Source organism: Lepisosteus platostomus, chromosome 3 (assembly GCF_059453375.1).
Source record: "Lepisosteus platostomus isolate fLepPlt1 chromosome 3, fLepPlt1.hap1, whole genome shotgun sequence".
In the NCBI taxonomy this organism is placed as follows: Eukaryota; Metazoa; Chordata; class Actinopteri; order Semionotiformes; family Lepisosteidae; genus Lepisosteus; species Lepisosteus platostomus.
The window spans coordinates 65,078,116-65,137,025 of record NC_142613.1 but is presented as its reverse complement, the minus strand read 5'-3'; the positions used below and the strand labels follow the sequence as shown (position 1 = coordinate 65,137,025).

Here is a 58,910-nt window from a genome sequence, read left to right as displayed (position 1 = left end):
AAATGCCTTGTGTAATGAGTGTAAGTCCTGCAATGGACACGAGTCCTGTCCAGGGAGTAGCTGCAACCCTGACCAGGAATAACTAACTACCTTTCTGATAAAGGATGGATGGCTGGAATCCGTTTCATACCCAAGTGTATGAGAAGTTTAACCAGGCAAAATTTTCTATATATTTCAAAGTTCCTTTTTTAAAGAACATCACAGTGCTCTTAGATAACTCCCAGGGACATTGCGGTAAAAATAAGCTAGTTGACCACAAAGTTAAAACATTTTTAAATGCATTTTTATTATATTTAGTCACTTTCATTAGCAAATCTTTAATTGTACCAACAGCATGATCGGTTTTTCACCACTACACTTATCTGGTCGCTGGAATGATAGAGGAAGATTACAAAATATTTAAAGAAAAGGATACAAAATTATTTTCCATAAATAATGCCATTATAGTTTGATTCTGCTTTATAGCAGATTTAACAAAAGGATATAATAAAAAAAAGTTTTAATTGTAAATTTACATTTTAGTGTTGACGCTTTAAACATGTACACAGCATGACAAAACAGTGAACAGTAATGAACTACTCATCATTCTATGTGCGCTCGTTAACAAGGAGAAATAAAACCAACACATTAACCTCCACCCGCTACACAGCCACCAAAAAGCACATTTCGTCATTCCTCTCTATATATGTTCAGTGAAAATAACTGCATTTTAAAATTTACTCAAGACATCTTTCACAAATGTCCAAGTGCAATCCATACACCATCCTCCGATCTTTCTGCAACATACGAGAGCATTTATTACATAACATGCGGAACAAAAGATCTCCATTGAGCCCTTTGACTTGTAGGAAAAATTAAACATATATTGCACATTAAACAAATCAAGCAGCAATTGGTTTTGCCCTGCTCTATGAAATAAACGGTGCACACAACGCTCTAAAACTTGAAAAGGTCAATGAAGTGCTGTGGGGACACTGGCATAAAACAGTTGCCGGGATCATTAGCTGTACAGGGATGTCCAGAATCCTAGGAAAGTCAAAAGAAAAAGTCATGTTATTAAATGCATACAAATAGTATATAGTAGATCATTACTAAAAAAACTTTAAGGAATTAAATGAAAATATCAAAAGTGTAAATATATTTAACACTATAGAACAAAAAAAAGTGTTTCATTACATTTTTCATGCAACCATGCAATGAGATGTCAAGTGTCTCAGAGCTACTCTGATAAAGGTAATTAAAACAGCAGCACTTCCCGAACTTAAGCAAATTGTGAAAAAGGAACAAGTAAAAGTAGCTGAACAGCCCATATATTTCAGGAAAGTTCTCAATATGAAACAGCGGAGATGCTATTTGTATTCAATAATACCCAGGATGTGATGTGGCTAACGCAGCAAAAATGAAAATCTTTTAGGCAGCACTGTCCTGAACTCAGTAAATACCTGGATTTTCAATACATTTGTTACACAAGTTCTGGAATTACAAGGTATCTGTTGTACCACAAGGATTTCATGTTAAATAAGCTGAAGTAGCAGTCGCACATCATTATATAATGTACTGAAAGGCTTTAAAATTGCAACAAATATTATTGGTTCCAATACACAATCAAGACCTCTCCTTGATGACACTCATATTGAACACTGCCAATTCCAAGACAAGGCATATCTATAAAAAAGACCTTTCCTGGAAATTAAAAATGCCATTAATGAATAATGTATCCTTTACCTCACTTGTATTAAGATGGAATTCTGAAGCTCACTTTGGATCATTTATAAATATGAAAATACACATCCCTCCACAAATTTTTCAAGGAAAGTCTGATGACATCACTAATATGGACTCTACAGATTGATTTTTTTTTTTTACAAAGCCTTATATTCCCACATTTTTTTCTTCAAGAATCTCAGAGCTTCACACTGAGCCTTTTTTTTTCCTTTTCAAATTTTCAAAAAAAAAAACAACAAGGCTCAGAATGAAACGTTTAAAACTGTTAAATAACGTCCATCCATTTTCTAACTGCTTCACTGGGAAGCCGAAGCCCATCCTCGCAAGCAACAGGCACAGCACAAGATACACCCTGGGCTGGACATCTGTCCTCCGGGGGCGCACACACACACATTCACACAAGAGCCAAGCATCCCAGAACCCAATGAACCCAGCAGTATGCCTTTGGGTTTTGGGAGGAGCAGCCTCAGGAAACCCCATGGGAAGAACATGAATGTCCAGTGCAGATGGCACCGCAGGTCCGAAATTGAACCCGGGGCCTCAGTGTTGCAAGGGAGCAATGCTGACCACTGCACCACAGCGCTGCCTCATGGTAATCGCATACACAAAGGAATTCTACAAAGCTGGCTGATGTATTAGTAGTGACTCAGGCTAAGCATTTTTTCCCACAACCAGTTCTTAGCTGTAATCCAGTCTGCCAACCTCAGGGCAGCGATATATAGCCTTTTACCAAATCACACCATGCATCATCGTTAAACAATCATTTTATTGCGTTATTAATTTCAATTAGTATTCCCATTATTATGAAGAATATCAGATAAACACTATGTAGATAGCTACTGAGGCTTTAACACTTCCATCCTTATCAATATTTACAGTCTAACAGGACAGTAAATGGATGTTTGTTTTAGCAGGCTATTGGCGTTTCTTTCAAATTAGTGTCAGAAAAGGTATTCTGATGGGGGGATCTGAATATTTATGAATCCACTGTTACCCAGAGCATTTGTAAGGAACATTCTACATACCCTTGATCGTTGAATTTCAGAGGTATATATACATAATTGATGTAAAAATGATAAGCTGCAAGGGCACAATTACTAATGGATGTCTTGTTTCTGGCACAGAATAAAAGCAGAATACTTTTTTCCTGCAGCACACACAGGGGAGAATGAGGAAATGTGGTCTGATTTCTCCCCTGACCAGACCACCCTCAAGTCACTCATCATTTAACATGTCCGAGGCATCACAAACCTGTACTAGAGGCTCTGGCACTTGCAGGAATGCGAGATGCAACTCCCTTCCAGCTAGCTTGTCCACTCTATTCAGCTTTCTTTTCTAAGATAAGTGCTGCAAGGTGCAGCTGGAAATGAAACTGCACAGGATAAATGTGTCATAGATGTAGCACCGGTGCTACAACTACTAGAAGAAAATTGACAATAAAGAAGGCTGAAGAAGGTGTGAATCTCTCAATTCAGAGAAATTGTAGAAAAAGTACAATATGGAAAAGGAGGTCTTGGGTGCAGTCGGTCTACCCAAGGTGGTCAAAGAACTTTGACCTGGGGCATGTTGTCACCTTCTTTAGTGAAATATTTATGTAGTACATTAGCCCCTTTCCCTAAAGAACTTAACATTTCTTTTACCCTTCACTGCAATATTCCTTTCAGTTTCTCTCTTGGCTTCCTGTCTTACATATACTGCATACCTTGACCTCATCCATGTGTTGTGTTTGGGCGGCCTAACATTTGTAGTCATTCTCAGGGTTTGCCCAGGCCTGGCAGGATTTCTGAGAAAACAACCCATTTAAGTCCTGCTGCTCAATTTCTTGCCATGTTGCTTGATTTGTCCTCGATGGGAAAGTGTGCGGCTTATACCAATGTTATTTGTGTCCACAACTACTGTACTTCTCTTTTCAGGGATTGTTTGTACTGCTCCCAGTACTTAAAGTCCAGACTGCAGGCCTTGACTACCACATCTGCTGTCAGGTCCTGAAGCTGGGTAAATGTGTTCGGTCATATGATGCTGTGTGGTATTTTTTGGATGGGTTGGAGAAACGTATTTCCTTTCACCTCCCAAGACAACTCTTTTAGTCTGTTTCTTCTTCTTGTTTCTGTGACAACTCACGAGTGCACACTTCCCAGAATATTGGTTTGGTCTTTTGGAGCTCTTCAAGTACCTTTAGATTATTCTCCAGTACATACATTGTTCTTTCATGATCTGGATTTTTGTGGCAGTTAATATGTAGTTTGTAGACAGATGTAGTTTGGCTGTTACAGGTTGATTTCTTGGTCATAAAATAACACCTTCAACAAAGAGGAGCAGTTATTTTAATATTGCTGTTTAATGGGATTGATTACATACTTCTCCTTTACACTGGAAGAACCTATGCCTCCACTGGGACCTCAGGAGGGTCAGGACTGTATTGCAATGTTTAAAATAAGCCATAAAACCCAAGCAGCCATAATAATGATATTAAAAGCTACTTGAAGCATTAATGCATAAATTTACATAGTACAACCATTTAGGCAATAACATGTTTCCATAACGTGAATTGGCTCTAACACAATTGATTTGTCTTTATCCATAATACGGGTGCATGTTGGCTACAATGTGACGCATGTGGAGTAAAAACAGTGGTAGGCGAGGCAGCGTCAGCACTGCAACACACTCTTCGGATACTGGAGTTTTCTCCAGTACAGTACTCTACATATTGGTGTCAGGCCCTGCCCAACCTGCATATGCAACAAGGGTGTGTACCTGTATCTGTGTTCAGTGGCTATATTTCTGTTCATAGGAAACACTGATAGAAATATGAGAGAAAAAAAATACAAGAGAAACGTAAGAACATGTAATATCATTCGCACTACTGGGTTTATAGTAATGTGTATTGTTAAAACAGTTTCTTACAAAAAGTGCTGCCTCACCCTCCTCCACTGCAGAACTTGTCTCTGATTAGACATGTAAATACTGAAGCATACTTACATAAGAAGGATGTCTTAACTATATTTGAACCCTTTTTCGGTTTACAGGCATCATCATTATGCAGAACTAATATATTTAAATATATTTAAAATGAATTTATTTTAATATATTTAAAAAAACATATTTTAATTGAATATTATGATCAACTACTATAGAAAAATACCTTTGTTATTGTGAATTCCAGCTCTTTACCCCCAAACCCTTAATTCCTATTGAACCCATGGTTTCTATATTATTTCATTATTTTCTATAATGTGGTGTTTTACAGGAACTCAACTATCGCATTATAGCAGAAATGCCTGTACTTAATACCAGCAGCACTCCTTCAGTAGGCATATAGTGTCGTGTTCACGGTGCTTACTACCCAACTATACAAATGGGTACCAGCATAGGACTAATCATCCCATCCAAGGGGAACGTTCTGCATTACAGAAAGCAGGACAAGCTGTGAACAAAAAACTGATGTGCTGAATTAATATTTCCCCCATATAGTTTCATTTCAATTGTTTTCTTAACTGATGCATTTTAACTAAAAGCAACGTATGCTTTTAAACATTCCAGTAAGTTGCTGGTATTTCTTCTGTGTGAGTCTTCTATTGGTTTTAATTCAAAGCTAGTTAACTGATAACCAGGTGAGATGCCACAAAACTTTTAAAGTTCTGATTTTAACAGATAATAATGTGTAATGTGGTGTACATTAAAGTAAACATTTTGCATTGTATGGCAGCAGCAAATCAAAGAGGTATTTAGCTAATCATAAGCATTTGTGCTGTACATTAAACTGCTTAGCAGAATACTTCATCAATCCATGAATAACAGAAAAACTGTTAGGAGAGCATATGTCCATTTACTGTTAGCATTAATTATTGGTTATTACTGACATATTACTGGTTGATCTTTGAACTGAAAGTGACAGGTGACAAGAGATGCCAACAAACCTTTAAAAGCACAATCTGTTCTGAATTAAATGTGTCAAATAAGGATTAAAAGGAAAAGTATTCAGAAACCCTTGGGATATTTTAGAGCGCTGACCTTAAAACATTTTAACCATTACCGCCTTAAAGATATTAATCACATTTCACATATGAAATGACCATGCATAATGAATACTATCATTGAGTTTCAGGGCCCAAATCTTAAAAAAATAGAAGATACACAGGAACAACTGTGATGAAAACAGATAAAGTACCTTGAATAATAAAGCAAGGTGGCAGTCCTTTTGAGGTCAGGGAGGAAGGAGTAGAAGAAGGGTAAAGCATGAAGGGAAACATGAAAGGTTAAAGATTAGCAAGGAAAGGTGGGTTTTCTACAGCTCAGCAATACTAGAGCGAGACTCTACGAAGCAGGTCTATATTATAGATCAAAGGCACAAGTAACATCAGAAACTCTGTAAAGCTGTTAATGAAGTGTCTAATCATGAACCCTGGGAAGTAGGAAATTTTACACACTGTAGGTGGGAGCAATAAAAATAACTGTCAATCTGCATATCTAATACTTCATTCCCTACAACATACTTGGCACAGTTACAGAATGAATGTGATACTTGAAGAAAGGGAGAGTAAAAGGCAGGACTCAAGTTCTCATGTTTCAGCCCCCTAGGACACCACTGTAAATTGTAAATGTATCCCACCCTCAGAAGAAAACAGAGATATAGTTATTCTTCAACATCCAGAGATGTTTCTTGGGCTCTCAAAAATATCTTATATCTTGTATTACTATATTACATGAAAGAATACGACTTGACACTTACATGTTTGTGTCTATATGTCCTACCTCTTCAATCAAAAGTATCAAACTTAACATACATAGTGCAAGCTAAAGTCTTACAAATATCTAACTGAAGGAATCTTACAAATGAATATGTATTATTGATTATATGATTTGGAATCTCCATTTTGTTAAGCTACAACCTGCAATTAGTAATAAACACAATGTTAGCCGACGACGCAACTTCGTAATGGTGCTATATGTAATTCATCTTTTATACAGTATATACATGTTTTGTAACTAACATCTAATCCTCAAATTAATACATCTGAGGATTAATAATCTCCACACAAATATTTCCAAGAGAAATTAAACTGAAATAATTATTTCTTGCACATTTATTTTTAAAACAGTGTAACACGGCACTGTATGTGCTGAAGTTTGAGTTAAAAATTCCTCAAATCTTGTGGGTTAACGTGCACTGACCATAGCTTACTCGCAAAAATGTTATTTCCTCATGCAGATTTTAGGTTATCTTACATTTCTAGAAACTAAAACAAAGGGAGGGATTGAGGAATTGCAGCAGATGCCAAGAGTAAGTGTGGTCCAAATACAGAGGAATGAAGGACAAACTCACTGCAGGATAAAGAAGAAGCAATTCAGAAGAGGACCAGCTAATGGAATTTAAGAGAGGTTCACCATGAAATTAAAAGGAGTTTAACAATAGTTTCAAGATGACAATCATCCTAAATACAGAATATTAAAAAATATTAATATGAATGAGTATTATTTTCTAATACTCTATAGATGTTGTACTTTCAGTATATAAACTTATATATACATATTTTATTCAATCTAAACAATTCTTTGCATAATTAAGTAAATTCTCAATTCCAGGTAGATTTATGGAACGAATATATGACAAGTGCAATGAGCAAACTGTCTTACCTTCCAAAACAGAATGCTACAATGTCGACAGAACTGCAATGTATCCCCATACTGTTCTTTTTTTGGATAATACTTCTGAAGGGTGAAGTACATCAGTTTCCAGTCCACATGTCCCTTTTCTGACAGAATTAAATGTCTACAGAACTAAGAACACAGAAAAAAAGAGAGCACAATTAAAAGATGTAGACACTAAAAACACTGTAAAAAGTCTGGATAAATTGAATTCATTTCTATTTTGTAGAAAGAGTGGAAATGGGCATTTACATTTGCAGTAGTTAAAAATGTCTCGTAGACATAAATAACGATATTTGAGAAAGTGAACTTGCTAAAAGCCAGCTGAGGCCTTAACTGACTATTCCTTACTTTGCTGTCCAGGGAGAATGAATTGTGCAATACTGACAGCCTGTGCCTTCACTCTTACTGATAAAAGTGTGTGGTGATGAAACCACAGTAAAGAGTTCTCAGTGCAGATAAGCAGTTGACATGAGCCACCTGTGCTATTTTCCATGTTAACTGTTTTGGCCTCAAAACTGTGGTTACTAGGAAAAATACCTAGGACTTCAGCATCAGTGAAAGATATAACACATCTGCTTTCCTAGAGATCTGCTATGCACCTGGGAGGAAAATGATTCTGATCTTCTGATGCAAGAGTAGTTTATCACATACATCATAATTAGCTCAATGTATAACACATGTGCAGGCTTTGATAGGCTCTGCGCTTGGTCTTGTGTTCAAGTGAAAGTGTCTATCCATTTTATATCTAAAGAACCCTCTAGTGGCCAAACTATGTATATTTCAAAGGGGCTCACTTTGACTTTTGAATTGCTTGACATTTACACATAAAACAAAATACAGTTCACAGTCTTAAGCAGAGGTTAAAGACTTGTTGTTTTTAACCTGAATCTAAAAGTGAAACTGAAATTTTATCAAACGTACGTGTTTTTCCGCAAAATGAAATTGACACAGTTTTTTCCACAGTTGTCGGTCTTCACTCAACATGTGCAAAGTTGATGTCACCTGACCAAGGTTGATGATGTCCCAGCCATCCGAAAACTTGTACAAGATGTTGTTTTGCATGTGGAGTGGGAGGTCACTTAATGTAATTCCATTTGTAATTTGCTGTAAAATAGACCCAAAAACAATGTTGCTAAACATATTTCCTCTGTAAAAAAAGATAAATTCATTTAATTCAAATATACAAATTCAAACAGTTTTACTAGCTCCATTGTTTTGTACATTAATTACAACAGCACTGTAACTCAGACAGACCTTGGGGATCTGAAGGTTGTTCAGCTGTTGCTGCCAGTTGAGTATGGTCTCCAAGCGACACACCCAGATATTGATGTTGCCCACCAGCACTGACTTTCCCACTTCTCTTATCAGGATGCACAGTGTAGAGCCCAGGTCCTGAAGAAGGTCTTTGATCAGACGTGGATTCTGCTGGTCATCTAGGACTGCATCAGGAAAGGCAATGACAAATGTATCAACCATCCGAGGGAGCATTTTCACTCCATTATCCAAAGAGAAAGGCTTGCACGCAACAGAATAACATTCTGATTTACTGCTTAAGCATATTATGTCACAGTTTCCTTAAAACAAAGATTTTCCCCTTGGACATATTTCATGAATCTTACAAAACTAACAACCACGAACACAAACCAACATTTAAAAATGACAGTCTACAAAAATATGGCAAAAAAAAAATGGCAAGCCCATTTATATCTACAGTGTCAGTTAAAGGACTTTATTACTGAATTGCTTAGGCCTAGTTTGAAAATGACTTTAATTTCAGTATCCAACACCCTTTACTGCAAATCTTTAGAAAAGAATAACCACGCTTCAGGAGGCATCCGAGTATTTTAAGATCTCACCCTTTCGAACAATCTTCTCAAGAACATTGAAGTAGTTTTTCTGTGCAGCTCCACTCAAAGATGTTAACTGGGATTTTGCAATTAGCTGCAACAACTGTAAAGAAAATGTCTTTCAGAGTAAATTCCATGTTTATTCCTTAACATGGGCTGCTGAATCTTATTAATCAACCCATCTATTTAATTTTCCCAAACACTGCATGCCAAGTCTTATAAAGGAGATGGAAAGGAGCACACTGGGGTGCATGCAAAGAAGATTAATTGATGTTTGTAGATGCGAACTGCATAAGAGATATTTTTAAATCAAAACAGGATTGTAAATTTAATATTCTTAGAAGTACAGAACACTGTTTTATATTTCAAATACACATTAACAATAGAAAAATGAAGAGAAAACTGTATGTTTATATTTAAAAGAACAATTAATAAACCACTTTATTAAGTCCTCACTCCCTTATGTGTCTGTAGCCATCCCATACGATCCATGTAAATAAAGCTGCTGATGAGGTAAATGTTTAAGGCTAAATAATTGTTTCATTATACAGTTGGCTTAATCAAAAATATAGCATATAAAAGCAATACAAGTTGATGATATCTTACTTTAACAACATAGTTGAATCTTCGAATATCTTGAATAGCACTGGAAAAATCTAAGCGGTTAAAAGCTTCCCCTAATGTGCAGTAGCCATGTCTCTGAAAAAATAAAACACCCAAAATAATCCATGATGTATGCAATGTAAGACAACATTTGTAAAACAGTAACATTATACAAGACATACTGCCTAACCCTGGGAAAATGCTGTATATAAGGAGCTCTTCTTTTTGTCTTCCAAAGGAATGTAGATCTATACCAAGTACGTTCTTACACATTTAGATCATTAGAAGAGTTGCCAATAGCTTAAACACTTATGAGGCTATAAGAACCTACTTCCACAGTGAGAATAGGTTACTCCCATTGGGAAAAGTGTATTTATTAACAACAGTTACGGACTTACAGTATGTGCTGTTGTTGACACCTCTGAAACCAAACCTCTGGATGTTTTGATATCAGCCTTGGTGTTACTTTTGACCCCCTGAAGGGCACTTAAGGAATGCCAAGTATCTTTTGTCTGTCTGTGAAACTCTGTTTCGTTCAGACCATTGCTCTGGGGAAATACTGATACAACCCTTTATTTTAGCTAGATTAGACAACTGTAGAGCCTGACCTACTTCCAAGGTACTAAGGTACAGGCTTCAGTACATCCAGATTTCTATGGCTTGTGTTCTAACTAAAGTAGTCTGCAGAAGCACATAATTCCTGTCCTGACTGCTTGTGAAATTTAGAGGACTTCAAACTTCTTCTGCTCACATATAAAACACTGTATGACTTGAGATGCTTCAGATTCTTTTAAGGATGTATTGCACGAGCATACTCCAGCTCTTAATCTGAGATCTGTTAATTCAAGATTTCTTACTCTTCCAAATAGTAATAGCAATTGAGCCTTCTCATGTGCAGTACCACATCTGTGAAACTCATTGACCGAATCTACCAGGAACTCTGCAACTGTGAACACTTTCAAAACTTGCTTAAAAGATCTGTCTTTTCACTAAAGCTTTCAAGGTATAATTCAGTTTAGCCCTTGTCTTCACATAGTCAATTTGGTACCTGCTTTTGGTCAATTTGTTTTGCATCTATTGTGCTATTTTATAATGCTTTGAGAAACTGCAAGTATAAACTTTAAGACTGTCAACTCTTCTTCTTCTTATTATTATTATAATACTTACCTCTCTTGTGCTCTCCTTCTGAACATAGATCCACTTCTCTTGGTAGAAAACTTCGGAAAAAAAGCGAACACCATATCATATAAACATCCATCTATTTTCAAATAGCTTTATCCAAATCAAGGTTGCGTGCGAACTGGGGCCTATCCAGGCAAGCAACAGGCACAAGGCAGGGTACACCATGGACAGGATGTCAGTCCAACGCAGGGCACACACAGACACACTAGGGACAGTTTTCCCAGAATCCAATTAACCTACCAGCATGTCTTTGGACTGTGGAAGGAAACTGGAGCACCCATCGAAAACCAATGTGAACACAAGGAGAACATACAAACTCCACTCAGATAGCACCCAAGTAACTGAGCTCAGTCCTGAGCGCTGCGAGGCAGCAATGCTAACCACAGATCTACCGACTTGCCCTGTCATATAAACATATATTTACAAATATTAAGTCCTGTATTATGCTAATTTATGTTCTAAGTCGTTAGCATGTGTTATAATAATGTTGTAGATTTACACTATGCGTCACCAAATCAAGGTTTCAGAAGAGCCAATCTATTAGTATTCTTTGTCAATTTCTGAGGGCCTAATTTACCCAAGAAACTAATCAAGAACTACAAAGGATGACACTTATTTCTATAAAGATGAGACTGATCTGGTCAACAAATAAGGCTGGCGGAATATTACAACATAACGCTTGTTACGAGTGTTGTCAACACAATTCAGAAGTGGTAGATCTTGGATTGTAACGTCAACATAATAATATCATATCCTATTTGCTTGTTTCTTTTGCTTCCTTGTTAAAATTGTATCAAATAAGGGATCTTCAAAAAAATATCATATTTTTTAATATTTGGTTTCTCTGTACCCGACTGCTGGTACTGTACCACCTCCCTATTCAAAAGATCACTGTGTAAAGTCCACTGGTATTAGCTTGTGATTCAAAGCCTTCAGCACAGTAATGCTGGCATTAATACAGCACTGGTATTAAAATGTCTCTTTAGCCACAGCATCTGCTGTATGTTTGTGATTCTGAGAAGTAATTTATGGAAAACATTTCTACCGCCTTTAAAAGAGTCTTGATACTTACATTGTGACTTCGTATTGTTGTTAAAGTGATCCTTTTTCCTCTTTTTTGCAGCAACTTCACAGACTTCACCTGAAAACAGGTTCTCTTTGTTTTCATCATGAAGCCTATTTAAAAACGAAATAAAAAATGGAATTCAGACAGGAAATATTTTTATCTGCTTCTTGATGATGGTGATACATTTCTCCAAAACAAAACTTAAACAAGAAAGAGATAAAGTAGTGTAACATTCTATTTAAGTAAAAAGTTTCTCAGAAACTCATTTATGGAAAACCTTGTAAAAATACTAAACTTTAGCATGATCAACATCACCAGTAGTAGTAGTATAGCTTTCCCAAAGGATCACAAAACCTCATAAATACCTTAATAAAATATTAAATGAAGGTTAAATTCAAACTATATTGAGATCTTTTTCTTTCACAGCACAATACATGTATGCAAGATGTAACATCATTCAAGTTACAGTGTATCAAAATTGATTCATACCCTTTCTAAAATGTGCCTAAAAATGCAACAGTATTAAGACCCTTCCTATGGTGTCCCGTTTTGGAAATAAAATGATGCATATGGATTTTCTTAAACTTAATATTGTGTTGAAATCCTGAAAGCTCAAACTGAAGACTTCTTAGAGGTAACAAGTTTCAATAGACTGTCAGCAAACACTAAACAGAAATAAACTAAAATATGTAAATGTAGACGTATACAGATCTCTAATCTTTATATTTGGTGGAAGCACCTTTAGCAGCAATTACAGCCACATGTCTTTTTGGATAAGACTCTATGAACCTTGTGCACTGGGTGCAATTTTACCCATTCCTCTTGGCAGATTTGCTGAAGCTCTCTCATGTTTGGTGGGGATCTCTTAAGGATTTCAAGCCACTGTGCTACTGAAAGGTGAATTCTATCCCAGTTTTAAGTTTTATCAGAATGAGGTTTTCCTCAAAGATTTGCCAGTATTTCGCTTCATCTATGTACCTATCGGTCTAGACAAGCCTCCCAGTCTTTGCCGATGACAAACGCAACTAGAACATACAGCTGCCACCACAATGCTTGAAAGCAGGGAAGATGGTGCTAATTGAATGATCGGCTTCTTTGGGTGTGTGGCAGATGTAACCTTTTACCATATATTTACTGTAACACTAAGGTGCTTTCGTGCCATTCGGGATCCAAAATATTTTTTGTCAATGACATACAGGTCCCTTTAGTGGAGAAATGGAGATATTGTTGACCCGTGGACATTGACGTCCATCTCAGACAACTCTATGACTCTTTCAAAGGCACTGTTGGCCTCAAGGTGGCACCCTTCAGCATTTCCTTCTGTCTCCTGCCTGTTTAGTTTGGATGTAGGCAGTATCTAGGTGTCTTCCATTGCTTAATGATCGGGTTCTCACTCAAAGAAATATTAAGGTTGTGCCTTTGTAAAACTTTATCCCTGAACCGTTTTGAAAGTTCTGCGTCTCTTTTGGCTTAATCTCTGCTTGAAAATCACTCCCTGACTGAATGTCCTTTCAGAGATATTGTATTTATTCTGCGATCATGTGAACCACTAGCACAAAATACATAGAGGCTACAGCTAATTATGTGGTTCATTAAAGTAATTTTGTGTACCTAAATTACTTTGGGGTTTGAATACTTAGACAATCATGACTTTTCATTTTTTTTTCCATACTTCAAGTATTATGGCTGTAAGCTTAAAGTAAAAAATGTAAAAAACTGTGCCAGGGTCTGAATTCTTTTGATGGATATGCTCACTAAAAGCCATTAATGCTGGCAAATATTTAATTCATTTATTTCCACCTCTATAGTGAACATTAATATTTTTTTATTGTATTACACTTCAATAACTTTTCTGTGAAGCAGTAATTGATGATAATAGATATTGTTCCCTTCTCTCCAAACAAAATATGGCCAAGTAACACGTTAGAAATACATTTGGGACTCTAGCCAGCTAACAACAAAACGTACATTGTGCAAAGGCACAACTTGGGGGAAAATGTATTTATAAATTAGATGTTGTGTAAAGAAGTGACTTACGAATGTTTTGTTGTTATTGCCTCAAGGTTTCTGGACCTACATCAAATACTTTAAAAGATAAAAATCAGCAATACCTACATGCTCTGCCAAGCTATGATGAACTACATGGCTTTTTTTCAAAGGCCTTTTTATAAAGAACGTTTTGAGCATTAACCTTTTCAAATGTGTGCTGTTTAACTTTAAAAAAATATAAAATGAAAGCAGCACTTAGTACTGTAGTCGGGAGGCCTTTACAAATCATTCTGTTCTGCATATTTGTGCTTTTTGTATAATTTTGTGCATGATTTTTAAAGCACTGCCTTGCGGCCTTGTTAAATGTAAATATTTTATATACTTATTCAAAATTGGAAAGTCAATTTTAAGTTATAAGATTTTACGTTATGAGTGACACATCGATTCCGGAGTTCTTTTTCAAGGCAGTCAAACTCCACGTGCAGCTCATGCTGATGCACTGTTACCCCATTTTAGCCAGATCTCGTCAGATCTCACAAGCAAGACACCGTCTGAGCTGTACAAGGAAGGCAGACTTCCAAGGAATTTCAGGTTGCTGAAATTCCTCGCTGAGATGTTGTTGCAAGGGAAGTTATTAGACCAGTAGATGGAGTTCCTCTCTCTGGACAAAAATCTCCTAACCAAGGACCTAGAACAGTGACCAGGACACTGTGCTTTATCAGGAGCTGGCCATAGGATGCTGCACTAAACTACCTGGTCAACTGTTAAAACTGGCTAAAGTCTACTGTGGGCTTGTACAATCTCTTCTTTCTAAATTCCCCCCCTAATTCAACTAATACGTACTTACTCACTTCTTTGCCTCATGTGTTCTGTATTGGAGCTGCTAGTTTATAAGATCTACTGCAAATTACTCTGGTTGGTACTGCACTTCGGAGCTGAATGAAATAAGTTTCCTTCAATGCGTAAAGTGCTTTGGGTTACTTTGGGATGAAAGGTGCTATGTGATTGCAAGAAATTATCATCATCGGCCTTTAAAAAGTTAAATAATATTAATAGTGAGCATGCAGGAAGGAAAGCTAACCTTATTCAGTTTCGAATGCACTACATTGTAACTGGTCTGTTCCTTTCCAGACTGTTAAAATACTTATATACAGAAACCAAATGGTAAATGTCACCTAATGATGCACAAAAAATGGGAAAACAGATCCAGATGTGTATATAAACATCAATTTCTTGTATAAGCCAAAGCAAGGGAGAAACAAATGGTTACTGGGGCAATAGGTACCAAATTGGAGATGGTACTAGAGTTTCATCCACAAACATGCATTCCAGGAGTGCAAAGGGCAATCTTAATGGCACATTTTGGCCAAAGGGAAAAGGAGGAAGAGGCGACACGATGGCACAGAGGTTAGCATTGCTGCCTTGCAGCGCTGGGGCTCTGGGGTCCTGGGGTGTTATCTGCATGGATTCTGTATGTTCTCCCTGTGTTCATGTGGGTTTCCTTTGGGCGCTCCAGTTTCCTCCCACAGTCCAAAAAGAAACTGGTAAGATAACTGCATTCTAGGGTCTTGGTGCGTGTGGGTGTGTTTGTGTCTGTGTGTGTCCTGAAATGGACTGGCGTCTCATCCAGGGTGTGCCCTGCCTTACACCTGTTGCTAGCCCTCTTGTAACCCTGCATTGGAAGGAGCAGTTAGAAAATGAACGGATGGAAAAGGAGGAGCAAGTGGAAGGAGAGAAAGTCTAGGAAGAAAGGACACTTGCATAACTAGGAACTAGGCGTAGATTTAGGAAATGTCAGGGGACCTGGGCTGGAGCATCTGAAAGGCAGCAGGAGACGAGGGTTTTTAAGAGAGATTTAGTCTTGGATATCTATGACAGAGGGAACTACACATCCTGATAACACACTAGTGGCTGTTGGAACCGAATCACCCAGAAACGACAGCAGAGTAGAACGGCCATCAAATAGGAGACAAAGTTTACGAGAGACCGTTGCAATTAATTTAAGATGGGCTTCAATGTACAAAAGGAAGTAGCACTAAACTTGTCTTCCAGGTACCGCGGGTTTTAGATAGATAGATACTTTATTGATCCCGTGAGGGAAATTGCAGTGCAACAGCAGCTTAACACAGACAATACAGCCACAGTGTAACGAATTATATAATAGTACAATACATACAATACAATACAAGAGTTACTCACAGTCCGGACACACAAAGAACAAACTAGAACAGAACAGTACACAGAAAAATCGTATCACACATATGAATATAAATATAGATGTAAATATAAATAAATATAAATATATTTATATTTATAAATATTATAAATATATTTATAAATATATATTTTATGGGGTGACCCAAATTGAAGGGATGATCTCATTTCAAATACAAAGAGAATGAGTGTCGATGAAAAAGACTGATAAAAAAACTCTTAGGGAGAATGAGAAAAAGTTAAAAGATTTCTGGGGTGTCAGAGCCCCTGTAGGGGAACCAAGATGACATACTTCACTGTGCGCTTGCCTTCTGGGAAATGGTATAGCTATCAATGGCTCTGCAAAGTTGGCAAGGTGTTTAGACTCTGAAGCACCGGCTGTTTATTTCAGAGCGCACATATTCTCCGTTTGCCAGCTGTAAATATCATGACCGACTGTCTACACCAGTGTAAATACAACACCTTGACACTTTGGAAGATGCTTCTTGCACCCATGTTCAAAGCCCAGCTCTGATGACCACTATCCCTGACTGGCACAGCAGCATAAAAGTTCAGTCTGGTTTTTAACTGTCCTAAAATTTGTATTAATGCTACAGTTCTCTCCACTACACAGATAATTAGTTCTAGATAGTTATTTTTACTGTATCGTTTTTTTTTCTCATTGGTTTCATTACTCTTGCTCTTAATGACTTAAACAAAATTGCTTTATTAAACTTTATCTGAAGAATAATTAACCATATTACTTCACAGTATTCAGATGTTCACAGAAGAGGATTGTAGTGTCAGTTTTCCTTTCGATGTGTCCTCTAAGTCATCTAACAAATATTCTGGTGAGTTTCACACTGGCAACTTTTTATTGCATGAAGCAACTAGATGAGAGTGAATTGGCCTAAGCTTTTTTTATTAAAAAGTATTTTTGTATTGTATTGAGATATGAATATTTTATGAAAGAGTACTCCATTTTTTTCATATATACAAGTATATATACAGTTTCTTCCACAGAGACAGACTTTGACATCACTGTTGTATATAGCTCTACACTTCTTTTTTTGTTTGCTTTTTTGTTGTGATAATTTAGTTTATCAATGTCCATTATATTTCATGAACCAAGAAAGTAGAGTGAGCTCAAACCCCAGGTGGGAGCAAGGTATTTTAGAAAAACAAGCTGTATAATTCAGCTTATTCAGCACAAATGTGAGTTGCTGTGGACACAGCTATTCATTTGCTGTCGTCAATATAAATTAATAATAAATATTGTTCCTAGAATTAATTAATCACAAAACTGTAGCAATTCTGAGAAAGAGACTAGTAGAAAACATCAATTTTCTATGCAGAAGTAATTATATTAGAAAAGCCTAGACTCCGAGATGTCAGTTTTGAGGTTTATAAGTACATTTCTATGCATTAATAAAAAATATCATCATGCATGAAGATGAGAAGATATGCTTTAATTCAGAAGTTTTTCAGGAAGCTGGAAAATATTGAGTAATATCATCATTGTCACAATGATGATTAACATGGTTGCTTACAGATAAATGAGAGCCAAGTCTGTGATAATTCCGCATATAAATACAGGATTTGCAGAAACAATTATACATATTTTTTGTAACAAAATGCACATAATTCCAAAATGCATTTCTGTACCTCAAGTCCTTATGCTTTGCAAATATCTGATTAAATATTTAATTCATTAGTATTATATTTTCCTGTATAAAATGTAGACATTTCTTTTTTCCCCCACTATTTTCTAACCTATTTCCTTGTTTTTTAACAGCATGAAACTAATCAGGTTATTTAATGCTGCTCTTGTACATAAATATTAGTTCTTACACCACGAATGTGGGACTTCAGATAACCCTGACCAACTGCATATTCTTAAGGGAGATGCCAGAACTCTAGTATGGTTAAGGAAAAATAAACCTTTTATGTTCAGAGCTTTGGCAAATGAACTAAACTAAAGGAACAATGTGGACAAAGCTTCAAGAAGAAAAGAAGATTTTCTTAAACCTCCCCCACAGATGGGAATCTCTTAATCCACCAGTGAAGAAGTCACCCCCTGCAATGAAGATTACTGGGCTGAAGACTATTAAAAGCTCACTACAGTGCAGGTCTGGAAGAGAAAGCAATGCAGTTTATCTTCTCACAAATAAAAAGTAGACAGCTGAAAGAACATTTGCTTTTTTAACTATAATGATTTAATATATAAAAAGTAAACATTAAATAGCAATAGCAAAAAGCATCCAGCATGTTGTTATCACTTCATAACCAATAAATGGGAAATTAAATAAAAGTATCAATATTATTTCCATCTGTAAAAAGAAAACAAGCATGTCTATAGATTGGAAAGCTTTCCTGAGGCTTTTCAAGAGCTCTCAGTGGTACCAGACAGCCGCACAACCAGGATATTACCAGCACTTTATTAAGAATCCCTGACTATGGTCTTGAATCCCTATTTTGGCTCTAGGAATTGGCTATTCTGGTGGCATTAGGGATATATCATAGTGAATTTAAAACAAAGAAAACAATTTGATCAATAAAACTCATCTGTATCTTTTAGGTTTTCTCTGTCACCTTTATGCAAAAAATTCCCTATTTATAAAAATAAGCCTTTTAAGTACATGTCCTCTATACATACAGTATATTAAATTCACACTTTTGTGAAAAACAACATGAAATTATCAGGTTTATTTCCAATGTCTATACAGACTATAAAGAGTATTAATGTACATCAAGAATGTTTGTGCAGGTTAATCAATAGAGCTTCACAGCTTTTACTGGAATGTTTTAGCACAACAAAGCCAAATACACCTTTACTTAAAAAGTGATATTTAAGAGCCAGCTGTACAGTTCCAATACACATCCCCAGCTCTAACAGGTATTAACAATGCTGTCTCAAATTTAACATAATTTTATTTTGTGATGTTTTCTTATACATATTAATGATAGTCCAAACTCTAAGATAAAATTCCTAAATTGCAAACACAATGCCAACATGCTGTACATGAAAGACATACCAGATAAATTATTAGTGGATGAAAGATTAAAGTAGTTCAATGATGTCTAGAAAGCCAAATCCATGAATTAAAACCTTACAGTTGACTACTCCATCAGCAGCTGTTCCATTACACAAATGAACTGACTGATCACTAAAATATGATAAGGTCATGCCACACTTCATTACAAGCATTTGTTTTGATGTGTAAAAATTAGTCTGTCAAACAACTTAGAATTGCATCTGGTTGCCCTGGTAGAGTTAAAACAACCACCTAAATCCAAATGTGATAGAATGAATGCTTTTCTCCAATACAGCACAAGACAAAAACAGTAAGATACACTCTAAAAGATCATCTGGCTAGCCTAGAGCTGGATATTTGCCAAGAAAAACATATTCAGGTTACGGTTTTGATTGACAGTCCTGTAGTATGTTCTAAAATAGATAAAATGATGCACTGCTAAACCTTCTCCCATGAAGAAGGCATTCAAATGACATATGTACAGCAGTCAATTATGGAAAGCATGAGTGTCATGAAGTGATCTTAGTTTCATACTGTGCCCTACCCTAATTGTTATTGCTGGTTTTGAGCCATTCATGTTAAAAGCCCTCTGAAACCTACAAATGCATCTGAAAAAACACAAAAACCACAAAACACTACATTAAAGCAAGCCACTACCATTTCTTCTGGGAAATAGTGATTACATGATGAAAGTAACAATACGATTTGTTTCCTATTAAATTTCACCATGGGTCAAAAAGCTGTTTTTTCCAGGTTTATGGAAATTGCTCAGTTAGTTCAGATTACATTCCTCCATCATCTATGAAAAGCACAATTCAGTCTAAGTATTTATGGCACAGCAGAGTATGTACTGTGTTGGATAGCATCCATATTAAACTTCATGTTTCAGAAACCAGATACAATCATTTCACCTCTCTGCAGGAAGAGGATTTTATGTGGTTATTAAATATCAAACCAACATGCACAAAAGCAACCCAAAGATGTGTCTGAGGTTTAAAAATTATAACCCAAAACATTCAGGGCTATTAGTATTCTAAACAATTGTGATATCTAATTTCTTTATGTAAATAAACACCTGGCAGATGACATGTACTTTAGAGGGTGTTAAACGCAGGTAGCAAACACGATAGATACGACACGGCAAACTGTAAGCATGAAGAAGTTACTAATGAAAAATATTAAATTTTGGCCTTTTTTTGTTTTGATTTATATAATTAATAATAAATTCTTACTGTGTGTTACTATATAGTCAGCCTGTTGTGGTACAAAAAAGTGATTGCACTGTCACCAGAGTGGTGGTATTAACCCAAACTGGCATAACTATAGTGCCCTTGGTGATAATTGCTTACACTTGTATAGCACATTTCGGTACACTCCACTCAAAGTGCTTTACAGGTAATGGGGACTCCCCTCCACCACCACCAATGTGCAGCATCCACCTGGATGATGCAATGGAAGCCAAAGTGCGCCAGAACGCTCACCACACATCGGCTATCAGTGGGAAGGAGAACCGAGTAATAATTAGGAGGCCACGATTCGTAAAGGCCAGGATGCCAAGGTTACACCCCTACTCTTTCTGAAAAACGCCCTGAGACTTTTAATGACCACAGAGAGTCAGGACCTCAGTTTTACATCTCATCTGAAGGACATCGCCTGTTTACAGTATAGTGTCCCCGTCACTATAGTGGGGCATTAGGACCCACATGGACCGCAGGGTGAGTGCCTCCTGCTGGCCCCACAAACACCTCTTGCAGCAGCAACCTTAGTTTTTCCCAGGAGGTCTCCCATCCAGGTACTGACCAGGCTCACACCTGCTGAGCTTCAGTTGGCTGCCAGTTTTAAGCTGCAGGGTGAAATGTCTGCTGGCTGCTGATAAATCAATTTCCAAATGTAATTTCTCATCTGTATACCTGAACTGCTGTTAACAGAGGCTTCAAGAGCATAATGCCTGTCATGTGTCAATCAGGTGGACTTTGTACTTTATTACCATGGGCACATGGGTTTTTGGCAGGTGCTCCGATTTCTACAGTTAAAGCACAGTGTTGTATTGGGATGCTGCACACTCCTAACATCTATAAGAAGAATACTACAAAGTATTTAAGTTGCACTGCTATACATCATTAGACTGTGTTGACTGACATGTCTTAATTGATGCGCATGTATATGTGTGTGAATGCCTGTGCGTTTGTCTTGTGATGGACTTGTGCGTCTTGCTCTGCTACCCTCATGTGTCACTATAGGCTCTGACTCACTGTGCACAGGATTAAGTGTTAATTAAAAATGGATGGAAGGGATGAAAAGCACTCAGCAATTAATGAAAGGAACTAATTGTTACAATTAATTATCTCTGATGAATTCACAACATCATAAACGGCCGGAAAAGACTTCCGATTCTGCTTTGTGTACATTTAGTAAAAGCAAGCATCATCAGACAGATGGCTTTTAAGGTTTTAGGTTCAGGTCTCAAGCAAACATGTAACTCCACTGCAACAGGGCTCATTTGAGACTACACATGACATGATAGGCTACTACAATATTGCTGGTAATAAACATCAAATTTTCAAAAATCTTTATACTGAATAATATTGTGGCTGTTTTACATTTTTTCCTTGTTTCTCAAAACAAGTGGATTTTTCTTGGAAACCAGATTTTCCTACAGGTTTGGTTCATGACATCAACTTTTTCTGTCTGATACTGCCTTGTTGTCAGCCCCCAAATGTGATCATCGCAAATAGATTTTACTCATTATTTGGGTTGGTTACTGACATTACAGAAAGACATTTTAAAAATAAAATACTTAAGTGCCATACTACTACTTTCCGTTTGAGTATGAATTACTAGAACAACTTCTGAATGACTTACTATATTAATTTATTAATCTAATTTATATTGTATAATATATATTTATATTATTAGATTATATTAATTTTAATGGCAGTACATTGCAGCCCTCTATAGAACCGCAAATGTTCGCTTAATGAGTACGAAAGCTCAATAAAGGTTATGGTCTATAATAGAGAAGTAGCTTATTTTGTATGAACCAATAGTATCATGCTTCATTATTACACAAATTCATTTAATAATATAATAAAATTAAATTATAATAAAACAATATATTTATATCGGTGAACAAATATGTTCATCTCCGCAGGATTGTAGCCTACGTAAGCCAAATAATTGCCAGAAGGACTCACTGGTGGCCTGTTATGTTTTTGGGAGGCCAAGAAAACACATGGAAAAGGTTTCAAACAACCTTTACCTCACTCTCCCTTGCAGGCACACAAAGCCACTATAACATGCTTTGATAAACCTTTGATGAATACAAGCTCAGTCAGCTGTTTAAAGAGAGCTTATTAAGGCTCTGAATGAAATCCAAATCTTCATTTAATGATGTATTGAAAGCTACCTGTATGCAGCACCAAAAGATAATACAGAAGCCCAACAGGAAAATATTACAACGGTAACAAAAAACCTTACAGAAAATGGTGCAGACCAAACACACAGTAGGTGACAGCTTGGTATTGTGCATCCCACATAACCTGACAAAGAGAGTCAAAGAGAACTGAGATTTATGCCTTGGACACAGGATATCTAGTGTGGAGAAGTGGATTATTCCACCACTGAGCAGGACGTTAGTATGGCAGGGCTCTGCATATTTCTGTTTTTATAAAGCAGTGCAAATCAGAAGCTCATTCATAAATCTGCCTTTTTGTTGGACCTGATGACCCATGTTGACATAATAATGATGATGTGTACTGGTCAATTCCACTAGGAATTCCACTAGGTGTGTCTCAATGCAGCACCTAGTATAACACATTAAAGAGGTCTATTTCTTTTAGATATTAATTGCATTTCCTTCTCATTGCATTTCCTCTTTGTTTGATGTACTGATACATTACTCTGTTCCTGTATCTGCAGAGACTGTTACAGTAAATTCCAAACTTGCCCTTCTAGCAGAAACTTTTAAAAAAGAAAACAAGATGAAATGCACTCATCTTAGTCACTGCCATTTCGTTTCTTAGGTGTAGCATGTTTTATTATAATGCAGTATGCGGATTCTTAAATATTCTGTGCTGAATTGTTTTCCTTAAAGTAGCATTTGTCATCCCAATTAGAGTAGCTATTCCACTAGCTTTTCAGCGTCTGAAAAGACTTCAGTCGACTGCCAAGAAGAGGACAGTATAAGCTAATCAGTGTCAGAATTCACAAAGCCTGAAAAATCTCTTGGAGAAAATTAAGACCATTAGCTGGCTTACTGAAAGAATAATATATTGTGCCCTCCACAAGTACTGGAACAGCACAAGTCAAAACTATATATTTCTGCTTTATAGTCAAGCAATTTGTATTTGCAATCAGAAGATTAATATGAATGAGTACATTTTGTCTGAGTAATTACACATATCCTGCTCATTTGAACATATTATGACCAAAAAACGTATTCTGTGCTTTACCCAATGATTTCTGATGACCATAAGTATTTGGACAGAACCACTTTAATCAAATTAGCATGACGTCTGCAACTCCCAGACCTCACCAAAGTAATCATTTGAGATGCTTTGCTGAGCCTTTGCTGCAGCTTTTGCTGGGTTCTTGCCCATTGCTGGCATGTTCTGAGTTCTTCACCATGTAAAATGCCTGCTCAGCTAGACTTCAATCTGATGATTGACTTGGTCAGTCTCAGATCTTCCACTTTCTTCTCCGGATGAGCTCCTTGGTTATTCACACCATGCTTTGAATTACTATTATTCTGCACAGTCAAGTGGCACCAAATAATTATAGATAAATATTCTTCTAAATAGGATAATATCTCTGCAAACGTCAGAACTCATTCTGCCTCTGTCATCATTAGTTACACCTCGTGTGAATAAGCCAGTTCCACAGATAGCCATGCATGTCCAGGCAATATTACCTCTTCCATGTGAGAGTGTTGGAACAATGTTTAGGGACTTTAGTCCGAGACAACCCTTTACCACAGTGACAGAAAGATTAAAATAAGGAGAGAGAAAGAATCTGCAGATGCTCCAAAATCATCTGTGATGTGTGTAGAGCAAAGGCCAAATAAGATACTTCTTTTCTTTCCCTTATTATTATTCAAATCTTATTCAAAGATTATACCCAGTCTATTTTTGCATTCCCTGTTTCTTTTCGGAATCTGTGTACTTAAGAACAATTCAGTTATAACACATCCACAAAACATTTTTATGAGAAAAGCAAAACAACCAGGATACTTACAGTATATCTCACAGAACATGCAACACAATAGGCACGTTATCCACTTCTTATACACATCTTCCTCCCTCTGTGCTATCAAATGACCTTTTACAGGCCGCTGTTTACAAGAAACTCTTATCATGCCAAGTTAACCAAGAGAAATTACACTGAAAAAATGTGTAAAAACGTGCAAATATATAGAATAGCAGGAACAATAAATTAGCAACTGTTCTATAGTTTTAGTTATATATCTTTTGTACACAGTTTAGGATATGAGAAGAAGAGGCTACTGTTACACAATATTCCCACACAAACAATGTCAGTGGAAGAACTATTTTAAAAGATTTGGCACAGGGTATTTTTTTTTACTAAAGATCTTTAAATGCACAGATAAGTAAATACCTTTAATTCACCATATTTATTGAACAGTTTGATGCCACAACAAGCTAGTCCACTCAGCATCACATTCATATTTCTTAGTATTTTCATCTTTTTAGAACAATACAGTGCACAAGTTAAGCCTTCAAGGCATAGTGCTTAGCAGCACTGTCATGAATTTATTTAGATGCACTTAAGGCTTCAGGATGAGTCAGATTAAGCAGAGGTTTGAGTGACTAAAAGCACAGACGAATGTAAACCGATTAAACAACTGTGAATTATTTTAAAGCACTCCATGTTTCACTAAAAGCTGTTTGGACACTCAGCAAGACAAGAAAATGCCAGTCTCCACATGACCATGATTTTCAAAATGATTTATAAGCCATGACTTCTAAAAGCATACAAGGCATAATTCCTTTTTAGTGATTATATTGAAGCTTTTAATAGATACTGTACACTGAGGCAAAATAATAAGAAGAAAACACACCTGGAAAGAATACATGGGCAGAAAACACTGCAAACATATACAGTACATACACAGAATTTTACTAAAAGAGGTGGAGAGAATTACCAGAAATATTCCAATGCACGTATGCAGAAATTTGCTGTTGCTTACAAAAAGTACTTCAGTTACAATAGGCCTAGTTGGGCTACTATACGAACAGTAAATACTCCTGGTGTAAGGCTTCCTAACATTCACTGCATTACAAACACAAGATCAACATCAAAATGGTTTATAACAGAAATGTTGCATTACAAACTGGAAAAATCCATAGAGAAGAACATAAATCTATTGAATGTTAAGTAGCTCATGTGTCTCCAAGATTTCTAACCTAAAATCCAGCAGTATTCCATAAACAAATATATACACAAAATATAAATAAAACAAAGCATTTTAAGCAAGTAAACAGATGGCAGACATAACAGCTAAATAACATTTAAGTTAACATTGAGTTAGCAAGTCTGTACTGAAAGGAAAATTGCAATGATTTAGTTTTTTATAGATATGGAAAGGATGAGAATAAACATCATACACAGACTTCCTGGAGTCTCAAAGAATACATTATAATACATCACTATTTAAACACACGCAATAACAATCACAATGCGGCAAACTAACACACACACGAAGCTTAGGCCTTGGGTCCATGCTGTGAAGTCACTTAAAAATGATGTTCACATACAATGCTGCGTAACCTATACCACTGTTTTAGAATAATTAAAAAAATGATATTTCTGAGCTACTTCTTGCTTTTAAAAATGGTGTTACCTCATTCTAGCCTTATAAATGTTAAAATTATAGTGATCACAGTGTCTCTGTATAATTATCTGTAGTTCTTCCTTGACACACCGCTCACCAGTGTGCATTCCTGGTTTCCGGAGCTCTGCCTTCATTTCACCTCTACAGTAATTAAGAGATAAAACTGAGGAATGACGGAACTAAATCATCTTTAACTCACAGCATTATCTCACACACGGGTTCACATGCTATCTGTCTGCTTCCTGTCTTGCCTGTGTGTGGGCCGCTTGCTTTTCAGGACTGTTTCCCTGTCTGATCTTTGCAAGCTTTCTTGAGAAACAACCCCTTTCTTCCTTTTTTTAAAAAAAATAAAGGTCACAATATTAAGATCATTAATATTAAGTAACATATAAGTGAATCAAGCTTCTCATAAAGTTACTTTGTTACGTAAATTGAAAAGGGTTAGGCCAGGCATTAGTAATCAAAACACTTGACAGGAATCTTTCATTCTCTTTTCAGTACAGTCACACAATACATATCCACACTTCGATAACAGTATTCAACTTTATCAAAATCAGCCGATAGAAACAGTGCTTGAAAGTATAATTACAGAAGATTATTTCTTCATTTAGCACAAATTCTGTGGTAAATGAAAACCCTTCCACTCAGTGTAAAAAAAACAGTGTGTATCTGATCAAAATTAGATACAGCAAGTCCAATTATTTTGTACTTACTGTATGCTTCTGTTGACAGAGTAATACATCCATCCGGAGCCCCAATCACCTTTAAACATTTTTACAAATCTCCACTGACATACATATGGAACTCATCCGTCTGTTGTGCGTTATCACCCCTGCCCTCCACGTGACACAAATCATAGAACATTACTTTTTATTTGTTTTCCCACGAGAAAATAAGCAGCTGTGATATCTTCCACTTCCCCTAATTTAATGACGATTAAATTATTGGCAGTGTGACTCTAAACTAGAATTAATGAGAATATCTCATTAAAACAGTCACCAATCAATATGGTCGAACATAACACAATCTGCTGCACGACTGATTGATGGTTGACATTTTATCATCCTGTGAGGCTAAGTAAAGATAATAAAATATAGCTTTTCCATACCATCAAAGACAAAAAAAAACCAATGACTATTCAACATTTTTCCCAATTTGAAATATTTCAAATCTCTTCCCAATAAACTTAACAGCTCATTACCACTTAACTAAAAATGTAAAAGGTTGAACAGTCACTTACAAATGTATAACATCACTGACTTTCAATATGAGCAAAAAAATGAGCTTATTTCATGCATTGCAAAACAGAAATAACATGTCCTTCACATTTTATACAAAAGGTTTTTTAGATAAAAACGCCAGGTAAAAATGAGGTAGAATATTTACAGGGTACTCCAGTTCTTGTTGTGTAACAGCTGTTTCACAGTTTAAAGGAACTTTAGAGGGAAAATTTCAGACAGCATGCAGCATAACAAGTGATTTGATTCCGTTTTACCTCATGAGTAAGTCAACTCACCGGCGTTAGCGATCAGAGGTACCCAAGATCAGTACACTTTGAAGAGGGAAAGGGGTTAGTACTCACTCTTCCAAATCCAAGTCGTTATCGTTCCTCTCCAAGTCATCACCGAAAAACTCGAAGCGTTTCCAGCCGTCCTCGGTTTTTATCCAACTCCATCCCGGAGACCGCCAGTCTTGGCCCAAGAACGGCATCTTCTACCCTGGGATTTCAAGACAAGAGGCATTTCGCTCACAAGTCTTCAGCAGCTGCCATTTACTTTGCGTACCACTTTCAAACTACTGTAGATGTGCCTCAAGCCCAGTTGCCTTAACCACACAGACGCGCACCAGAGAGTTGGCGAGAAGGTCAACATATCTGCTTTTGATCTTAAAAAAATGAAAGCGAAGATTGCTGCCTTAAATAATTGGCAGCAGCAAAACGAAAAACTAAAACACAACATTCGACATCATTAAATATTACACGATAAAACCACATTACCACCAAGTATAAATAAACAAGGAGTCTCGGCTCATCCTAGTTATATTAGCGTAACACAATCTAACTAAAACATTAACACAAACCACTTCTTCTTACCACGATACTTCTCTTTGTTTCTTGAATTTCAGCTGTACCCAGTAGTATTGACGGAAGTAAACATACTCTTTAGTAGAATATGATACGCCCCCTTTGCTCTGTGCGGTTTGTGATAGGACGCGGTATCTGTATTTACCGAGTTGCTATCCCGAAATCTTGCATCTGATTGGTCCGCTAAGCTTTCAATCAAAGGGCAGTGGACTATATGTTTTGTTCGGAGCCCTCGCGAACACGTGACTGCGAGTCCTGCACATGTCGGTGTGTTTTGGTTCTAGGGAGGAGGAGGAGTAACTGGAGTTTGATTGGAGGAGTTGGGTGTTTGGTAGTTGAAACGTGTATTTATTTAAAAAAAAACTCGTTTTGCTTAGGAGATCGACAACCTAGCATTACACGAACGATTTTTGTTGGATGTTGAACCACCATATTGTTTTGTCGCTGTTTTTCTCCTTTATTGTACTTAAAAATTAACTACTTCTGTCTCTTTGGAATCATAAATTATATTTTGTTGTTCTGATTATTGTTAGACTTTGTTAGCCGCCATAAAATGTATATCATAAAAAAAGAATCCTGTAATATAATCCTGCACTACTGTTGATAATATCTCCAGAGGGTTAATCTATCTCGTTTGATTGTTACAGCACCCCGCGGCATCGATTAGATTTCACTATTTCACAGACGTGAATTGCACTTTCTGTTGGAGCTTCTCCCCCAGTCTTCCAAACACTGCGTCTAAATTATTAAAGTCTTGGAACGCTCGCATTAACCAGGTGTCATGCCAGTGACGTAAATCCTATCAGCTTTCTTGAGCCACATCGCAACACAATGAGGAAAAGTCACGTCTGACATTCCTGAGGAATTCTAGCACATACAAATACCACATGCTGGGTCATTTCCACTTCTGTGAACAAGGGTAAGGCAGGGTGTACGGTGTATGTCATAGGTATTAATGGAACACAACATGAATTTCGTCAAATATTTAAACATCTCAAAATTACAGAAAATAAAATTGCAAAACAAAAAAGCATACTCTTTCAATATGAAATAGGACATTATCAAAAAGTAGGCATTAGGTATGACCTCCTTGACCATTAGCACAGCATTGGCACAGACCTGGTCAGCTTCTGAAAAGTCTTCTGTAAGAGGTTCCACCACTCCTCCCATGCAGCTACAGTCAGCAGGGCAAGGTTGAAAAATAGTAATTATCTCCTGCTGGTGACGCTTCCACAGGTGTTCGGTTTTATTGAGATCAGGACAACAGCCAGACATTTCCTTGAGGTTGTGTCACTGTAATCCTAGCACAATGTTTTCTTGGATTGTTGATTAAATTCAAATTGGCTTGAAGCAACAGAAAGGCTGTTGGCTTAAGAACTTTATCAATGTCTTGCTGAGCAGAATAGCTGTCGTCAACCTATACCACAGACTGTTCTTGTCATACAGGACGTTCCTCCGTACAAAATTGCAGGTTCACTGGTCCTCCAGCTGGTTTGAGCAGTGCACCAGTCATGGAAATATGCCTCCACACACATTGTCAAGCCTAGAAGAAGAAACCTTACTTGTCAGTGAATAGTACAGTCCAACACCCTATCTGCTGCCACTTCAGAAGTTCTCTGTCCCACAGAGCACAGCAGTTTCATCTTTCAGATCTCAATGTTACCTTTGAATGGCCTCTTGAGTATGCATATCTTTTTTACACGGATGGCAAGCTACGGTCATTTTGTTGATATGTTGCATATTTCTTCCTGCTATTCCTTGTACTGTCGCCACTGCAGTCTGGAAATAAATCCATTTAAATAATTGGAATAGGCTGGTATGGTGACACCTTTCAGGATGTGTCCTGTCACACACAGACCCAAGTTCCTAGTTTCTCTGGACTTGTGATTGATTGTTGAAACAAAATATCTCATTCTCCCTACTACATAGAATATCTCATTCATGCCAAAAGCAACTAGTCGATCTTTATTACTCAGACAGCATGATGATACTATTCTATTGCTGTAAAATGTAGACTCCTACCATCTCATTGAACAAGTTCCAGAGAACATTTTGCCAGAACTACAAAAACACCTGATTCTTAAAAAAATTGTAACTCTTTCATTCAAAGAGGTAAATTAGATTCGTTGTGTTCCAAGTTTTCAATTTCCTTGTGAGAAATAAATGCTGAATACATTGTAAACCATATGGTACAGTATATTACAAAATGTCTGTCATTTCCAGCTTGTCTTCTGTAACAGACAATTTTGTATCTCTAAAACACTTTTGTTCTCCTAACATTTTCTTATTATGAACGTAAAAAAAACAATGGCATAGATTTTGGCTGTCAAAGCAGTAATACTTTCTGTGTCTTTCTTTTGGTCATAGTAGTCTTCTGTTTTTGTAGCCAGTGTGGCATGTACAACCCTCTGATTTTAGTCTTGTTGAAAATCTTTGGACACGATAATGGGTCAATCACACAAACCATTACCATCACCCACCACTGAGTAAGGCTACACAATGCCCAGTTCTCGACAGAATTAAGAATTAAGAATTAAGATATCACCACTTCTTTACACCAGGTTCAGACAAGGAAGATCTTAACTGAGCAATGTTTTTCAGAAATGTTTCTCGGGGAGGAAAAGTATAACTGGTGACCTGAAGTGTAGAGTACAAAGACCACTTCAAGATTTCTGAGTCCTTCCCCGTCACTGGTGATATTACAATGGTAATTTACAACAGGAAACAATTTATTTTATTCCAGTGACACTCCAAAATCAAAAAGACTGAAACAAACACTCATCCTTAACTTACAGGGTCAACTTCTTGTTGTGGTGTTACTTGACAAATTTGTTATGCCAAAGGAGTTGTTGTTTTTTTTTGCTCACATAGTTGCTGAATATACATAGAGAACAAGTCAAGCACAGCAGATTTTCATCGTGCCTGGGAGCAGTGTACGTTCATTTTCTTACAAAGCATTTATTAGTAGACATAGGCACCCATTTTTCATCGGAATAAAATTATTTTGATATCATTGGAGACATTTTAAAAGGCATTTAGTCATGACATCCCTGGTGGCGATTAATTAAATGAAACAAAGTCTTGGGGTTGAATTAACCTCTCGCCGCACTGATGGCGAAATTTATACGAATGTTATTAGGTGGCCTTGAGGAAGAAGGCAAAACGGAATACAATTTTCTCAAATACTCTTACTCTGCCACCTCGTGGTCATGTTTGGAACTGAGCTATAGAAGTAAAGAATTCTTTGTAAAGCCAAACATTGTATTTTTAATTCAAAGAGGGGAATAAAATAATGGTATGAGAGCCACCAGCTGTGTAATTTGTTCCTACTACAATTACTCTATCTGCGTGTGCAAAACAATCTGGTTTATCTGAAGTCAATAAGTGAACAATTTGAGTTTAATAAAAGCAACCAGGTGCTCCTGGGATTTGTCCATTCCATTGTTTTGTAAAAAAACTCACCTCTCCTATATCCTTCCCTCAGTTCTCTACAACACTTCATTTTGTGTAGTATTTTGAATATCTTTTAAGGCTAAGCCTTCATTCATAACATAATCTGCCAATTGCCGTGAAAACATCTTGATCTTGGTGATCTAACATTCCCCTAACATGTTGCTTTATGGAATTATAATTAATAACAAAGACCTGGACTGCCTTCTACTGCAATACTGTTTTTGCATGTAGTTGTTTTGTTCAGGAAAGTTAATGTTTCAATATGCCTGAAATAGATAAGAAATGTAATAAATGAGAAGAGGCAATTCAACTCACTTAACCAGGGGTTGCCACTATTTGATTAGAGGATCTCTCCCAGCTGCTTACTGAAATGTGTCCAGGGTATGAGCTTCAGTAACATGGCTGGGCAGCATTTTCTAGATTCTCAAAACATTTTGTTTACAAAATGTCCCTCTGTTATCACTCAGGTTGATTCATATTAGTACTTAGGTGTACATATAGACCGTAACCTGTGCTGGTCTACTCATGTTGAGAGTGTTTGCTCCAAAGTGCAGCAGCACTTATATTTCCTGAGAAGACTGAGAGTGTTGGGGTTCGACAGGAAGTAATGCTACTCTTTTACCGTGCTGTAATCGAGAGCATTGTCAGATATGGTATTACAGTGTTGGTTTGGTAATCTATCAGTTCATTTAAAATCACAAATTACCCGCCTCATACAGACAGCTTTGAAGGTCATGGGAGTGAAACAGCACCTCTCCCTGCAGACAAACGTTGAAAAATTAACAATCAAACAGGCAGGAAAAATGATCTCGGATCCTTCCCACATCCTCAACTCTGAATATCAACTTCTTCCTTCTGGCAAACGTTTTAGGGTTCCCAAATGTAAGTCAAACAGTTACAAACGTTCCTCTGTTCCACTATCCATTAAAGCTGTCAACGCAAATGTCAAGGATGAACACATTTTTGACTCTTACAACCCACTTGAGTGCAATATGTTTTGTGATGTGTTATAAACGTAACATATTGTTATGTGTTATACTGTACACGTGCAATAGAGTGATGTGCAATGTTTTTCTTATTTTTTGTAATAGAGTAATGTGCAATGTTATTCTTTTTTTCTTTTTTTTTGTTTGCATTCTATTTAAATGTACAGGAGTGCTGGGTGTCCATAAAAAAATTCCCTCAGGGGACAATAAAATCTTACCTTATCTTCTACATTTTAAATGAACTTCAGCCTTAATCTCCATTTGTATCCCTTTGTTTGTTACTCCACTGTTGATTCTGAAGTCCATTGTGTTGACTGTCAATGCCTTTGAGGATTCTGATCAGGTCTCCTCAAACTTTCTTTCATCAAGATTAAAAAGTCTCAGCTCTTTTAACCTGTCGTTCAAGGATATTTCTTTAAAGACAGGAATGCATCAGGTCTCTACATTCTCTATATTCAAATGACACCAGACTTAAAGGCATTATTGGCTATGATCATATAGTATACAGAATAATTTAGTATACAGAGTAAATTAGGTAGCTGCATCAGCATGCATAGGCTGCAAAGGAACAAGTAACAGGTTTATTCCATGATGAAAAAAAAAGAAGAAAGAAAACACAACGTTTAGGCCATTGAGCCTGAAGAAGGCACCACGGCCAAAACGTTGTGTTTTCTTTTTTTTTTAGCATGGAATAAACCTATTACTTGCTCCTTTGTAGTATATAATTTGCATTTTAAAGGTGCATGGCTACTTTCTGCTTAAACCTTTTGATGTAAACTACATTTAATATGTCCATGGATGTAGTAATGTTTTCAAATTTCCAGCATGTGACTGACCCTTCCCTCCACTTGGTTGATCCAAAGGGTCTGCATGCAGAAAAACTCAAGGCAGCTTCAGAAGGAAGTCCTGGAGGCGTTTTGTTTGTCTTTCCAGCTTTGTACTGGTGGAGTACAACAGTATTGAAAAATGCCCCCTTTGCATTCCTTTTATATAGCAAAAGTACAATGATGAATTACACCCATCTGAGAATGTACCACAACAGCCTTTAACGCTGATCTAATCACAATACCCAATAAACACCCAGTGTGGCTATTTAATACAATTAGAGGTCATTTAGCAGTTTCTAGTAGCAGCTCAGGTGTAAGTACAGCCAATAACAAGCCAGCCTGCCTGACAGAAAAGAGAAGACTTCTTTATCAACAATTGACACCTTTCAGTTTCATTTCTGTTGCCTTCTTCAAGGACAGAATAGTGTAAAACTATGTGCTTATAAACTCCCATTTATGTTGATGAAAAGGGAATCATGTTTTCCTTTTTGGTCAGCAACAAAGGATGAATTTTGCTTTCACAAAGAGGGCATCAATGATAATTGTTTTTAATTCTCAATTCTTACGACCTTCAGACTGTACAAAGAGGTCATATGGTAAGAAATGGAATGAAAAATGGTGCCACTGTACATCTACTTTTTTTCTGTTTTGTGAGGATTCAGTATTTTTCATTCAACAGAGAAAGTATTATAATTCTAATCTCTTCCACTTCTGGATATGCATAATACTGCCCTATTACTTTCAGAACAGTTGTTATAAATAATGATACTTCAAAAGGAGAAGGAGAACTCATTCATTTGATTAATCTGAATATTAATCAAATCTTTCCTGGTGTCCTCTGCCACTAGTATCAGTCCTCCTTGAAATGATACTGTACTAGACTTTGCATATCTATTCTACAGAGAGAAAAATATATTTTTTTAAATTGGAATGAAACCAAACCAGAAAATAAGAGTGATTTTCATACACTATTGCTTATTTGCACAGTTAGCTGTATTTGATTTAAGATTTTTTTATCCCTTTTCATCCTCTTATGATGTCTCTTCCTTCAGTCGGATCTACTGGTCTTTAAGTCGTGGCCTTTGGTCATGGGTGTAGGCAAATTTACTCTCTCTTAAAATTAATTCTGCTAGAATCTCATGAAAATTGAAGATCAATCATTCATTGTGTGTCACATCCAGAATTTGAGATTTTAAACTGGAATGTTATTGAACTATTGCAATTAGAATTGATGATAACATGCACACAGAAATCATGAAACTGCTCATCAAAATAAACCTTAAAAGAGAAAAGAAAATGGACAATGGATAACAGATATTTATCAAGTCTTTTGCTATCCTTTTTATTTCACTCATCATTCATAAATGTAATACACACACATGATTTTGACTTCCAGAAAACGAATTCACCTCAATAGTGGGAGGGTTCATTGAGCACCAGTGATGAGGAAATTTTACCTGTTGAACGACAAGCCAGGTGAAAACCAATCAAATAAACTCAGAAAGGAACTCAAAATCCCTGCTTCTAAAGAGAAATCTGCCTTGATGAGTATATTGCAGGCTGAATAAGCTAGCACACTGTTGCGAGTTGTGGTGGAAGATGAACAAGAAGAACAAGAAGAAACCTCTACATCAGGATTAACACCCCTACTCTTTCTGAGAAATGCTCTGGGATTTGTAATGACCACAGAGAGTCAGGACAATGTCTTTTTTACACTATTGTGTCCTCATCACTATACTGGGCCGATAGAGTCCACACAGACCGCAGGGTGAGCACTCTAATATTAGCTGGAACAACATGTGCTATGTAGGGCTCAAAGAACGTTGAGCAAATCACATGCTGCTCCAGGCTGGATGTGACAGAATCCCACGAGAAGGCATCATGAACCTTGAGTAATTGTGTCACAGATTCAGCTTGTGTTGCTTCCAGCCGCGGCTACACTTGACCTCCACAGGGGACACCCTCTTGAGCAACCTTGTTTTCTGAAATTAAAATCCCACTTGTTGAAGTTTTCTTGTTCGACTTGAGCTCTGTGTCACTGCTGGTTCCGAAGAGCTACAAACCTGCAGCCTTCAGCAAAATTGGAAAGTGGCTAAAGATGTCAAAACCAGGGATTGTGAGTTGGAAGAGTCATTAAGAACTCAACTAGAATGAAAATCAGAAGGTCCCGTGACGCACAGGCCCAGGGGAGAGCATTACTAACCAAAATGAAATGTTCCAAGTCAAGAACTCCAGCCAAATATGTGATACTATACTGGGTACACATTTTATGGATTCATTCTGGAGAGAATAAAATGTAATTCCTTCCGCAGATAAGTTTATTTAGTTCTATCTCTATTTACGATGAGCAAATGAACTCACTGGGCTTAATTGAGCTTTAACTCAATTCTAACTTGCTCAGAGTCAAATGTTTGCGCTCTAGTTACCAACTAGAAAATACAGTTCTCCTGCTTTATCAAGCACAACTGAAAATATGTAAACAATGAGGATGTCTTCACACCAGGAATACTAATAATAGTGATAATGATGACAATTGCCAATATAAAGTCACTGTACATATTGCTTGGTTAGCTCATAACTATAATTCTAATGGAAATAAACAACATAAGTGATATTCAGAATTATGGTTGCTGTCAGATAATGTTCCCCTCCTAGCACAGTAATGGCAGAAGCTATTCAGCAGTTCACAAATATGAGGGGTGAAAAGAGCAGAGGATCAGAAGATCCATGTTCTGTAAAATTGCATATATATTTATTTTCTCTGCCTTTCTCCTTCTAGCTTCTCAATTACTGGCTTGTACTGAAGAGATGATTGGTGTGTGTGAGCACATCCAGATACTTTGACGTTACAGTTATTGTTATCTTTCCAAGCGTACAACTCAAATGTATACTTTCATTTACAAACCTTACATGTATTTACATGCATTTAAATACCGGCTCTCTTCAGCTGAAAGTTAGTTTTGACCCGTTTAGTTTATCATAGAGCAACTTTTGTGCTGACAAAGTCATGTGCACCTGGAAACTATAGAAAGGGAGAGAGCACAACTGAGAGAGACAGAGAAAATATCTACTTCATTCTCTCTCTGTTTCTTCTGAATAATAATTTATTTAATGCATATAGAGATTTTCATCCAAAAGTATCCCAAATTACTTTATGTATAGAAAATGACCACTCAAACACAGTACCCATCTGGGCAGAAACCATTATGCACCAGCAGTCTTATTTCACAGCTTCTTGGGAGAAGAGAAAATAGAAATTATGTCACTAATTTAGGAGTAATTTTAGGCAGGGAGATTGTGAAAGTGCAGGGTGGAATTTTAGCCAGAACAGTGGAACTGACAACCCTGCTCTTACAGACAGTGCCATAAGACTGTTAATGTTTAGTTCACTTTATGTGTCATATACACAAGTTCAATGAAATGCTTATTTGCATGTATGCTCCAATACAAAGACATTAAAGGAATCACCAAAAACATAAACACAGAACAGCAGCAACAACAAGTTCAATAACGTACTTGTACAACATAAAGAAAAAGACCAGGCAGTTGAACTTCAGTTCAATATCTCATCCAAAAGACGTTACCTTCCATGTTCCCTGGTCACTATATTGAGACCTAGGTTGGAAATTCTGTTCCACAGAGAACAGTGTCATCTACTTACAGCAGCTATTTAGTTTTCCATAGAGATTGGTTCCCACCGTTTTTTCTGGTGTTTTCTGGTTTTTATTCCAGACAGTTTCTGGCAAAAATGGTTTTCAGATCCTAAAAAGTTGAATCGAATAGTTAGAGGAGTCAACCAGTTTCTGCGTTCCCTTATTCGGGTGTGTTTGGAAATATGAAACCAATCGAACCACTGCAGAATGAAAAAACTGATCACATTTAAAAAGAAAAAAAGTGAGCATACACTTAATAACCTAGCTGAAAGTCATTGTCCACCGGCGTGTCGGGGCCTTCTGCTGGCGTTGGCACGTTACCAAGATTCATTACTGGAATTCGCTCTGTTAGTTGGATCATTCGGAGCACCTGAACAAGGTTGGAGGCCGAGTCAGTGCTGACAGGGAGCGCGATGGGAAACGCTGATCCAATGCTCCCCGAGCCCAGTTCCGTGACTGAGCCATCTGCTTGCCCTCCTGGCTTCGACCTACCGCGCTGACTATTGACGACATCGAACCGATTCTGGACAGGTCAGGGTCGCTGTGCAGTCAACCTTGTCCGATGGGGTCAGGCAACTGACCCAAAATGCAACTGTGGTGCACCACAGACTATGTCTCACGTTGTGAACGACTGCCCACTGACGCACTTCAGTGGTGGACTGTTGGCCTTAGACCTAGCTGAATGATGCCGCTTGCTGGCTCGGCACGCAGTGCAAACGCTAAAGAAAGAAAGAATACACTAGTTGAGCAGATTGCAAACAAGGACAGAGTGCAGAAACAAGTAAACAAACACATAGATCAATAAAGGTGTCAAAAAGCACCAGTTATTACCAGTGCAGTGAACTAAAAAGTAGCAGAAACAGAGGTACCCTAGGACCAGATTTATTTCATGCCAACAGTCTGCCCAGCCTTGCTTATCTTTTGATATCTGACATCAGGCTAGAAGATGGTTATACTGGAAATACTGCTATCACAAGCTGTTGCTTGTATTGGGTTATCTGTGTTCTTGATAAAAATCTATCAGTTGTATTGCAAAAACATTTAGAGACCATGAAAGTACCATAGCATATGTGTATGGCAAATCCTCTCCTGAAAAAATAACAACAACAATTTGCATAACAGTGCACTGTCCTTAGGTCCTGTAATTAAGAAAGTTTATTAAGCATGAAGTGCAAGCTATGGTTTGAAAAATGTTAGTTATCTTTATGTCTTTCAATGAGCATCTAAGTATTGTGGAAACACTCACTACAACGGATGTTAATAAGCAACTTTAACAGCGAAGTATAACTTAACTTTACAAAAGCCATGTTTCAGCAAACCTGCACAATAGACCTTTGCCGCAGTGTATGAGCTGAACTGATTGAATTGTTTGTTGCGATGATACTTGCATCTTGTGTGATCCTGGCAAAGCAGACGTTTCTGGAGAAGAAAACCACCTCAAGAAAGTTGACAAGCATCTGTGGTGACAAGTATTTTAAAATGGACTGAATGTGCTATGAGATGCAAAGGAAACTTCTTTATTGGCCTCTGTGGCACACAATATTGACATTAAAACCGGCTAATATTTAAACAATGTAGCAGTAGCTAGGCTTGGTAATTGAAAGTAAACAGCAGTGTGTGCACAAAAACTGACATAAGAGTACAAAAATATGTAGTGTATCCTATGGCATCCTAAAGGGGTCATCAAACAATGGATATAAGATATTCTGCTCTCTGAGAAGTATGACAAATCTGACTGTTGTGTAGGGTTCTTCTGATCTGCAAATGTGCATGCATTTTTCAACACTGACAATCATGGTATTACAGTTTGGAGGCTAAAAGACGCAGAAAACACAGTAAGCCTTGAGAAACTCTGAAATTGCTGTGGTGCCTAAAATGTACTTAATTATGTGAAGGAACATGTACAGGATGTGAAGGAACAAGTAATAGGTTTATTCCATGCTGAAAAGAGAACAAAGAAAATACAACGTTTCCAGTGTGGAGCCTTCTTCAGGTGTGAGAAACAGAGGGCAAACAGCACAGATTAAATAGCACAAGAGAACAAAAGCTGGGAGAGTGGAGGAGGCGGGAGAGGGGAGAGGCAGAGAGGCCACTCAGGTGGTGCGAAGTGTAGAGGAGTGAAGAAAGGTGTGAAGTTGAAACCTGCACGTGAACAGAGAAGATTACAGGAACACAAGCCTGTCATTTAGAGATGGGGGAGGGTATGAACCACGTTTCAGGATAATTTTTGTTTCTGATGTCTTTCTGCTATGGGAGTTGAGAAACCCTTCTTTGAGAATGCAGACAGAGAGATCAGTGTGATCATGGCCGTCTGAGGTGAAATGAGAAACTATGGACTTAGCGAAATCTGTCATTTTCACTAACATGTTCTCTGATGTCCTTCTACTCTTCTTCCGGTTTCCCCAACATAGATGGCTGGGCATTTCCTGCAAGAGATAAATGAGGTTGCTGGAGGTACAAGAGGTCACCTGCGTGATCCGGAATTATCCCGAGGGGCCTTGAAGGAGTGTGGTGTTAGATGTGTACTTGCAGGTGATGCAGCGAGCTCTCCTGCAGGGGGAAGTGCCTGGTGTAGATGATTGCTGGGGGAGGTCAAGGGAGCTGTTAACAAGAAGGTTATGCTGATTAGGTGGTAGGTGATATGAGATGATGGGGCAGTCAGAAAAGAGAGCCCCAATGGAGGGATCAGCCTGTAGGATGGAAAAGTTGTCGTTAATGGTCCTGGAGATAGAAAGTGTGTTAGGGTGGAAGGGAAGCACCAAAGGAATGTGGTTGTTAGGCCGGGTCGAGTTGATGATCCGAGGGCTGTTTTTGGCTCGGATGAGGGCCCTGGGTAGGGTATCCTCTGTTGATGAAAAAGGAGTGCATTTTGAGTGTTTGGTTCTGGAAATCCATGTCATCACTGCAGAATTGTTGTAGCCGAAGGAGAGTTTTTAGTGTGTTCGGGGTGAAATGAGCTGTACAGGAGATAGCTGTGTGAATCCATGGGTTTGTAATAGACTGAAGTAGAAAGTCGGGGATGTTAATGGGTAGGTTTATGTCTAGAAACGGAAGAGTGGTGGAAGGTATGTTAACTGTATATTTGAGGGATGGGTGGAAGTTGGTGAGGTGATGCAGGAAGTGCTCTAACTGGTCATCAGAGCATGTGTTAGCACCAACTCAGTCATTGATGCAGCACTTGTAGAGGTCCGGGACAAAGCCAGTATAGGAAGTGAAGAAGCATTACGCATGCTGATGCAGCTATCCACCTGATACAGGAGTTTTCTTTGAGCCTTCTCAGTCATAATTTAGACAAAGAGAGGGTGCTGAAACTGGGCCCTTATTTAGGGTAGTTAATGATTTGTTAAAGTTAATTAACTTTTAATACCGTCTTTCATTGCTTCCTACTGTGTGGAAAACTATGTATGCAGGGATTACAGTACCCCCCTTTATTTCGCTAACAGGAGACAAATCATAAATCTTGTTTGTTTTAAACTATTAACAAATGGGCTCAATGTGCCTGATGGCCCCTCAGTAACCCTTTCTGAAGTTCTTAAATCTCATGTTGCTGATCCTATTCCAAGTGTTCCACAGGTTTTTCAGCGGACACCTTCTATGTTGAATGTACCCGTTGTCTCATGGTCGTATTATTCACCATCAGAAACCTGGATTTCCCCGCTATGCTGACGAGATTCAGATTTACTTGCAGACATGATCGGATGTTACGGCTGTGGATGTTCTGCACTTTAAAGGTGCCTCTCCGATATTCAGATATGGATACAACAGAATTAGTGGTGGTTGTTATTTGACCTTTGCTTTTGAAAAGGACTAATAATATATCATCTGAAGGCCTCAGGAATGTTGGTTTTCAATCTTTTTCTTTATAAAAGTAATAATTTGCCAAAACAGTAGTTTCATACATTAAGAGATGCAATGCTATAGTCTTCGGAACAATACAGTTCTCATATCTTAGTGGAAAAAACAATATATTCTCTGACACAACTGCAGTTATTCCAGCACTGACTCAAGTCTGTTCTAAATAGAGTGTCTAAGGGTCTAAGGCAGGGGTCAGCAAACGTTTTAGAGCAAGGGCCATTAAAACTTTTTACTAACCTTGCTGGGCCATCCAAGTGAAATCCGATAAACTCACCGACTGGAATAGGTGGCGTTTCTCCAGGCACATCTCCGCCACGACCTCTTGCATACACTGCTGAATAAACTCCCCGTCCGTGAAGGGTTTGCCAGCAGCTGCTAGAAGCAGTGATACTCGATAACTAGCTCTGGTAGCCGGAACATTTTCTTTGAATTTTCTCTCGAACAGTTTTTGCTGCCCCTGAAGCAATTTTTTTCCAACTGTTCTAATTTTTCCCTCCGTCCAACTCCTGTGAATTGTAAAACCTTAGCCTGATGTTGTGTTTCGTAATGCCTTTTTATGCTGTATTCTTTAATCACAGGTATTGTTTCCTGACAGATAAGACGCATTACCGTTTATTTCCAAGGGACACAAAAGTACTCTTCTGACCATTTGTCATTGAATTTTTGACCCTCTGCATCGATCATTCTTTTTATCGACATGGCAGGAATAACTTACAGTTAGCCTCTTGTCAATTATAACTTTTAGAACCGTATGAAATCATTACCTGCTTTCAAACAAGATAGGGTACACTAGACGTCATTTGCGTGACTGAGCAAATCATGGTAGGCAACAAAAATCCACATGTATTTACGGCAAGAATCATTTGTAGTACAGAGGCGTTTGTAACCTAGGCTAAAGCTGACATGTGATAGGCTAAAAGTAAAATGCATCGCGCAAAAAAGGGTGTTGTTCTGCAACTGACCGTTAGTGCCGAGAGAGAGCAGCAGAGCTAACAAGTAGGGGCCACTGGCGGAAGATTTTCAATATCTGATGCAAAAGGTAACCCTCGAGATTCCTACAGTAGTGAGGTGCAGGCCACTCAGAAAAGTTCAGCGGGCCGGATTTGGCCCGCGGGCCGTAGTTTGCCGACCCCTGGTCTAAGGCATCCAACCACAAGAACCATGGGTAGTGAACACTTCTGGTTTACCTTGGTTAATTCAGTTGTGGGTAAATGATTAATTAAGAGTGTCAAAAGTGCAGGATAAAAGACGGAGAGACAGAGAGAGGGAAATGGATAAGAACAGCTATCAGTGGGGAGGAGAACAGAGAGATGAGCCAGTTCATAGACGGGGATTATTAGGAGGCCATGATTGGTAAAGTTCTGGGGGAAATTTGGCCAGGACACAGGGGTAACAGGGAATGCCCTGAGATTTTTAATGAACAAGGAAAGCCAGGACCTTGGTTTTACGTCTCATCCAAAGGACTGCTTTTTTACGGTATTAGGATTAGGACTCACACAGACCACAGGGTGAGCACTCCCTACTGATCCCCCTAACACCTCTTCCAGAAGCAACTTTTAGTTTCCCCAGGAGGTCTCCTATCCAGACTCACACCTGTTTAGCATCAAGTTGCCAGGTGTGAGTTACAGTGTGATATAGCTGCTGGCAACACATTCAAAACAAAGACAAGACTAACTGCTACACCACAAACACCAGGTAAAATACACTGAGATCTACACCCAGTTTCTCTTGATGAACAGGTACACCTCCATCTCAACCAGAGATGAGTCAGGGTCTGTAACCTGATACAAAATGTCAGAACAGAAAATAGACAGGAACAGCACTCAGGATCCACGACAGGAAAGACAAACACACCCATTGCACAAATTAAAATATTATTAATCATATTAAGAAAAGTGAATATACAAGAATTAAATGCCATTGCTTTTCATGCCACAGAATGAAGACAAAGATGAAACATAAGTGAAAAGATTGTGAAAAACAATTGGAAGTCATGCCACAGACTTTTGTCACAATGAGAAAGATGGGGTACTATCTTCAAGACACCACTTGAATGCAGACATGTCCATTTTTTAATCCTTTCTGCCTGACATGTAGTCCATATTCTCATTAGAACAGACAAAATCTGCATTTCTTATTTTCCAAATAGAACTATTTTTCATTATTTTATTTTAATTAGCAGTGTAGAATACATTAAACTGTATTCATATAACTGTGATTTCATTGGCACAATGTTTAGTTATAACAATAAATGCATTATTTTAGTTTGGGTATTAGGAATCAATTGGCAGGACAATAGGGAGTCTTTATAAATATCCACAACATGCGGGATACATTTATTGATACATAAAACAATATGTACATAAAAGCATACGGGAGAGTTTGCCTGGATACAGACGGCAGCTCTTCACATGAGAATTATCAAGCTAGAGCGGGTATAAAGAAATGATACGTAAAAACAAGGATAATATGTTTAGTATAACATACAACTATAATAACTAACTCACCAATCAGTCTCATTATGACAATCAACATTCAGGTGCTCATAAGAATCTACTGCTATTTAAATGAATAAAATTGATAAAACATGTTAATATAACAATGGAATTATTGGGAGCAGTAGTGGTTAATATGGAATTATATACCTCCACACCCAAGAATTGGTTGACTCCCGCGCAGAAGGATGGGGAACAGCTGCCTGGGTCCGTTGCAGCGCTGTCCAATCTGTGCTCTGCATGCTCAGTGCCTCTCCTGTCCCGAGGCAGCTCGCGGTGTCGGGTAGAGAGAGAGAGGGAGACAGGAATCCTGCTGTAGACTGGCACTGAGTCAATTCCACTCAGGCGAGGTTGTCTGGCTCAGCGATGAGTTTAACTGGGACAAAATGGGTGTGCAGGGTGATGCCTGCTTAGTCGGTGAGAGACAAAAAAGGGAGAAACTTGATTTCTTGCGGAGTAGTAGCTACTGCTGAATATTGCTCTATTCTGGCGTGTGGACACAAGTTCAACCAAGTATTGCTTACGGTGATCAAGCTATCTGGCTCCTGCTGCAGGCTAGATCTTGGGCAGAATTCTATCTTTACATACGGGCCCCCTCTCTATCTCGGCACTTCGGGAGAAAGTGTAAGTGAAAAACTAGACAACAAGTATGGCGGGCATGTGGTTCTCTGGTCAGGCTGCCAAGCTGGTTCAGCGCAGTTAAGAGGTGACGCATACGGCTTTTTAACTTGGGAAAATATGGTTGGTGATTGGTCAAGAAGCCACACCCTGCAGGTCGCCGATTGGTTGGTCATCTTTTTGGATGAGTGACCATGGCCTGTGACTTTTAGGATTATTTCCAAATATTCCCATGTCCCTCTGCCAGAAATGCAGGTGCCAGCAGTGGACATCCCTCTTAGGGAGTATTGACACTAGATCTGGTCTGTCCTGGGAAAGATCCTTATCCACAAGACAAACTCATCTCCCTCATTTGCCTACATGCAGGAAAGACCAGCAGGTCATCCTGTGTCTGAGATCACAAAGAGGGACCTCTTTACCTACATTCCTGTGGCAACAGGCAACAGGATGCTTGCTCAAGGCAACGATGATCAGACATTTTTAATAACACTTCATTTTAAGTGAAAAAATAGGCCTTGTCCCTACATCAGGGATCATCCCAATATACAATTTATTACAGTGGGAGTGTTAGTACTGTATATTAAATTGCCTTCTATGCAGACTATTTTATCTCAAAACATGAAATTTCTAGTCCAGCAATACTTAGGTTTGACATGTTTGGCTCATTCTCACATGGTATCAATTATGATGAATCAAAAGCACAAACAGACTGCTGTAAAAGAAAGAATAATTAAATTATTGAATCTCCCCATCTCCTGGCAGAATAAGTCAAGTTAAAATGATTATTTCCCTAAGATGACTTTATCTGCTGCAAACGATTCCACTGTGGTTCTTAAAAATGCGGTAGATGATTTAGTAGGAGATTTCGATAGGGGATTCCTACAGTAGCTCTGCCCAACATTCTATTTTATAATTAGGATTTTCATACTCAGCACATTTAAAATGGATCCTCACTGACTCTCAACATGGATTTTCAAAATGGAGTAAGACAGATGTCTTGTGTTGTACCTCTTTCTCTTGGAACTATTTTAATTGCTTCTGTACAAAAAGGTTTCTACCTAATTAATGTCCATGTCTGCGCCGATTGTCTTATATGTACTTTATAATTTGCTATCCTTATAACTTCTAATTTAACCTACTGTAAAGCCTTGAGATTCCTCTTTTAAGGGTTCTACGTAAAATATTTCTTTTATTATTGTTTATGATCAATTTTCTCCGCAAGTAGAAAGTAATCCTGTACTGAGAATAGTCCAAAACTTACATTTGGTGATACAGAAATTGTCTCCTCAAATTCAAGACTACACTACTGCACTGCTTCGCTATCTGGATCATCCAAGAAATTACTTCAGAAACTACAGTATGTCCAAACTTGCACTGCTTAAGTGCTGACCGGCTCTAAAAAATCTGAACACATTTCTCCTGTGCTGAAAACCCCACACTGGGTACCAGTCTCTTACAAGTTTGGGTATGAATTTCCCGTGTTCACCCACAATCTGCCTCCTGTGTACCTCTAAGAGTTACAGTATCAGCCCAATACCTCCCAGTTCTCACACTTCATTCGGCTGGCTCTAGGCTCCTCAGCGTTCCAAGGACTTTACATCGTACTTCAGGGGACCGAGCCTTTCCAGTGGGAGCCCCTTGTCTTTGGAATATTCATCCTGATCAATTTGGAAAAAAACATCCTCTACTGACGTTTTTAGATCTTGCCTCAGAACGTACTTGTTTTTGATTCCCTCATTCTTTTTTACTTTCATATTTAGACGTTTTTTGCATTGTATTCTCTTTTTTTCTGCTTACTGTACATTTTCTATACGTGTAAGTATGTAAAGTGCCCTGAGAATGCTCTGGACAGAAAGGCGCTATGTACGAATAATATCAATTGAACATACAGTATGTAGTTCAAGTACAGTAGGTACAGTAGCTGTGTCAGCACGTGTAGGCTGCGAAGGAACAAGTAACCTGAAGAAGGCTCCACAGGCGAAATGTTGTGTTTCTTTTCGTCTCTTTTCAGCATGGATAGAATATACGTGTCTATAGTAATAGTCCTTCACAACAGCTACTCTGAGGGAAGAGCTGAATGTCCCATACTAAATGTCCCATCCCTGACTGCAATATCACCCCACAGCCGCTAGGTGTCACAATATCTTTGTGAGTTCGGACAATTTTCCTGCTGAAAATTGTATTTTGGTACTCTTATTAGTATTTGTATTAAAAACTGCAAATGATCTTACTTTAGAATCAGTGTAAAAGAAAACAATATAAGAAAATAATATGTAAAAGAAATCTATACTTTTTACTGAATATTTCTACTATATAATAGGTCACATCATATAGTATTCTCGCCATTTACTGTATCTTTAAACGTTTACATTTGGGCCAAGTGTAAATGTTTAAAGATAAGATTCTGAAATTTATTTAAAATGTTAATACATTATATTTTATGGCCAAAACAACAAAAAAATAATTCATCCTTAATAATACATTCACCCATTTTCTAACAGCTTTATTCAAAACAGGGTTGTGGGGAAGCTGGAGTCTATCCTGGCAAGCAACAGGCACTCATACTGGCTTCCACTGGGCACCAGTCCATTGCAGGGCACACATAGGCACAAATACAGACACACACATACAGTAACACCAGGGGGAGTACTCCCTGAAGTCATTTAACCTACCAGTATGCCTTTGGCCTGTGAGAGGAAACCAGAACACCTGGAATAAATGCACACACGGAGAGCATACAAACTCTACACAGACAGCCCCCCAGGAATTGAGCCCAGCACTGGGTGACGACAGTGGCAACCACTATGACACCGTTTCCCCCTTAAAAATTATAATTGAAAAATATTTTGTATTGTTATAAAGCAATTTTATATAATGACAGTAATCCTCAGAACATTTTACTGGCCATGTTAACCTATGACCAGGTCATAACGGTATGTGCTTTGACACAAAGCTATCGCTTCTTCCAATGAGAGAAATATATTTCATCACAGAGCCAAACTACTGAGAACCTACAGTATGTAACATTTTTCCTTACAAAATATAAGTAAAGAGGTTTTTAAAGGCATTTAATTATAGCCAATGTGAACTACTTTAAAGCAATAAAAGTAGAAAATAGAAACTTGAATTCCTTCCCCTATAGAAAAATAAGTTGTTGCAGTTTTTTAATAGTAAGCAGTTAATTTGGGCTTTAAAACATTGAATGAAGTTTTTAAAAAACCTGCAAACAAGATTAACTTGAATATCGGATTAAAATATTATATATTTGAATGAATAGAATTTGTTATGTATTTTTTAAACATTAGATTTAAATGTTACATTTCAAAATACCAGTTGATTTAAGATAAAGAAACTATTTCCTAAGCTAGACGAATTCTTTAACAAGATGCACAGAGAAAGATCTACTCAAAACAAACAATGGACAGACTTTGCACTGTTATTTGCATTTCAAGCAATGTGTTGCCTAATATTTAGTTTTTGCAAAGTGAACTGCCTCAGCATGTGTCATCATGTTCTAACAACATACAGCTGGATACGTACTGTAAAATCACTGAAGCCACACTTTCCTTTCTGCAAAACATTTTTTTCTAAAACAATAAAATCCAGAAACACTTCTCAGGCCTCCTGATTGAGAGGAAAGAATGCAAGTTATTGTTTAGATAGTAAAAGCCTTCTATACCTTTGTAAAAAAAACATACTTCTGTAAAGTGCTCTGTGGCAATTTGTAGAAAAAAAATACTGATTGATTGACTGATTAGATATTGCAATATGTTTTTCATGATCAGCTCCAAAAGACCTACAGTATGAGTGCTGATCTGTCCAAGTAAACGTCCAGTAAATGTTCTTGTCGTATTTGTCAGAAATAACCTTGAAATAAACACCTGCTGGAAGGTGGGTTTTCACCCAGTTTTAAGTCTGTAGTAGATTGAAACAAGATTTCCTCTGGTAAATTGTAAATTGATCTGTCCATATTCCTTCTGTCCTGACAGGCTTTTCCGTACCTTCTAAAGAGAAGTATGCCATACCGAGCATGATGCCGTCACCAACAAGCTAGACTGGAGCGATGATTTTAAATGGGAGATGTGGTGTGGTGTACTCCTGGCATTTAAACCACAAAGCTACAATTTGGTCTCACTGGGCCACAGCACCTTTTGCCACATTTTCCCAGGATCATTCAGGACCTTTCTTACAAAACCCATGCAGGATCTGAATTGTGTTTTCCACACATGTCAGCTTTTTAGAGAGACCAGGTTATTGTTGAGTGATGCGCATTTTCTCTCATTTCACTCATCGAAGTTGCTAAAAAGTGGCACCTCTCACCATTTTACTCCTTGTCGAGCTGCTCAGTCTGATCTTTGCAGTGTCCAGGTGGTATGATGCACCTTTCACTTCATGATGATATTCAGGGATTTCAACATTTGTGGTACCTTCCTTTCTGAAACTTTTCAACAACTTTGTCCCTGACTCAGTTTTAAAGTTCCTTCATGGTTGGTACTTTGCTTGAAAATCACTACCTGAACAAGGAGCATCACAGAGACCAATATTTTCATTCAAAAATGATGAGAACCACAATTATTGCACACATAGACCACTCACCTAACTGTGCCTAAATTTCTGCACCTAAATTAATACAGGTTTGCCACAGCAAGTGGCTTGAACAGCTGTGCAGTCATACTGTTAGAATTTTGAAATTTCCTTTTTTTCTTTTATATTTACTACTTTTTGTGTGAAGTAAGTTGTATATATTAGAAATTGCCAAAGTGTCATGACTGCAAGCTTTAAAGCAACACAATGTGAAGACTATGCAACAGTTTGAATACTCTTTGCAAAGCACTGCATAGAACAATACTAATAATGCAATTTTAAAAGTGTGTTATCACGCACTAAGTTTTTCCACTGGTCCTAAATTATGGCTGGTATTAAAACGTTCCTTGAAAAGTGACAAAATAGGTGAATAACAAAGTTAATCTTTGAAGTACTACTTTGTTTTTTTAAAAAACAACACCCATTAAATAGAAACTGCTATTCAATATTTGTTGTGTCATCCATTTATTTTTATTTCAAATGATTCCTTTGAATAATGCTTTACCTTCATCCAAACACTGACCCCTGGCTCAGTGCACAACAGAAATCTGAAAGCAGGACTGGGCTTGTATATTTACACCGAACATATTCCTTACAGATGTGGAGGTGTGCTGACTGGTATGACAAAGGCTGATATTTCAACACACCTGGAAGTTATGCAAGGAAGGCATGTAAAACAAAAAATGAACGTTGGCATATTAAAGAGAATATATAAGCCCAGGCTTTCAGTAATATTGTGAAAGTAAACAAATGGTGAATGGACCGTAATTATTTAGAATCTGATTTATTATGTGGTAATGTGTGTGGTTCAAATCACATTTCAAAAACAAAACGCATCATACCTTTGGGAAAGTGCCTACACTAGTGTGGTCTTTATTGCCCCTGGTTAGAAGTGAAGTATGTTTTAATCTTTAGAAGCACTATTAAACCATATGTTACTCAAGCAAGATTTAATCTTCAGCTACTGGTAGAATTAGTGATGTGTACAGGTGCAGGCATTTTCGGTCATGTTTTAGAAACTATGAACTGAAGGACAGGTAGAGCAGTATTTGAAGAAGATAAATGTACTTATTAGTGATTTAGAAATTCTAAGAAAAATCTTTATTTCAGAATCATTTGTTGGGGATAGTCTTTGTACTTCTAGAGACATTTTCAGCTTGATTATAACTGCCCTTCTTGAGGCACATAAGTCATTTACTAAATTGGTAAAACAATCCCACCCATGGTATTAGTATGTGGGATTTATTAAAGTCCATTTTGAAAGGGAACGATTTTAAAGACATTTACTTTTAGTATTTTCTCTTTGTTTATTTACATAATCACATTTTGACTCAATAACTGCAAAATTCCAGACTTCCTTCTGCTGCTTTTGTTGTCAAATGTATATATTGTATATATTGTATATCGATGAAGTGTGGCTCCTTATCCTTTTGAAAAAGACCTGAGATGTGTTTAACGTGAAACCAAAGAAATGTATGAGCATTATCAAGAAACAGCCCACAATTTAGTTGCCATTGTGGTCAGCCAAAACTATCAGTGGCAGGATCCTACCAACAATAGGCACCTCTTCACGTCGCTAAAGAATATGGCTATGGACAGACCAAATCCTAATGGATTATTGAAGTTTTTCTAAATTGTATTAAGATATGCACAACTTTAAACCTGAACAAAGGTGATTTTATGTGGCTATACACATGTTTATATTACCTGTAATGTCAACAAATTACGGTGTTTTGATTTACATAACAGATATGAGGAACACTATAACATAACCTCATTCTCATAATAATTACGATGTAATACAGTATGTGTCAGCCATCGATTTTCTAACTGCTTTCCATCCAATTAGAGGTCACAGGAGAGCCGGTGCCTATCCTGAGTAGGAACAAGCACCTGGCAGGGTACACCCTGAACAGGACACCAGTCCATCGGAGGCCAGACAGACACAGACACATACAGTACATACTCACACCAGAGCCGGTTTTCCCAAAAGCCAATTAGCCTACCCCTGTGTCACTAATAAATACAGATATACTTTCCTCTGTGGAAGGAAACCAGAGTACCCAGCTGGAACCCACGCGCACATGGGGAGAACAAATACAAACAATGCGCGGAGACAGTAGAACCACACATCTGTGACCGAACCCAGGGCCACAGCTCTGCAAGGCAGCAATGCTAACCACTGCGCTGCTGTGCCACCCCTCATTCTGCCTTTTGTATCATACATGAAATCAGAGAGTACTGAAACACCTGCCTCTGTGCCTGGATTAGTCTGCACATACATTTGAGTATCATCACCATGGAAACGGTAAGTCACCCCATGTAATTGTAGCTTTTCAACAAGAGGAAGTAGAAACACTGAATAGCAAAATTAACAGTGATGGGTCTTGGATCCCAGATAATTACTTGGTCATGTACAGTAGGTAGAAGCAAGCTCTTTTACTCCATTGCCAGGCCAACATGACATGAAGGCCAGCAAACACATTAAATCTCAACTCAAACCAGAATCGGTTCCCTCAGCTGGAAGGAGCAGATCTATAAACCTATGGTGGTGAGATCTTCATTTTCAAAAGAAGCACATTTAGCAATACCTGTACTGTATGTGACAGTAGGTAAAATAAAATGTGATGCTATTTACTGGTTTAGTCACAACCTGGAGCTTTCATTATCAAAGGCAAGCAGATGATAAGCTCCTATAATGTATTAAAATGTAAAAAAAAAACATTATTTACCTTTTGAATAGGCAATGCTTTTGCAAACCCCCAGTGCTAAACCAGCTAAAATCAATTAATCCATTTCTTGTATTGACCATGAAACTTCAATGACCAACATTAAAGGATGGACTGATAGAGAAATATCTGTGGGGTGAATTAGGACAAGCTCTAGTTGCCAAGTTACAGTTCATTAAAGTGTTGTGGATTTGTATTGCTTGTAAAAAAACAAGCAAAACAAAGTTCTCATTTATGTGTTAAATCCAGCTTTTTTAATATAAGAAAAACCAAGATGTATCAAGTCTTACTTCTGGGTAAAGTATCATCAAAACGTTGAGGCATTACATAAAAAAATGTTTTGGTGTTATCTAACGTTTAATCATTAAAATTTACTGATTTATTATTTTGGTTCTGCATTACATAGCATTAACCAATACAATTTTGGGCCCACCTACACATTTTATTCACTTCAAATTGTTTTAATGTTTCACAGTGTGATTTTACCACAATGATTATTAGTTGGAGTTTTTCTCTAACACATAGTAAAACAAAAATAGAATTTAATGCACTAGTTCCTTTTTAATTAGAAGGCAAGATATGAGCATGGCAAAAATGCATTCTCAAAGCTCTGTGGGTAAGTGGTAAATCCTTTAAAAAGCATATTTTATGTATTGGTTTTGGCTTATGACCAAAACAAATGTGAAAATAACAAAAAGGTAACTCATTTTTACTCAGAAGTGTATTAAATAAACCATTGCATGTCTGAAGTCCGTGTCATTGAAAAGAATCTACTTGATCCTTCTGCAAACAATTGTTCACCACACGATGTACTGTATGTGCAGCACGTCTGCAGGGAAGCTCCATTGGTTTTTACTTTTTTAAATGAATAAATCTGATATTCCAACACAGGTGCTCTTTGTTACACCAGCCTTTTAGTCTTGTCTTCTTTTCCAGTAAATTTCCCACAGGTCATTAGCTTAAAGTCTACGATTTCATGTAAACTTAAAAAGAAAAAAACGCGCCTTTCAAATTTTTGTATGCCTTGTAACCCGATAGGACTGCAGGCATGCATTTTTCAACATGGAGCCAGCCACAGCTTGATTCTTTGGCCTATACTGACATCATCTAAAAAAGTAAAGAAGCGTTTCTGTGTGTTCTTCACTAGCAAATGAAATCCCTCACCAAATGTGAAACATAGAACTCGTTCGATTCAGTACCGCATGATGTGTTTTTCATGCAAGAAACAAATAGTAAATAATATTACACTATATTACAAGTTTCAAAGTTTAAATGGTTCATTTCCCTAGTTATCTTTCCTAATTCTGCTATGAAGTAAATCTTACATGTAATATAATCTTTTCAACAGCTAAACACTTTTAGTTATTCTGAACAGACCCAACAGTGACAGTGGTAACATCCACAATGCAAATGCACTGGACATCAGACTTGCCTATCTTCTGGAAAACAATCTACCAGCCCTTGAGCTTTTAAAGCCACTGCAGTTGTCATCTGTTGTAATTACTGTAGCCAATCAGTGAAGCAAGTTCAGTGTTTTCCAATGACACAATAAACAGGGCATTGTTTCAAAGAATTAAATACTTTTTCTGTTATCACAAACAGTACCAGGCTGCCGGTATGTGGAGGTAAAGCACAATATCCATAGATATATTCATATCATGTTGACAAAAGGCCCTCTTCCTTAAACGTTTCAGCCCTGCCTTGGAGGGATGGAGTTGAGGGAGGAAGAGTTGTCAGCTACAGTATGTGGAATTGCAAGCACTTCCCTTTCAAAGATTAGCCTTTCACCTCAGCACTACTTCAGAAGAGGATATATTATATGATGGGCTTTGATAACACACCATAGAAGGTTCACATGAAGGCCATGCTTTAAAATCAGGCTCCAGGACATGATAAAATGAACATTAACACAACATAAATTCACTTTACCTTCAAGCTTCCTCTGGAAACTTTCTGTATGGAACTATAATGGTGCAGATTATTCTCCATGTGAAGCCAACATGTTTTCTGACATCGACATATCCTACAGTTACGCTCTGAATCGCTTAAAATGGATTTACATAGAGGAATGTTTTTTTAACCATTTGTATTTCGAGTAGGCATTTTAAGAGTCTTAATCAAAAGTATCAGACATTATAAATGAGCCGTCTGAATTTTGAAACTATTTCGATTTATAAATATTAAATCAAAAGAGTGACTAAAAAAGAATAATCATCAAAAGAAAAAAACAGCAACATTGCGCAACAGTTGTATTTGTGTATTTATTATTTATTGGGCAACTATGGGTATTTATTGTCTTAAAAGGCCTGTGCACACAATTGTTTCTAGCTAAAAGGCTTAATCATTAGGGATACCTTTTCTGTCAGATTTTCTTTCAAGGCTCATCATAACAAAAGAAGAAAACAATGGAAGACTAATACTCTCACACATGTAAGAACACAACTGATAATTTGTGTTCAATTGATTAGAAAAGTAAAACAAACTACTGTACAAGCATTATATAGCCTTATTCAGTCACTGGGAGTTTCCTGAACCATGGATCCCATATGTCTTTAATGACACATTTTCTAACTTCTCTCAGATTCTATTTAAAGACAACCTGCTTTCGGCATGTCTCATTAACAAAATAATCTACATGGGTAAAACTGCATGCCGTTTTACAATTGAATGTATTGTTAATGAAGAAGGAAAAAGAAAAAAAATATTAACACCTTACGAAAATTTAAACCACTAGCAATGGGAAAATACACGCACTTACCCATGCAGTAGACTGTCACAGACTAAAATATCCACTGGTATTAGTAAATAAAACTGCACAGACAGGACACGGGTCAACTGAAAAGCTATCTTTCCAAACAAGCAGCAAATCCAGTACCCAATATGTTGCGCAATAACAAAGCAAACACTCAAAAAAGTTACATCACACGGAATTGCACTTTGTGATTCATGTTCGTTCCTCTGCACGCACATACCTGAAGGCACAGAAAATAAGCAGTCTGCTGATACAGCCCCAATGCTAATTTTTCCATTTGAAATCTCATTGTTGCTGAAGGAGACATGGGCAGCTGACACGGGTGTTATTTCACGGCTTGCAGTAAACGAGAAAACACAGTCACACTGTATAGCCGAATTGGTTCACTGACATACTGTAGCACGTTTTTAAGTGCATCATTCTCCTGTATGACCGCTCTGACACTTCGCCAGGAGAAAAACACTGCATAATCTGCAAGTGGCAGATCCACTACTTTAAGCGCCGACTGGTGTTTTTGACACGTTATGCTTTTCAAGGGACGATATGATGCTTTTCCCGCACGGTGCCTTTGACAGAGGTGACCGGTATATCGCCAGGCGTATATATTCGACTTTATGGTAAGAGGGCCCAGTTCAATGGTGTTTTCTTTTACAGAGAGAACGAAAGATGTGATACAGGCAAAAGAATGAATGATACCCTTGTTCATAAAAATACATGTACTGTACTGTACTATACTATCATGCTTCAGTTGTGATTTCGCACTCTTTCCTGATTTACAGTATTGAAGTTGCATGTAGGTTACAACAAAGTTTAGTCTCGCATAAATTCCAATGCCTTCTTATACATTTGGAATAATATATACATTTGCAGTTACATCGGAAAATTGGAATTACATAACATTTGTGATCTGAGCATGATTATATTTATTTTTTCAAAGCAAAATACTGCAGAATTCGGCGATACGTTGTCTAAACACCTTATTTCTGCATCGCTGAAAGTAATTTAAGGATTCTTTCAGCACATATCCGAAGCGTTATTCACTCTGATGCCAACGTATTTTTTGGTAAGCTTAAAATCTAAACATTTCAGATCGGACGTTTCGGACCTTTTGTTAGCCCTCATTAATAATTTGTTAAAATGTATTTTGCAAACAGTTTACCCTTCAACACGATGTTACTGTTATTCCAGATTTGTACAGTACTTCCGCGAGTTTGTGATCTTACTCTGATCCTGTAACATTTCTATACCTGCTGAGCGAAGAAAGCGCGGTAACGCTTCAGGCTACATTTATTTGCTCAAGACATTTATTTTCTATCATCTAACCTTAACTCGTCTCGTAATTGATAAAAGGAACAAGGTGGAGTTTTTAATCTTTGTTTAATGACATTTCAAAGTATAACAGTTTATAATAATAATAAAATATAAAAGCAGTCTATCATTTTTTTTAAAATGTGGATAAAAACTTGACCAGAAATCGATTAAGTATTCACTTGCCCCATTATCTGTACACAACATCTTAATAGAAATAAGAGAAGACCGCATGTTCTTGAAGTTGGGTTTTAACTTAACAGCAGCAGAATCCTGTATAATGAAACTGGTTTGTTATAAATACCTCCAATAAAAACAACTTGCAAATCAGCCTTATAAATATAAATTTAAAACACTACTGACCAGTTGCGACGTAATACTATTCTAATGGAGATCTCGTAACACCTTGCCGGATTCATTAGCGTTCTTGCAACTATACAACCACTTTATAATCCTCGCATTGCGCTCAATCACCGACGTCCCGCTCTGATTCTTTTCCTTGACCTCCTCCTCCAGGAGTCCGTCGCTGTCGCCGCTAGTCCTGGTAAACCCGTCGTCCGACGTCGCCACGCTGACGCTGCGGACCCGCACCGAGACCTCGTCCGAGCGCGCAGTGAAGTTCTGTTTGCCCAGAGACTCGATCACGTCGCCGTCCAGCCCGCAGTACTTGAAGAACGTCTCGAACTCGGAGAAGTTCTTCGAGTACCTCGAACTTATATCGGAATGCGACCGGAACACCCCTTTCCTGGGTGCCCTTTCGCTTTCCGCGTCCGTGTCGGGAACACACGTCCTCACCACCGCCGGTGCCCCTCCGGACGTCGCCGAGCGAGGCTTGCTGGGGCAGCCTGGCGGCGTCGCCTCGCTGGCCAAGGGGTCCAGGTGCGCTCCGGGAGCGCATTCCTTTCCCTGCGCCTCGGGTAGTGCAACTGACTTGTCTCGCAGCGTGCTGAGGAACAGCCTGCGCATTAAACCCCCCTTTGAGTTTTCACTGGCTGGCCCCCTTACCAGATTCTGTCTGTACATGACCAGAGAATCTGGCCTCTGCCTTTTCGAACTGCTCCGCCGTACAATGGACGAGCCGTCCGCGGGGGCTCTGCTCTCAGCCTGTTTCGCATTTCGCGCTTGGGGGTCGTCGTCGGGCTTTCCTTTCACGTCCCTAATACCGGTGCTCCGGTTCGAGCTGCGAATGGAGGAGCCGTTGCTGCTCTCGGAAGCCGAGCTCAGCGTGATCACTGGCTCCTGCTTCGAGCCGACCACCTGTTGGCTTTTGACGTACTTGGCTTTGCTGGCCGCCAGCCTCTCCACCGCGCTCTGCCGCCCCTTCGCGTCCCCCTCCAGCTCCATCTGCTTTCGGAGGTAACTCGGACCCTTCTCCAAGATCCTGGTAGGATTCACGTCCGCGGACGCCTGCATCTTGACAGTGCGAGAGAGATCAGTAGGCATTTATCCCAGGTAAGGTTCCCCCGCGCTTACGAACGGGACCCAGGAAATAAGGACCTCAGTTTCCTTTTCAATGTCCCGCGGTGACACTTGCAGATAAAAATAACAAAAAACCACACATCGGGTTGGTGAGCAGATCTCTACTGACTCAAGACAGTTGTTTCACCTTGGCGTTTAGGCATGACACGCCCCCTACCCCACTTCCGTCCCACATAAAGGTAAAACAAACGGAACAGGCTCCCAGCACACCCCACCCAGTGACATCACACGGGAGTGCCTAGTGAAAACCTTGAATTTTCGGCACTCCTCTGGCAGCGGTAAATTATTAATGAAGCTGTACGAGGCACTGTCAGTCTTTATTACCTCACTAAACTTTTAAGTGTCCTTAGGTATTATTATATTTATTATAACACATCAATTTAAAGATGTTGATTGTCAATACGATTAAGATAGTATGGCTGTTCTGTAAGCGGACTGAAATCAACACCTTTTACACAAGGGCCTTTAGTGGTCTGTAACGAGATACGCAAACCCTACTTCCAACAACATAATAAGAGTAAGATGTTCTTCTCCCGATTGTAATATGTTTTTAATATACGCTTGTCCCGTTTGGAATGTCTTATGATCTTACTCCGCACTCTGATACTCAGATATCACGATTGTTGTGATTTAATCAAAACAACACCTTTACTAACATTTGTACCGCAGATTTAACTGACAACTTGCCTTTTCTCCAGCCTCTCGTGTATCGATTGATTTAGTATGAAAATTGCATATTTAAAATATGGTTTTACTTATAAGATTTTACTTATAAGATCTGTGTCTGTTGGTGGTTCTTGAAGTCCTCAGTTTACACCATTTGTCTTTAAACAGCTTTAAGACAACCTTTTGCAATGTGAAAGCACCCCTTACCCCCTAAATTTAGTATTAGGAACAAATGTGCTGTGTGGGACTCGACATAGGTCCCAGTGAAGTAAATTACAAGTTCGCACCTAATTCACATACTTACCTGGACTGTTCACAACCACCATGCTCACAGAGATATCGATATTCCAGTTGTGGAAATGTAAAGGATGAGAGGTTCGCTGTTATTTCTGTGTAGAATGGGTTGAAATGCTAACTGAGCTGCAGCTCAAGGTGACTGCAAACTGCACAGACAATGAAATTGTTAGTGAAGCATTTGTTAGAAACAGCCTGAGAACCTGCCAGTCATAACATCAGTCACAGTCTGACGTCTGAATACTGACACGTGAGCCAGGATCTCCGGATGACTGTCAGTGCATCTGGCAGCAGTGACCCCAGTGATTCAGACTGAAGGTGGAGCTGCTCCTCTCACCTCACTGGGGCTCAGTGCACACAGAATTCTGTGTGACAGATTATATTATTAACTCACCTCTAATTGATCAAACGTTTCTTGAGAAAATATTTATTGATGCGGCTGGGTTTACAGAAGCTGTATAACCTCAACCTTCCAGAGGACTATCAGCCACTGCTGCCTGTAATGCCCCACCTTAATTCCACTCTCTGGTCTTTGTAATCACAGATGTAACTGTTACAATTGTTTAATTGTTATAATTGTCTATTATAATAGTTTTGTAATGTCCTCCGGATGAGACGTGAAACCGGGGTCCTGACTCTCTGTGGTCATTAAAAATCCCAGGGCGTTTCTTGAAAAGAGTAGGGGTATAACCCCGGCATTTTAGCCAAAGTTCCCCCTGGCCTTTACCAATCATGGCCACCTAATAATCCCCATCTCTGAACTGGCTTCTTCCTCTGCCCTCCTCCCCACTGATATCTGGTGTGTGGTGAGCGTTCTGGTGCATTATGGCTGCCGTCGCATCATCCAGGTGGATGCTGTACATTGGTGGTGGTGGAGGGGAGTCCCCATTACCTGTAAAGCGCTTTGAGTGGAATGTCGAGAAAAGTGCTATATAAGTATAAAGATAAAGAATTATTAATTAGGAATTGATTGTTTAATTATTTAATTG

The 58,910-nt window shown here is 38.0% G+C and overlaps 2 protein-coding genes across 3 annotated transcripts; both read right to left on the bottom strand.

The window, feature by feature from the left end:
* Positions 1-261: 261 nt before the first annotated feature.
* Positions 262-28,383, bottom strand: fbxo25 (F-box protein 25). 2 transcript variants are annotated; one of them, XM_088626469.1, is made up of 11 exons: positions 28,232-28,383; positions 27,722-27,857; positions 12,079-12,182; positions 10,992-11,041; positions 9,828-9,920; positions 9,231-9,324; positions 8,629-8,813; positions 8,296-8,478; positions 7,360-7,503; positions 5,894-5,920; positions 262-1,026 (listed from the first exon to the last, which is right to left on the bottom strand). In XM_088626469.1, the coding sequence occupies exons 2-11, from the start codon at positions 27,847-27,849 to the stop codon at positions 937-939; spliced, it is 1,098 nt and encodes a 365-aa protein (XP_088482595.1). In that variant the 5' UTR covers positions 27,850-27,857; positions 28,232-28,383; the 3' UTR covers positions 262-936. The 2 variants fall into 2 exon arrangements, with proteins under 2 accessions (XP_088482595.1, XP_088482596.1); XM_088626470.1 differs by lacking the exon at positions 5,894-5,920.
* A 27,151-nt stretch (positions 28,384-55,534) lies between these two features.
* Positions 55,535-57,114, bottom strand: fam110c (family with sequence similarity 110 member C). Its single transcript, XM_088626468.1, has one exon. It carries the CDS (start codon positions 56,923-56,925, stop codon positions 55,867-55,869), a length of 1,059 nt encoding a protein of 352 aa, XP_088482594.1. The 5' UTR covers positions 56,926-57,114; the 3' UTR covers positions 55,535-55,866.
* Positions 57,115-58,910: the final 1,796 nt, after the last annotated feature.

What these genes read in the sequence shown, in the direction of transcription:
- fbxo25 (XM_088626469.1), bottom strand. Translation starts at nt 27,849, where the DNA reads ATGCCGTTCTTGGGCCAAGACTGGCGGTCTCCGGGATGGAGTTGGATA. An exon ending in CAACAATACGAAGTCACAAT is followed by an intron (nt 11,042 to 12,078) that starts GTAAGTATCAAG and finishes TTTTTTCCGAAG; the next exon opens with TTTTCTACCAAGAGAAGTGG. An exon ending in TGAGAAGATTGTTCGAAAGG is followed by an intron (nt 8,814 to 9,230) that starts GTGAGATCTTAA and finishes TTCCTGATGCAG; the next exon opens with TCCTAGATGACCAGCAGAAT.
- fam110c (XM_088626468.1), bottom strand. Translation starts at nt 56,925, where the DNA reads ATGCCTACTGATCTCTCTCGCACTGTCAAGATGCAGGCGTCCGCGGAC.